Here is a 72,089-nt window from a genome sequence, read left to right as displayed (position 1 = left end):
AACTCATAGCAACAGTTATGGATTTTATATGTTTAACCTATAGTTTAGAAATATTAATTATAACATAAGGTTTGATTAATATTGCTGGTCCTAGAAATATTATGTATTATAACCTAAGGTTTAGATAGAATTATTAAGAATATGACATTTGTCATAATCATGTTTATTAAGAATTTAAGTATTTTTGATGAATAGTTTAAATAAAAGAAAGATCTAGAAGCTTCAGAACCTTCCAGCAGCTGTTAGGATCACTTTTTGACTCAGTTAAAGCTGTTTAATCAATTCAAAATATGTTGAAAAAGCGAAAATACGTGTTTGATATAGAGGTCGATATATCGCCTACAGGAGATACGGAAAATACGCCAACTTTGCACGAACGAACGAACGAGGCTCGGGATATAGGTCTAGGCGATATATCGCCCAGGGTAGGTGATATATCGTACCTGGGAGTGATTTTTTAATACTTGAGGATTTTAATTTTAAAAACAGCCTTAGCCACTTGGACCTGCCCTTGAATGATTTTGACCGAGTTCTGGGCATCTGCTGAATGAAAATTCAAATCTTTTTCATTTTACATTCATTTAATTATTCAAATTAATAGGGGTTAGTTTCACTCCTTGAACTCTATAAATAGGACCTAGTACTCAGCCATTTCCTTCATTCATTCAAGCATTGTTCAGAGCCTCCAAGCTGCTAAGATTACAATAAAGAGAAACATTTGGGTTTTGGGATAAAAGCTTTTCCAATCTAAGAATTTCTAAACACTTGGGAAGTGAGATATAGTGTTATTTCAAGGTGTAAATCAAAGTCATAGTTATCCAAAGTATTCCTATCCTTAAGTTTAGTTTTTCAAAGTTCTTTAGTTTTCTTTTATTTTCTTTCAGATCCTAACTCTTGTTTATGATTCTTGGTTAGGTGTTTAAGTTTCTTGAAACTTAAGGTTTTTGGTAAGTTTATTCTTTGATGGTTTAGTTCTCTTTTTCATCTCTTTTATTTAGAAGCTCACGATTTTTACTGTTGGTTTTAGGAGTGTTCCAAAATCCCGTTCTTGTCTCCGTATCCCGGTTTTTGGTAAGGAAAATAGGTTAGATTATATGTGTTTATATGTTTATGTTATGATATGTTTTATGCTATGATATGTATATGTAATAATATGTGTTTGTAGTCGCTTGGGCATATGAATTGCTTAGATAACAAGCCCCAAGAATTTATGCTGTAGTCGCTTGGGCATATGACTTGCTTAGATAGCAATAAGCCCCAAGAATTTTTATCATTTTCATGGTTTAGAGTTATGATTTACCCTACCTTGATTAGTAGACAGAGGACCTAGATGGGTTATCATATACTATAGTTGTGATTTAACCTACATCGATTAGTAGACAGAGGACCTAGATGGTTTTATCACATACCATGTTAATGAGTTAATAGCCATTGATATTGTAGCCCTATATGATATACGTTTTTATAGTCATATGTTTTATAGTATATGTTGACGGCAAAAACTCGTCAACAAAAAATGGATGGAAAACTCAAAGGCTTAATTAGAGACTTATGAACTCAAAGAAACTTGTAGAAATTTTAGGAGAAATTGCGAATGAACAAGAGAAGAAAACTTGTATATTGCTCATAGAATAGTCTCTTGTTACATCATCTTTCCGATCCCCTTCAATGATGAAGTGAGCCCCTATTTATAGGTGAGCTCTAATGGCTCTTAGTACATTGTGGTTCCAAAGAGACAAGGAGCTACATGTCCGGACTGCAGGTGGTAGTGGTGTTGGAGGAGTGGTGGCCGGGGTACTCCTGCCTTGGTACCATATCGTACCTCCACTACTTATTGGGTACAGATGATTAGTGCCCAAAAATACACATTTATTGGAGGAGTGGTGGTCGCCTCCAGTATATGTCAAGGGTCTGCAAAAGTACTCCTGCCTTGGTACCATATCGTACCTCCACTACTTGTCGGGTATGGACGTCATAGGCGTGCTTGGGGAGTCCTTACTATCTACCACCCTATCACTACCACTACTTGTCTGGTGTGGGCATTGTGTCCGTACTCTAACTCTTCTGGGTTTGTAAGTGCACTTTGTACCTCTTCTGACTTCATATCGAATCGCTGTGAGGCCTTCCCTAACCTTCATTTAACGCGTGTTAAAAAGGTCCTTGACTTTACATCCCGTGAGACCCACAGGGAGAGAGGTGCCCCATTGGTGGCGTTTATCTCAGGGAGAGAGATAAGGCCTCTTCAACGAGGCATGTTACGTATGTGATAAGACTTGATGCCCATGTGTGAGTCGATGGTCTCACCTCATGATACCAATGCCCCGCGGTCCCTATGCGCGAGACGCCCATGGCGCGGGACACCTCCCAGGCGCGAGGTGCCTTCCATGTGCGAAGCGCCTTCTTGATGCGAGGCATCGTGTGGTTGATTGGTGTGCGCCAAGGGTGCAGCTATATGGTTCACGGGATGCGCCTGACGAGGACCCCACGAGGTGCACCTGCTGGGTGTGCGAGGCGCTGGCACGAGGGGGCTGCGAGACCTTTGGCGTAGCACGGAGCTGGATGCGCGAGGTGAGGCAGGGTCACTTAGGGCCGCGAGACGCAGGCCTGGGCGAGGCGAGGCGTGCCATGCTGTGCGAGGCCCTTCTAGCGGCACAGACCCAGATGCGCGAGGCGTAGCCACGAGGGGGCCGCGAGACCTTTGGTGTGGCACGGAGCTAGATGTGCAAGACGAGGCACGGTCACTTGGAGGCCACGAGATGCAGGCTTGGGCGAGGTGAGGCGTGCCTTGCTGTGCGAGGTCCTTCTCGCGGCATGGACCCAGATGCGCGAGGCGCAGGCACAAGGGGGCCGCGAGACCTTTGGCGTGGCACGGAGCTGGATGCACGAGGTGAGGCAGGGTCACTTGGGGGCCGCAAGACGCAAGCTTGGGCGAGGCAAGGCATACCTCACTGTGCAAGGCCTTTCTCGCAGCACGAACCTAGATGCGCGAGGCGTAGGTGTGGGGGGGCCACGAGACCGTCAGCGAGGCAAAGGATGCCTCACTATGCGAGGCCCTATTAACTTCTCCTAGGGATCTTTGACGTGGATGATGTATGCCTCGTTGTGCAAGGCCTTAGCGTCTCAGCGGATGGAATGGGTGGCCAAGGCGAACCTTGCTATGCATGGTCCATGTGCCCCGGATGGATAAGTCATTCCTCTTTTCCATAGGACTTGGGAATCCATGTCGTTTCATAGAAGACCTTCATATATTGAGGTCTATTCCTGCGACTTGGCGTGGGGTGTTCGAAGGGACAATTTCCCATATTCACACTTGCCCTCAGTCTATAAGGAAGCCTTCAGGTGTTCTTGTATACTCTTCTATTATTGTTATTATATATATATATTTGTGTGTGTCATCTTGATTACTCGTAAGGATACTCTTCTATTATTGTTATTATATATATATTTGCGAGAAGCGTCCTTCTCGTCATTAGGCATAATACTATTTTTGCAAGCGTCTTCTTTGAGACCCTTTTTGCAAGCGTCTTTTTTGAGACCCTTTTCGTAAGCATCTTCGTTGAGACCCTTTTCATAAGCGTCTTCATTGAGACCCTTTTCATAAACATCTTCTTTTAGACCCTTTTCATAAGCGTATTCTTTGAGACCTTTTTCATTATCGTCTTCTTTGAGACCCCCTTCATAAGCGTCTTCTTTGAGACCCTTTTTGGGCTAGGCGACCTTGGCCGACCTAGGTTCGTTATGAGGACCTTTTTTTTGGTCTTTGACGTGATCTACCCTTGGGTTGGGACCCTCGTTAGGGAAATGGTATTTGTGAAACCTCACAAGCACCTATTTTCAAGGCCATTTTTCCCTCGGTAAGGCGATTTAGTCGATCTTGACTTAGGGATCTCTTTGGGCTCCCCTTTGGTCTTCTGCGATGAGGTCCTTTTATAGGGTACGTGTGTTCGTCGAGAGGTAACTTTTGAGGGACCTTTTGACTTTCTTAAATTCTATAAGGGTAGCTAGTCCTTATAGATTCAAATGTTGTCTTATAAGGTTCACCACTCATACTTATATGTATTATAAGTACTTACATATATATTTCACAAGGCCAGACACTCACTTCGAACTTTTCCAGGAACCTATTGAGGCTTGTGAGGCTAGGTACCTGTTTTGCACATGGCTAGGTGCCTGTTGAGGCCTGCGAGGTTGAACACCTCCCAAGCGGTTGATGGGGTCTATCTTGCCAAGCGCCTTGTTTTGTTTTGTTTTTTTATATGCTCGGACAATTTCAGATCTCTAGAGTCAGCTTGGTGACCTCTTTGGATCTTTATGGAGGCCAATTGTAATGACTTCTTTGGTTCCTAAGCGACTCATATAAAGGGAGTCTTATTGGAGGTTATCCTTGCTGAATCCCGCTTGTCTCTTCCTTGAAGCCTTCTTGTAAACCTCTTCCAATCTTCAACTTGATCAATGACTCCTCTATCACAACAATCTCTTCTATGCGGAATCTTTAGACGTATTGGTGGAAGGACGATCGGAGGAAGACTCGCTTTCCTCATCATGCAAGTTCCTATGGCCCTCTTCCACATGTATATAATTTTGGGCTCTTTTGAAGAACTCCTCTAAGCTCGTAATCTCCCTTTTGAGCATGTTATCCCATAACTTGCTTCCAGAATGAACCCCAGCTGTGATTTCCATCTTAAGCTCTGCTCTAGTTGCACCACCCATCTTAGTTGCTTCCATATTAAATCTATGGATATAGCTCTTCAGGCTTTCACTCTCGCCTTGTTTTATGTTAGCAAGGCTGGTAATTGGCATAACATAATCACGGACTGCATGGTGCCGCTGAAGAAATTCGCTAGAGAATTGATGCCATGACTTGATTGTTCCCGGCCTTAACCTCTTGAACCACTTGTATGCAACTCCTTTAAGTGTAACGACAAAGCAATGGTACTCTGCTCTACTGTTGACCCCCCTTAACCTCATCAAGTTATTGAAGGAGTCTAACTGATACTTTGGGTCCGTAGTACCATCGTACAGAGTCATGCGAGGCTCTTTGAAGCTGGCAGGGAATTGTTCAACCTAGATCTCCCTTGTTAAGGGTGACTCGTAGTCAAACTCTTCATTGATAACGTGCCCCCCAGACGCTGTGACGATCTCGCTCTTTCGAAGACTCCTCATCTCGGTCTCCAACTCTTGTCGCCTCCTATTCAAGGAGTTTCTCAGCTCAGTAGGGTTTCCCTTTCTCTTTTATTTGCCCCTCGAAAGGGCCATAGGAGGTGTCATCCTTATTTCTGATCTCACCCCATTGAGCTTTTCTCCTAGGCTAGGGGCGCCTCTTTTGAGGGGACTTCGGCTTCATTCTTATGACCATCGTCGTCCCTCCGCCTTTACTCCTGGGGGTACTTTACTAGCCTAGGTCCCTCATGGTACTTTGTTTGGGGAGTGTTACTGGTGGTTGGGTTCTCCCATCATCTATGAGGACAAGATTTTCCCCTCTTTCACGCTCTTTCTTTTTATGCTTTAGAAGGGTAGGCTCAACATTCCTTGCAAAAGGTTGTTTAAAACCTCCTGCATGTTCTCTAGCGTGGTTTCCAGCCTTCAATTATTTTCGTGCAACTCGTGAATTTTGTCCTCATAGAAGCAATTCCTTGAGCTAGAATTCACCGAGTGTACTCAGGGACTCTTGCCTGGCCTGCGTGTCGAGGGACCCGGGTCTTGGTGGCCTGAGCGTGGTGCCACCGGGGGTCAAGGATGTGGGTGCACTAGCAGCTCTAAATGACCTCCGTCATGTCGGACAACCATGAATGATGCTTCCTTCTCCTCCCTTGGGGGCGGACGTTCCTCTAGCATATCTCCACGCTCAGGCGGAGGAGGGTCTTTCCTGGAAGCCTTTTGTTGTTCTCCGCCCAGGTGAACCTCAACATCTTGTAGTTGCCGTAAGCGCTTTGAACGCCTTGGCATTTTTCTTTGCTAGAAGTGATGAAATAACATTGGCTTGATGCTTGTTCTTCCCACAGACAACGCCAAACTATTGACGATAGAAACTCGTTAACGAAAAATGGATGAAAAACTCAAAGGCTTAATTAGAGACTTATGAACTCAAAGGAACTTGTAGAAATTTAAGGAGAAATTGCGAATGAACAAGAGAAGAAAACTTGTATATTGCTCTTAGAATAGTCTCCAGTTACATCATTTTTCTAACCCCCTTCATTGATGAAGTGAGTCCCTATTTACAGGTGAGATCTAATGGATCTTGGTACATTGTGGTCCCAAAGAGACAAGGAGCTACATGTCCAAACTGCAGGTGGTAGTGGTGTTGGAGGAGTGGTGGTCGGGGTACTCCTGCCTTGGTACCATATCGTACCTCCACTACTTATTGGGTACAGATGATTAGTGCCCAAAAATACACATTTATTGATTTTAATAGTCAAAATAAATTAAGTTTTAATTAATATTTTCGTGGAATTAATATGATTTAATTTATAAATGAAAATATTTAATTTTAATTTATTTTGTTTTATTTTGTAGGATTTATTTGATATTTTTGGCACTTCAAAACGAAGAAAAAGAAAGAAAAAATAAAGAATCAAAATTGAAAAAAAAGACTTGAAATTGTGGCATTTTTTAAGAGAGTTGGCTCAGAAACAGGCCCAAAAGAACCCAGGCCCAGCCCTTCTCCTCCATCAGCCAACTGCCAGCTGTCCGAGCCCTACTGCGCCACTTGTTACCTACAGCCCTTGCCTCCTTCACACTGAAGCTTCCCCAATCCAAAGCATCATTTCTCTTCAGCTGTTGGCCTAAACCCAACATAATCCTCCTGAAGCCTCACGCCTCACCCAACTTCTCAGCAGGTCCATCTCCAGCTGAAGCCTCACGCCTCACCCAGCGGCCCAAACAACTCCAACGCAGGAACAGCCCAGCAACCTCACTCCAGCTCCTTCTCCTTCAGCCAGCTTGTTGACGTGGCACGCTCCCATTGGCTACCCCTGGGTCAAAGTCTCCTCTGCCACAGCCACCCTTCAGCCCATATTTTGTGGGTATTGGGCCTTGCAAAATTTCCATTTTGAGCTTTAAAGCTCATCTTTTTTGGTGCTTTAGAAAAATGACATTTTGACCATACACCAAAATAGCTAAGTTAATATTAATAATAAGATTGATTTTTCAAAATCATATTTTATTATGAATATTTAAGATTTATTTTGTAAACCTCAAATAGTTGTTTAATTTCTTTTTCGTCCTTTTCTCCTCTATTTTTAGGGACTCTTCTTTCACAATTTTTATGTAATTTTTAGGTGGCAAAACTCTACCAAATTTTAGTCTCATTTCTCATATTTTCTCTCTAGAATTTCATGAGAATGTCTAGCATAATAGGCTAACCTTCTTAGTAAGGTTAGGATGATCCTATATGCACTATAACTTTGTTTGGTATTTTTGATTCACCATGTGCTTAAAGTTTATATATTTGAGTGATTTATTTTTTTTCATCTCTACTTCTTCATCTTGTTATCTATATTTATGTTTACTAATAGTACATAGATTTTTTCAAGCACTTTCTATGTATTAACAAATTAGTGAAAATAATATAGATAATATATTTATCATTTTCTCCATCTCATTCATATATTTACTTTTGCTAAATCTATATAGAATTGGTCATGCTCTTTCTATGTATTTTATAAATAGTAAAAGTAATATTTGTGTTAGGTTTTATGTCCAATCTTTTATTGCATTATTGCCAAGGGTATAATGTCATTTTTAGATTTCTCATCAGATTTATCTCATCCTTCTATGGTAAAGAATAATAATCACTTGAATACATTTTTTGTAAAATATATGTGTGCATCAATGTTAAATCTTCCAAATGAATAGTTGGGATGTGAACTATCCATTTGTGTAATTTTTGTGAATCAAATATCCAAATAAATAAGTATGCATATTGGTGACTCTTGATCCTTCCTACTTGTTACTTATTGTTACATCACACTTTAATCTATCTTTATTTCTAATCTTTAAATCTTAAAAACAACAAAAATATCACTTGTTGTATTTTCCTCATATTATTTATCTCTAAACTTTATTTATTGATTAACTTTATTTCTTTGCCTCCTTGTGGAATCGACCGCCCGATCTATACTACAACCACCACTTAGTGGATGCACGTTTTGGGTGTTAAACAACGAACCTCATAGGGTGCTTGGGGAGTCCTTACTATGTACCACTCTATCACTGCCACTACTTTTCTAGTGTGGGCATTGTGTCCGTACTCTAACTCCTCTGGGTTTGTAAGTGCACTTTGTACCTCTTCTGACTTCATATCGAATCGTTGTAAGGCCTTCCCTAACCTTCCTTTAACGCGTGTTAAAAAGGTCCTTGACTTTACATTCCGTGAGACCCATAGGGAGAGAGGTGCCACATTGGTGGTGCTTATCTCAAGAAGAGAGAAAAGGCCTCTTCAATGAGGCCTGTTACGTATGCGATAAGACTTGATGCCCATGTGTGAGTCGATGGTCTCACCTTACGAGACCAATGCCCCATGGTTCCCATGCGCGAGACGCCCATGGTGCGGGACACCCCCAGGCGCGAGGCACCTTCCATGTGCGAAGCGCCTTCTTGATGCGAGGCATTGTGTGGTTGATTGGTGTGCGCTGAGGGTGCAACTATATGGTGCACGGGATGTGCCTAACGAGGACCCCGCGAGGTGCACCTGCTGGGTGTGCGAGGCGCTGGCGCGAGGGGGCCGCAAGACCTTCGGCGTGGCACGGAGCTGGATGTACGAGGCAAGGTAGGGTCACTTGGGGCTGCGAGACGCAGGCCTGGGTGAGGTGAGGCGTGCCTCGCTGTGCGAGGCCATTCTCGCAGCACGGACCCAGATGCGCAAGGCGCAGGCGCGAGGGGGTCGCAAGACCTTTTGCGTGGCATGGAGCTGGATGCGCGAGGCGAGGCAGGGTCACTTGGGGGCCGCGAGATGCAGGCCTAGGCGAGGCAAGGCATGCCTCGTTGTGTGAGGCCCTTCTCGCGGCATAGACCTAGATGTGCGAGGCAAAGGTGCGGGGGGGAGGGGGGGCGCGAGACCTTCAGCAAGGCAAGGGATGCCTCACTATGCGAGGCCCTATTAACTTCGACTGGGGGTCTTCGACGTGGGTGATGTGTGCTCCGTTATGCAAGGCCTTAGCGTCTCAGCGGATGGACTGGACGGCCAAGGCGGACCTCGCTATGCATGGTCCTTGTGCCCTGCATGAACAACTCATTCATCTTTTTCATGGGACTTGGGAATCCATTCTTAGGCCGTTGCATATGAGACCTTCATATATTGAGGTCTATTCCTGCAACTTGGTGTGGGGTGTTCGAAGGGACAATTTCTCGTATTCACAGTATATGTTTATGATATAGTCTTATGTTTATGATTCATGTTATATGTTGTTAGTAGATTTTCCTTGCTGGCATTAAGCTTATTCCTTTTTTTTAGAATGATGCAGGAAAATGAGCGTGGAAGGCAGGAAGGATTCGTGGCAGCTTGGCATGTGTGTTGAGGATGAATGGATTTGAATGGACTGCTGGAAGATCGATGATGACGTTGTTTAAAGTCTTTTAAATTATGTTCATGTATTTCCGCATTTAGTATTTAAACAATTAATTTAAAGTTTATGTTTTATGTTTTATAAACAATGGGATCCCATGTCACATTTTATATTTCATACCATATTTTATATTTGGTACAATATTTTGGGTTTTAAATAAAATTATGTTATTTCATACGTATGCATTTCAAATTAGTAGCTATGTCTTAGTAGTTCTTAATGGTCCGAGGTCTTAGTAATAGTCGGGGCCTTACAGTTGGTATCAGAGCAACAGTTCATATGCATGAAGACTCCTTGATACACATGCACAAACTCTGAATCTAACCGCCAATTTAAGTGTTTATGTTTATTATGCGTATGTTTATGTTATTAGCTAATGTTTTAGCCATTATGTTTTCAATTAAGAATGGATGGAGCCTTGACCTATCAGGATATCCAAGCCATTAAGGCATTGAAAAGGATTAGAGAGCCAATGAATACAGTAAGAGTGTTTGAAAGAATCACTCAGAGATTAATCTTATTCCACAAGGAGATAGTTCATCTTCAAACTACTAAGCAAATTATGATGAGAGATACAGACCAAAATGTCTTAGTAATTAGGCTTTTTAAAAAATTTCCTTCTATAAGTTCATCATTAGAAGAAATATGGGAGACTATCTGAGTGGCGCCGTGGCGCTGTCTTCCGTACAATTCACGAATTTTCCACTTATCGAAGGGCATTTTTGGAATTGGGGCGAAAAAAATTAAGAGGTCATCGTCTTTAATTAGAAAAATTGTGATTTTCAGAGGGGAGACCTTTTTAGAACTTAGAAAACAACAAATAGAGAATTGGAGATCAAGCTTTGGAGCAATTGTGACAACCCCAAATCTAGTTTCTTCTCTACTCTTTTTATTTTCCGATTTTATTATGTCTTTTATGGATTTGATTATAAACATTTTAATGGAGATTATGAGCTAAACTCCAATTTAGGGTTTTTAATGGAGATTGTTTGAAGCTTTCTATGGATTAATGCAATTTCAATATTTTTCTTCTATTGATGTGTGATTTATTCATATTTGTGCTTATTACATGTATTTGATTGGCCATCCTGTGCATGATTTATGATTTCAATACAAAATCTGAAGAGTGAGTGTTGAGAATGCTCTAATTGAATAAACATAGGTTTCGACATAAAACGAGAGTATTTGTGTGGCTTGTGTAGCTTTAGGATTATTGCTTAATACTGATTATGTGTGTGTTATGCCTCAGAAATGTAGGATAGTGCCATATAATTTAGAATCTATATGTCTTAATCAGAATATAGGTTAATTTTTTTATCTACTATCACATTAGGTAGAAGAAGAAGAATTGGCTTGCATTATTGAAATAGGAAGTGGAAGCAATTGAAATTAATTTCCCTATATTTCATTTCTTGATTGAATCTTGTTTATTATTTCGTTATTTATTTATTGCTTAGATTATTTAGTTTAAACAATCCATTTTTCAATAGCCAAATAGAAACAAAAATTTAATTAATTGGTACTTAGCTACGGTCCTTGTGGGAACGATCTCACTTACATGAGTTATTACTTGGATTTTTCACAACAAGTTTTTGGCGCCGTTGTCGGGGACTGTTTTTAACTTATATTAAAATAGTTGAATTTTATTCTAATTTGGTATTTTATTTTCATTTTTACTAATTCTGTCATTGTCTCAATTTTTCTCATCTCAGGTTACAGGTAGTTTATGCGACGCCAAGGCCCTGCTATTCGAGTGCCTGTTGATCCTGAAATAGAGATGACTTATAGACTGAATCGACGGAAGAAAAGGTTGGAAAGAAGGGTTGAGACTACCATGGCAGATCCAGCAATTAATAATAATGGGCTGAACGGGGGTGATGTTAAGGATCAAGCTAATAGTCAGAATCCACCAGCCAGAAGTTTGAGGGACTATGTGTTGTCTACTATGATAGGGGTTCAGTCTTGTATCAAACCACCCACTATCGATGCCAACAATTTTGAAATCAAGCCTGCCATACTCCAAATGGTTCAATCCACTGTTTAGTTTGGGGGATTGCCATCAGAAGACCCCAACATGCATCTTGCTAACTTCGTTGAGCTCTGCCAGACATTTAAAATGAATGGAGTTAGCAATGATGCCATCAGATTAAGGTTATTTCCATTTTCTTTGAAGGACTGAGCTAAGATTTGGTTGGTATCTTTGCCACCCAATTCGGTCACTACCTGGAATGACCTTGTTCAGAAATTTCTCTCAAAGTTTTTCCCTTTGGCAAAGGCAGCTAAGTTAAGAGGAGAGATCAACAATTTTTATCAGTTAGAGGGTGAGTCTCTTTATGATGCATGGGAGAGATTTAAAGACTTGTTGAGGAAGTGTCCCCACCATGGTATTGAGAAGTGGATGCTAGTCCACAATTTCTATAATGGTTTGTGCGGTACTACTTGCACTATTATTGATGCAGCAGCAGGAGGTGCTTTTATGAGCAAGAGTGCAAATGAGGCATATGAACTGTTGGAAGAAATGGCCATGAACAATTATCAGTGGCCTAATGAGAGGGGAAATCCAAAGAGAGTGCCTGGAATGCATGAGATTGATGCCATCTCTATGCTTAGTGCTCAGGTAGCTGCTATTACAAAACAGCTACAAAATGATACTGTGGCAGCCCCAGTGATGCAAGCTCAAGTGATGTGTGAATTATGTGGGGATCCCCATTCTTTTGAACAATGCCAATTTGGGGATGCAAACAATTTTCCATTAGAGCAAGCACAAGCTATTGGGAATTTTCCAAGACAGCCTAATAATCCGTACTCTAATTTCTATAATCAAGGATGGTGAAATCACCCAAACTTTTCTAAGAAGAATGACCAATAACCCGAATCATCAGTTCAACAACCACAACAGTCATTTCAGCAACCACCTCTGGGGTTTTATCAACAGAGATTCAGGCCTCAACAACAACCACCTCAGCTGCCTATGCAACGACAACAAAATCCTATGAGACAGCCTGATACTCAGTCTAGTGTCCTTAATCAATTCATGACTGAGACTCGGTCTTCTATCAAAAACTTGGAGACCCAGATGGGGCAATTGGCTACTCTTATGGCCAACCAAGCTCAAGGTAATTTCCTAGCACTACTGAAGTCAATCCAAAAGAACATTTCCAGGCTATTACTTTGAGAAATGGGAAGAAGTATGAAGGGCCAAGCACAGAGTAGTTAGTTAAAGACAAGGATCAGGATCAACAGGCACGGGGCACAGTGGAACAACAACAAGGTGATGACAAGGTTACTGAAGACCTCCCAATCAAAGAAGCTACACCACCAGTGAGCATTGACCATCACATCAAGATTTCTTACCCTCAGAGGCTCCATAAGAATAACCTGGATATGCAGTTTTCTAAATTCCTAGAGGTATTCAAGAAACTACACATCAACATTCCATTTGCAGAGGCCTTAGAGAAAATGCCTAGTTATGTAAAATTCATGAAAGACAGTTTGTCTAAGAAGAGAAAGATGGGAGAATACGAAACTGTGGCATTAACTGAAGAGTGTAGCGCCATTCTGCAAAGGAAACTCCCTCAGAAGCTGAGAGATCCTGGGAGTTTTACCATACCATGCACTATTGGGAATTTTGAGAGTATGAATGCTCTATGTGATTTGGGAGCAAGCATTAATCTGATGTCGCTTTCTGTTTTCAGAATATTGAAGTTGGGGAAGCAAGGCCTACCACAGTGACTTTACAATTGGCAGACAGATCATTAGCACATCCTCGAGGTATTATAGAAGACGTCTTGGTAAAAGTGGACAAGTTCATCTTCCCAGCAAACTTTATTGTACTTGATATGGAGGAGGATGTCAATGTCCCAATCATCCTTGGAAGAACATTTTTGGCAACAAGCCAAGCTTTGATTGATGTGCAGAAAGGTGAGTTAAGGCTGAGAATACAAAGTGAGGAAGTTGTTTTTAATGTACTCAAAGCTATGACTTATCCTGGGGCCAGTGATGGTTGTTTTGCAGTTGATGTGGTGTAGATTTTAGTAGAGACAAAGAAGATAGAAGAAGACCCTCTTGAGTTGAGTTTGGTAGAGGAGGAAGTGGCTGAGCAAGATGGAAATGAGGCCATAGAGTACGCAAAGTGGTTGAATTCTTATGGGCCTCTGAAGAGGATATACTTTGAAGAGCTTAGTTCAGTGCCTGAGAGACCATTACCTTCAGTGGATAAGCCACCATAGTTGGAGTTGAAGGTTTTACCTGATCACTTGCGGTATGAGTTTCTTGGTGGGAATAAAACACTTCCTGTTATTGTATCTGCTTTGCTATCTGAGATTGAAGTAGAGAAGTTATTGAGGGTGTTGCGTATGTATAAGAGGGCCATCGGGTGGACTTTGGCTGATATAAAGGGGATCAGCCCCTCGATAGTGATGCATAGAATTTTGATGGAAGATGGCAGTAAGCCAACTATTGATGCACAACGAAGGTTAAATCCGAAAATGAAGGAGGTAGTGAAGAAAGAAGTGGTGAAGTGACTAGACACAGGGGTGGCCTACCCAATATCTGATAATAAATGGATGAGCCTAGTTCAAGTGGTTCCAAAGAAAGGATGGATGACAGTAATCAGGAATGAAAACAATGAACTGATTCCAACTCGTACTATCACGGGCTGGAGGATATGTATTGACTACCAGAAACTCAACAAAGCCACAAGGAAAGATCATTTCCCGCTGCCATTTATTGATCAGATTTTGGATAGGTAGGTTGGCTGGCTATGAGTATTACTATTTTTTGGTTGGTTATTCTGGATACCATCAGATAGCCATTGCACTGAAGGACCAGGAGAAAACAACACTCACATGTCCCTATGGCACATTTTCTTTTAGAAGAATGTCATTTGGACTCTGCAATGCACCAGCTACATTTCAAAGGTGTTTGATGGTCATATTCTCTGACATGGTTGAGAAATGCATCGAGATTTTAATGGACGACTTCTCAGTTTTTGGTTCTTCCTTTGATCACTGCTTAAACAACTTGGAGATGGTTTTGAAAAAGTGTGAGGAGTCTAATCTAGTACTAAATTGGGAGAAGTGCCATTTTATGGTGAAAGAGGGCATAGTGTTGGGGCACAAAATCTCTAATGAGGGCATTGAAGTAGATAGAGCAAAGATTTCCACCATAGAAAATCTGCCACCACCGGCTTCAGTCAAAGGGGTTTGTAGTTTTTTGGGTCATGCGGGGTTCTACATAAGGTTTATTAAAGATTTTTAGAATATTTTGAAACCTCTGGTTGTTGATGAATGGAGTTCCATTTGAGTTTGGAGAGGATTGTTTACAAGCATTCAAGGTGCTCAAGGAGAAACTTACTTCAGCGCCTATAGTCATTGCACCTAATTGGGAGTTTCCTTTTGAGCCGATATGTGATGCGAGTGACTATGTAGTTGGAGTAGTTTTGGGGCAGCGAGTCGACAAGGTATTTTGCACTATCGACTATGCTAGTAAAACCCTGAATGATGCTCAGCTGAATTATGCCACGACAGAGAATGAGCTTTTGGCCATAGTTTTTTCTTGTGATAAATTCAAACCGTATCTAATTGGGAATAAGGTAATTGTATATACTGACTACTCTGCCATTAAATACCGTATGACCAAGAAGGATGCAAAGCCAAGGCTTATTAGATGGGTTCTCTTGCTACAAGAGTTTGACTTGGAAATTAGAAACAAGAAGGGCACGGAAAACCTTGTGGCGGATCATGTGTCTAGGCTAGAAGTAGAAGAAAGTCAAAACATGAAAGAAGTCCAGATAAATGATGATTTCTCAGATGAACAGTTATTTTCCTTGAAGGAAAGTTTGACGGTCCCATGGTTTGCAGACTATGTGAACTTCTTAGCTGCAAATCTAACTCCTCCAGAGATGTCAAGGCAACAACTAAAGAAACTTTTCTCCAAGGTGAAGCACTATTATTGGGAAGAACCAATCCTCTAAAAGCACTGTGCAGATCAGTTAATTCGAAGGTGTGTGCCTGAAGAGGAGATGCATTCCATTTTGACTCACTGCCATACTCTTCAATGTGGGGGTCACTTTGGGGGTGCTAGAACAGCTACAAAGGTTCTTCGGTGAAGGTTCTTTTGGCCAACTTTGTTCAAGGATGCCCATAATTTTGTTTAGGCATATGATAGATTCCAAAGGACTGGGAACATCTTAAGAAGAAACAAAATGCCTTTGACTGGAATTCTTGAAGTGGAACTGTTTGATGGTGGGGGATTGACTTCATGGGACCATTTCCATTGTTTTACAACAATCTATAAATATTGCTAGATGTGGACTATGTTTCAAAATGGGTGGAAGCAGCTGCAACACATGCAAATGAAGGTAAAACGGTCCTCAACTTTCTTCAAAAATATATTTTTACTCGGTTTGGAACTCCTCGAGCTATCATCAGCGATGAAGGGGGTCACTTTTCTAACAAGAAATTTGAGGCTTTACTGGAGAGGTATGGGTTGCGACACATAACTGCTTTGCCTTACCATCCTCAAAGTAATGGTCAAGCAGAGATTTCAAACCGAGAGGTGAAAAGTATTTTGGAGAAAACTGTGCAGCGATCAAGGAAAGATTGGTCTAAGAAACTCGATGATGCATTATGGGCATATAGGACAGCTTTCAAGACACATATTGGCATGTCGCCATATAGGTTGGTTTTGGGGAAGGCATGTCACCTTCCGGTGGAACTTGAGCATCGAGCTTTTTGGGCTATGAAGACACTGAATATGGACATAGCAGCAGCATGAGAAAAGAGATTGCTGCAATTAAATGAGATGGAAGAGTTCAAAAATGAGGCATATGAGAACACCAAAATTTACAAGGAATGGACAAAGGTTTGGCATGACAAAATCCTTGTCAGGAAAGAATTTCAACCGAGTCCAGCAGGTATTATTATTTAATTCAAGGTTGAAGTTGTTTCCAGGCAAGTTGAAATTGAGGTGGTCCAGCCTTACACTATTGTTAAGATGTTTCCATATGGCACAGTTAAAGTAACTAGTGAGAAGACCATTAATTTTAAGGTGAATGGGCAAAGATTGAAGCTCTACTTGGGTGGTCATTTTGATCAGGCCAAGTCTGTCATCCTCTTGACGCCACAATGAAGAGGAGTTCAGCGTCCGACTAAATGACGTTAACGACAGCGCCATTGGGCCATTAGGAGGCATCCCAAGTTGAATGTACACTTTGAATTTTGTTTTTGTCTTGGAACAATTATAATTTTTTTTTTCTTATTCGTTGAATTTTAGTAATTCTGTGTAAATATTGGAAAAAGAGAACCGTGAAAAACGTGAAAAAAAAATTGAAAATTGAAAATTTATGGCTTTCAATTACAGCCGCGGCTCAACCTGTTGGGCCGTGGCGATTAGGGGTATTAGCGCCGAGGTGAGGCCCCATGACAGATTGGGAAAAAATTCAAATTTTGGCTACGCGCTGTGGCCCCCTGGAGCTGATGAAAATCAAAAAAATATATATAAATATATTAGCACCGCGGCGCTGACGCGGGCCTCCACTTAAAACCTAAAAAAAAATTCCTATTCTTCCAAACCCTCAAAACACCCCCATCCGCCTTTCTTCCTCTTCTCCAACTTTCCTCCGCCCCATTCACCATAAAACCTCCATAGCCACTCATAAACTCCTCTCCTCTTCCATTATTCTTCATATATTTCATATACATCACCCCTAAACCATTTTATTTGCCATCATTATTCATCTTCTCCACTAATCAACATATTTTTCCTCATTTTTAACCAAAACCCGAAATTGCTTTCACCCTTCTCAAATTTCGTCAATTTCTTCAAGCTTTGAACAACAATGGTGGATTATCAATGGGTCTTTCACTAATGTAAGTATTTCCTATTCTCATTTTTGCAAAGTTAGTGAGATTCCTTGGGATTTTGAAGAAATTAAGTGTTAATTGGGAATTATTGTGGATTAAGTGGTGTATTTTGGATATTATTGATATTGTGAAAAATTGGATTGGTGAATTGTGGTTTGTGGTGAATTTTTCTGATTTTGGGAAGTGCTAAAAATAAGGGGAGGTGATGCCCAAAATTTTAGTGGTCCTAAAAGTGTGTATTTTGGGTGAATTTAGAGAATGGGTCCTAAGCGAGGTACTGTCAACGCTTCGGGTGCTTCATCATCTCGCCCTCCTCGTGTTTCCACAAGGGCAGATTATGATACCACTAGGTTTGTGAGCCAAGAGTCTCAAGAAAGGTTTGTGGTGTTGTTGGGAAAGCCTATACTTGAAGAAAGGGGTATGGAATTTGGTCCAGAACCTCTGGAAAACCAGCCACTGTATGAGCGCATTCGAGCTGAGATTGCACGAAGACATTGGGACCAGTTTGTTGACTGTAATGGCAAGGCTAATCACACTATGACTTATGAATTTCTTACTAATTGGCTAGAAAGAGAGAACAATGTTGTCACTGTGAGGGGCAAGAAAATACTAGTGACTCTTGCACCATTTAATCAGTTGTATGATGTGCCTGACTTTCCCATGGAAGAAGAAGAGCTTCGGGTTTTTGGGGACGAAAATCTAGATTATGTTGAGATTGTTGAGACCTTGGGTTTTTCTAGAGCCCGATTTCATTTGAAGGATAGTGAACCCTATTGTATGTATCGGTGTGAGCTTAACCAAGTGGCTCGAGCATGGTGTTATTTTGTGAGTGCTCGATTGATTCCCGACAATCATCTTTTTGATATCCCGACTGATCGTCTCAAGGTGACATATGCTATTTTAAAAGGGTATAATCTGAACATTGGGAGGTATATACGAGAGAGTATCAATCATATCATTCAGGGTACCACTACTGACGGGTTGGGACATGGGAACTTCATTACTGATTTATGTGTTACATATGGTGCGCCACAGTACTTGACTAATATGAAAGTGCCCCCGCAAAAGCCAGTCGGGTTGGCCATGGTGAATCGCCTCATCCCTCCGCATCCATATGGAGCCCCACAAGTTCCGAGAGGAAGAAACTGATGCCATCAGAGGTCCGATGAAGGTGAGGAAGAGCCCACAGCTTTAGGTGGTCCCATTGATCCTGCTATGCAGTACTCTCATGATCAGCTGAATTACCTAATTCAGCAAAACATGCATATGCAAACTTACATGGGGCAACAGAGTGCTTATGATGAGAACCATGTTCAGCAATTGAATACATTGGTATCTCGGTGGTCTTTGGATGAAGAGGATGAGAATTATTTTGCACTACCACTGCGTTTCACTCCATATGATCAACCATCGCCACCCGACCCCTTTTAAAGGGGTTGTCAGGTAAGTTTCCTTCTCTTGGGTTCTAATGTTCGCATTGGGGACAATGTGAAATAAAGTTTGGGGGAGGGGCTTACTTTCTGTTTTCGTTTAGTTTAGTTGTCTTTAGTTGTTGTGCGTGTCAAAAGTTAAGCCAATGATATGAATAATTGTTGTTTGTTGTCACTTGTAAAATGAAGATTGTGAATAATCGTGCGCTTGATTTGATTACTCGTTGGATTAATTTTGATGCCTTTTGTAAAGTTTAGTATATGTTGCAAATGTGAATAATTGGATTATGTTATACATGTTTTACTTGGGTTTGAGGTATGAATTGATGAATAGGATAGAACTTGCATTGCTTGCATTTTGAGACAAAATCATTGATGACATGTGTTTTGGAATATGATTTAGGCAATCTTTTGGAACGTTTGGGCCTTTCAAGCTTACATTTATCATTATTATCCCTAGTTTGCCTATTTGTGCCTTAACTTGTTTGATTGATTGTTTAACCACTTCATTAAGCCAAAAATGTACCCATTATTATTTTTCCTTGTCCTGTGAATTATGCCATAAGCTTAGAAATAAGTTTAGGGGAGCGAATTGTAATTGGGTAAAAAAAAAGTGTTTGTATGAGTGGATGAACAATGTAATTTCTCGATTGAGACAAGGGTAAAATGTAAAAGTACTTGCAACATCACTAAATTTTGATATTTTTCTTAAAAAAGTGATGAATAATTAAATAAAGTGATGTTGGAGCATTGATTATGAGTTCTCAATCGTTGGAAAGTGGGTGAATTAGGGGATGGTTATTGAATGCAATATGGGTTGTTTGATTAGTTTTTGATGTGCTTATGGTATAATGAAGCTTAAATGTCTTTTTATCTACCTTTACCTAAGCCAAAATGTTATGAACCTTTAAAGTCCTTTTGATTCCATAACGTGTGCTGTTGACATTAGTGGAGAAAGGTAAGTGTGCAAGTTTATTGAATATTGGTTAGTGGATTGTTGGAATGAGTGGGGCATTATGGTGTGATCTAATTTTTCATTTGTTATTTGCAAGGTATAATCTAATTTCCAATTGAGGCATTCAGGTTAATTGTTGGAGTGATTGAATTGAAATTCTGGTTGTTCAACAGTTGAAGTTTTGTGAGTGATGACGGAATGCTTTGAGTAAGATTGGAGGCTTAACTTGTCATGTCTGTTTGTTTTAGTTTAATATGTCATCTCTTTACTCGAGGATGAGTAAGAAGCAAGTTTGGGGGAGTTTGTTAGGATATTTTTAGCCTATTTTCTAAGTGTCTTGATTCATGTTTTATTGTTGTATTTGCAAGTTTTTGGGAGCAGATTTACGCTTGTTTTTCTTGATTTCAGGTTTAAGCACAAGAATGGTTCAAATGGAATGGAATGTGGAGAACAAGTGCTAAACCGGGCTTAAAAGTGTTCAATGCAGGATATCCAATTAGGGCCGCGGTGCTAGAATTTGTGTCGTGGTGCTGGTGTCCATTACAGCCGCAGCGAGGGTCAAATATCAAAATTATAGTCGAATTCCCAGAATCAATTAGCGCCGCAGTGCAACTTTTTGGGTCGCAGGGCTTGGGTGTATTTGAGCCGCGGCGAGCCCACTTTCCAGGAAGTTGAGAAATCCCAATTTTTGAGTGGCGCCGCGGCGCTGTCTTCTGTATGATTCATGAATTTTCCACTTATCGAAGGACATTTTTGGAATTGGGGCGAAAAAATTAAGAGGTCATCGTTTTTAATTAGAAAATTCGCAATTTTTAGAGGGGAGACCTTTTTAGAACTTAGAAAACAACAAAGAGAGAATTGGAGATCAAGCTTTGGAGCAATTGTGACAAGCCCGAATCTAGTTTCTTCTTTACTCTTTTTATTTTATGATTTTATTATGTCTTTTATGGATTTGATTATGAACATTTTAATAGCTAAACTCCAATTTAGGGTTTTTAATGGAGATTGTCTGAAGCTTTCTATGGATTAATGCAATTTCAATATTTTTCTTCTATTGATGTGTGATTTATTCATATTTGTGCTTATTACATGTATTTGATTGGCCATCCTATGCATGATTTATGATTTCAATATAAAATCTGAAAAGTGAGTGTTGAGAATGCTCTAATTGAATAAACATAGGTTTCGACATAAAACGATAGTATTTGTGTGGCTTGTGTAGCTTTAGGATTATTGCTTAATACTGATTATGTGTGTGTTATGCCTCAGATGTGTAGGATAGTGCCATATAATTTAGAATCTATATGTCTTAATCAGAATATAGGTTAATTTTTTATCTGCTATCACATTAGGTAGAAGAAGAAGAATTGGCTTGCATTATTGAAATAGGAAGTGGAAGCAATTGAAATTAATTTTCCTATATTTCATTTCTTGATTGAATCTTGATTATTGTTTCGTTATTTATTTATTGCTTAGATTATTTAGTTTAAACAATCCATTTTTTGATAGCCAAATAGAAACAAAAAATCAATTAATTGGTACTTAGCTACAGTCTTTGTGGGAACAATCTTACTTACATGAGTTATTACTTGTAAAGACGATACACATACTTGCGAGTTGAATTTTTCACAACAAAACAAGTGAAAACTTGGCTGATCCTTTCACTAAGAAACTAACGAGAGATTTAGTGGCTACATCCTCTTGAGGGATGAGACTTAAACTCCCTAAAGAGATTCACAATTGATGGTAACCTATCTTAACACTAGTTAATTAACTAGTGTTAGGTTCAATAGGTAACAACAAGTCAATCAAGTGAATATTAGTTGTACTCAAAACAGTCTCATATGAGATGTTGAGTACTTGTGAGTTACCAAATTGAGGGTTAAACCGAGATGTTTTTTTAATAGAATTCAGTCTTGTGAAGATAAGTATTTTTGGTAACAAAATATTGTAAGAGTTCTACCTATATGGACCTAGGAGTGGTGCTGCCTCTCATGAGAATTGAGAGTATTCTCAAGAACATCCAAGAATGGAAAATGGACATGGCCATTAACGGTGCAAAGCGAGACATATAGGTCTTAAGTGAAGATGGCAAAGGTGTGTGTGTTATCACTGATTTGTTATCATGGAAAGATGGTTCAATGCCTAGTGCAACCAGATTTTAAACAAATTTTGTGATAATTACACTATAGTAAAGTTCAAGTTGAAGAACACTTTACTTTATGCACCAATGAAATGATTTCTATAAGAGAGAGTTATTATTTAATCAAGTGGGGGATATGTTATATTTTAAAATATAATGTTGATTGATTAAATACGTGTTACAATAGATAACTATTTAATCTAATGGGGGAATGTTATATTATTTTATAATATAATGTTTTAGATTAAATAAATGTGACAAAGAGTGTCACATGTTGTAACATACAAATGAGAGTTATAACATTTGGATAATGCAAATGTGTAACATATTTGAGAGTTACAATTTCAGTAACAAATTTGTAACCCCCAAATATTGCCTATTATTATGTAGATTTGTTGTTATACAATTTTGATTTGAATTTCTCAAATCCATAAGAGATATGGCTGATAGATATATGATTTTAACTCTCATAATATGTATGGAAGTTACAAAATCAAGCGGGAATGAATTTGGAACGTTTTGGAAAAGTTTAGAAAATTGGTAGCTAAAAACAAGTGGTGGCCGCGGCCTGGGGGACAGAAGCTAGTGGCCGCGGCCAGGCTTATCCCAGGTCGCGACCAGAGAGGCTAACAATATTTTCCAAATTTCGGTTGTATCCAATTTTGAACGTTTCCAACAACCAAGTAACTCTCAAATCTCTATTTTAATTCCATAAAACATCAAATTAAACATTGGTAACAACCATGGAGGTTTGTGGAATTTGAAATTCAAATGGTGTCTCTAAACTTTATAAACAAGAGCCTATTGCTCACTTGTAAGACACAATTTTTCTATCCACTAAAACACGTAGCTAGAAAACACCTAGAGGCTTGATAATTCCACATAACTATTTCCAAGTTGTGAGAGTTCCCTTAGTGCTTGAGTTAGGAGGGAATAAGCTTTTGGACAAAGGTTTCAAATCTTGTTCAAGTTGGTGATCCTTAATGCTCTTCACTTTGGTGGTGTGTGTGAGAGTGTTCTTTTTTTTTGTTCTTGTTTTTCTTTTCTAGTATTGCTTTTTCATCTTACTATTCTTTTCTATCTACTTGCATTTCTTGTTTAGAGTTGTAATCTTTTATTTCTTTTGTTTCAAAAAAATTATTACTTTATTTGTAACTTTTTGTTTAAAGTTGTATTTTTTTATTCTCTTCTTCTACTTCTTCTCTTATTCTATTTGTAATTTTTAGTCATAGAGTTATAATTTTATTTAATTCATCTTTGTTTATTTGTACTATTTTGCTTAGAGTTGTAAAGGATTTTTACCCTTTCCAATTGATACAATTTACATATTTCTAACAATTTATTCAATAAAAGAAGGCAAATTTTTTAGTCCCTCACGGGACTTAGTCCAACAAGTGGGACCCAAATAATTTGCCAAGTGTCAAGCTTTGAAAAATTTTGGTGTTTTTATTTTTTAAACTTTATACTTGATTAACCGGCTATGTAAACCGGATCTAAGAACTTGTGCTGGTATGACTGTGAAAAGTAAGGACAATAAAGTAATTTGTAGTCCAAAAAGTGTATAGTCGAGGGCAATAAGGTAAAATATGTATTGTGTTTAAACTTATTTACGATATTGGGTAAGTAATTTTTTGATGCGACTAAGTAATTTTTAATGAAATGGTCAGTAATAACATTGCATCGGAAAGTAAAAAACCTTGAAGTAATTTTTATTTGTTTTTTTGCGTATAAGTAACATTTGTATGCTAGTAAGTAATATTTAATTGAGTGGTGAGTAATAATGTTATAACTCAAAGTAAAAAAGCCTAAGTAAATATGGTTTTATTATTATAATAATAATAATAATAAAAAACCAACAATGACTAGAATCCAATGAGCACACCTCATGAGCCTTAGTTGTCTCGTGATCATCATAGAGAGCTTTATTGGCTGCATTACTCATGTTGACAACATTGCACTCGTAATATATTTTCGACCAAATGAGAATCAGATAAATGGTACTCATGTTAACAACATAAGAAATTTACTTTGTTCAAACAAGTATGAGCTAAATCGAGTGGATGAGACTAACACTCTTTAGTAAGCACAATTCGATATCAGTACAAAGTTATATAATCTTAATAAGAACTTTGTTTTTATTTTTCAACCTCTCATCAACATAATACAAGAACCCAGTACAACCTTTGTCAATGTTGAATACAAGATGATATCTAAGTTACATATTCTCTCTTTAAAGCTATTAATATAATCTATTGACCAACTTGAGTCTAAAGATCGTTTTCAACCACTAAAACTGTCAAATACTCAAACTGCAGTTAAAACTGCTTTCTGTTGTGACAGTTCAACTGTGATTAAGTCCAGTTTGAGAAAGTTTGGGAGCAAAGAGTAAGTTAAGATATTTTAACCTTACATGATATTATGATGAGAATTTTAGTACAATAAGTTGATGTAGAGGAATGCAAACTGCATCTAATTTGCATAATTTGTACATCAAAATTGTTCATTAGTGGACACTTTGGGAAGAGCCAAAAGACAATTTCACAATGTACATAATTTCAAGTCTAGTTAGTTAAACAATATAAAACTCGATGAGAGTAATGATAAAAATGAAAGGAAAAAAATGATCAATAAAAAATGAAACTTAACATGACAGAGTATGTGATTATATATTTATGAAACTGCTAATTATTACAGGGGAAACACATCTATACATTGTATAGACACAATAAAAAATATGAGATTATGAATTAGAGAAGTACAAACCTCATCAACATTTGATCTATTGGAATGCGCTCATGATCAAATCTTAATCCTACCTTCTATATTGTTGTACACAAATAACAATATAAAAAGAACTTATCCTTTTTCTATTTGAAATTGATTAATCAACTAAGAGGCAAAGCTGCAGATAACTGATATGACATAAAACAAACAAATAATGCACTGTGAGTTTCACTAATATATATATATATATATTTTCTATTAAAGCAGCAGACCGAAATCAATCTGCAAACTTTTATCATCAATCTAAGATATATGCAATCAAATCTCTTGGAATTTTTTTTATTTCCTAACAACAAAATATAATTACTTGCACATGCTCTCTCGAAGTCACAACCACAAAAAGTTGAAAACATTGAAATAAATGGCCTGAAATTAGTTACAGCAAAACTCCCCATGATCTATACTTGCAATGCAAAAGAAATAAATAAATAAATAAAAGAAGGCCTAAAAGAGTGATTGAAGCACCTCAAGCCTACAATATCACTTATAAAGATTACAAAGCTCATAAATAATAGGAATATTAAATAAATGAACATTTCATTTAGCTAATATTTTAAAGAGAGAGGTTTAACCTTTTTTGGCACCATTGTTTCATCACCTCTATTCTCAGCATTCATGTGATTCCTCTTATGTTTCATCTTTATTGTATCAAATATATAAATTGGATTAACACCAAGAACCTAAAAAAAAGAAAGAATAATAATAGAAAGATATCCTAATTATGTGTGTGTTCATACATATATATACATAAAACTATTTGTCAATCAATATAAACAATTCATAAATTATCACATGAAGATGACATGCAACAAAATAATATTAGCATGAAGCAATACCTAAAACTTAAAAACCAACCTCATGAAAATAGCAACATAATAGCAGTAAGCTGGTGTTACTTTTATTAAGCTTAAATTTCCTATAGATTTGCTTCCATAAAAATGACACATAAGTTTGGTTGAGTAAATTTAAAATAATCAGATTCTTTAAACCTCTCCAAGTTCTCAGGTACTTCACCAAAGCTAAGAGGACAGAAACCAAAGTCATTGAATATCTATAATCAACAAAAATTTAGTTAGAGAACTGGGGTTTATTTAAACACATATAAATCAAAATTAAAACACTAAATTTTTTTGACAAAGATTTAATAAAACTAGAACTAGACAAACACACGTACCTCACAAATCTAGCGGAGACAACCATGGACGATAGCGACTCACAATCTGAAGAGGAACACAACGACAAGATGGGTTGAGAACTAGAGTTCAACAAATTTAAGCTAATTGCATAAGTTGGATATAACTAAATGACTAAATTTGAAACGATAAATACCTTACTAAAGCCTTCACTGAAGCAAACAAAAGAGAAAAAAAATCTTTATAAGCTTTCTCCATAATTCTGAACACATGTTTTTTTTTCGTTCTAAAAACTTCACTAACAACAATCTTTCGATCCTATTACCTAAATAAATAGTCTTCAAATTTTCACTCATCAATACCCAATACAAAAACAAGAGAGTGTCATCTAAAATTCAGCAATGAAAACTGTTGGGGTTTTATGCCCTAATTAAAACCCAAATTCTTTGTAATCTCATTTTATTATCAATAAAAGAATAGAAATCATTTTTTGACTTGGTCAATCACTTTGCTCACATGTTTTATTTTCATGATTATTTATTTAATATAAACTTCTATTAAATCCCGAGCATATAGCTAATCTTATTTATAGTGACGTAATCACAGTGGAATATAAATATGATTATATGTTCAAAAATAAGTTAGTCCTAAGATTAGTCAGTGCACCGGATTTACACTGACTTGCCAATCTACGATATGATCTACTTACACATTACAGTGTTATGTTCTTTCCAGAACATTAGCAAAGTAGATAAGATCGGATGTATTTGTTACATCGGACAGGACCGATATTGATAGTTGATAAGATAAGTAAACATACCGTTATTATCTATTCTAGTCATATCACATAATTGACCATAGGTCAATTCAATCTCAATTCTGAGTGGTTAGTATTCAAACTGATTGTATTATTTGAGTTCTTTGACTTGTTCGTTACCAGCTTACCCTACGGACTAGCCCATACTTACATCTTGGGAACTCGGTAGTATAATTGAGTGGGAGTGTTAATCATAGATATGAACATCTATAGCTTCTGATGAAGAATTGAAACGATGGTTTCCTTTTAGTTTGGTTCAAGGTGTTAAATGATAGAGATCTCATTTCAGTAATTAAATTAGTTTACTGAAATATCATTTACAAGGAACTAAGTGTTTTAAGGATAAAATACAATGAGGGGTAAAACGGTATTTTAGTCCTATCTCATTGTAGACCGTCTATAGAGGATTGAGTGACAATTATGGTTGTAACAATGGATAATTAATAGCGTATCTATATTTGTTATAGAGCGTTCTATGAATTCAAGAGTGCAATTCCAAGTCTATAGTGGAGTCACGAGGAATTAATAAGTTAGTAAATTTATTTGTTAGATTTATGATAACTTATTGGAGCTTGATTTCATAGGCCCATGGTCCCCATTGTACCTTGGATAAAATCATCTAGATAGTCTCAATTAATTGATTTAATCATCAATTAGAATTATCAAAGTTGACCAGGTCAATTTTGGATAGTTTCACAAAGTTGTGTAATTTTGAGAAGAAAAGAGAAATTATGGCAGATTTATTAATTAAGATAAATTGGTATCTAAATTAATAAATAAATTTAAATCAAGGTTCAAATTATAAATAATTAATTTGATAAAGGATTTAAATAATTATTTAATTAATTAAATCAATAGAAAATAATACAGGCCTTGATTTTAAGTCCAATGGGCTTATAATCAAATGGGAAATTTCACGGGCCTATAGCCCATGATAATTTCGACCTAGGGTTTCCAAATGACTGTTATTTTATTGATTTTTTAATTAAATTAAATGGCCTAATTGAGTCTATAAAAGAAGTGCTTATAGAGAAGTCAAAAAAAATGGTTTTTGATAAGTCAGATTTTCTGATAGTTTTATATTCTCTCTAAACACAAGTCATTTTCTAAGCCTCTTTGTATTTTCTCTTCTTCTCTCTATATCTATCTCATGTGTTGAGAATTGCCCACACTAGTCTAGGTGGTTCTAAGGATACATTGGAAGATCGTGAAGAAAATAGAAGATCGGTTCAGTTTCTTGATAATACTCTGCGACAGAAAGGATACAAGAGTTAGAGAAACTGAAGGAAGGACTCTTAATTCCGCTGCGTATACTGTAAGTATTATATTATTTGTTTCTCTTTGAATTCAATTTTAGAAACATGTTTTAGGCTATCTCGTATTAATTTGTTTAATATTAGATATACATGAAAATAAATAAAGATCCTGTATAAGCTTTTTCCAACAAAAACTACTTTTAGATATATTATCTTCTCCATTTGTGGATTTATTACACATTCATGGTGTATATGAAAAGGAGAATCACTATTGCCTACCCAAAACAATTTCACAACTTACTAGTATGCTAAAGAGCTCCAATCACTCTCCGATTCTCCGATTTAGAAGAAATGCTTGAAAAATATACTGAGAACCAATGACGATGAGTGAAACCCACCACACTCGAACCTCCAAACTTTGCGTACCTGACTTGTATCATCAATCAGTGACGACAATTGACCTATTCTTCAAGAAATTTAACAGAAACGATCACACACTCCCGCTAATCCTTTGATTATTTTTTTTGAGCAAGATTTCAGGATATTGTTTTTTAGAGTTTTTTTTTTTTTTACAGAAATAAAACAAAAAGAAATTATATGCAAAACGATAGCTAGTTGCTCAATGATATATGTGTATTTTAATACATCCTCAACCAAATACCACAATCCCATCATTTACTATGGATCTAATGACTGAAAAATAAACGAATGACTAAGTCCTTCAAATACAAGTGAGGAACTAAAGAATTGCCCATAAAAGAAATTATACTTTGTTTGTCAAGTATTTATAAAAAAAAATCTTTTGTCAAAAAAGGAAAAAAAAACCAATTTATTTATTTTCAATGGTGGTTGGGTCCGGTCATTAATTCTTATAAGAAAAAGGAGACAACACAGCTAATATTATGGTTGGTGGAGCAAGTAAAAAAAAAATTGGATTATAATTTCTCCAAAAACCCAAAATAAAATATCATATGCTAAAAATAAAATAGTTATAATATAATTCCAAATAATTAGGAAGAAATAGAAAGTAACTCTTCAAAATATAAAATTTGTCTTAGTAAATATTTAATTTTTTTTATCTTTAAGATTAATCACATAAGTGCTAAAATACTAGGTATTACATAATTCATAGGTACTATTATTTATTCAATAAAAAATTATATATACAGAAACTTTTTATTTATTTTGTATGGTAGTTGGTCCTTCCATTATTTCTTATAAGAAAAAGGTGACAAGATAGCTACCGATATTGGTTGGTGGAGGAAGTAAAAGCTTTTACCCTTTCGTAAATTATGATTTCATGAGATCCAAAAATAAAAACCAACTGTGCAGAATTATTATTACTTAGATGTTAATAACAAACGGATAAAATTACTAAAAAAAAAAAAGAAAATAGTAAATGGAAAAGGCCAAAACGGCCTTAACCTTATCTCAAAAGAGAAAAGAAAACGAAAATAGAAGTTATGGTGTCAATATCCACTTCAAGATATCAAGATATTTATCTTCCAATCCAAGAATAAAGCTTAGCATATACTACTAGGCCTCCTCTTTAGTCAAATCAAACACAAATTCCACTAACTTTTATCACAAAGAAAGGAAAAAAAAAAAGCCTAGAAGAGACTAGAAAGAAAGCCTAATCAAATAAAAGAAAAAAAAAATTAATTATTATTTTATTAGAAAAGGTAATGGTGTATAATGATTAAGTGAGAAAACTCGCTCAAATATAATATAGAAAATTGTGCCGATATTAAATGAAACACGTGCCACAACCGGCTAAGATCTCGGACACGTACTCAGTACTGACACACTTCAACATTTATAAACAACGTCGTGGACGGAAATCTATCCTAACAAACACAACACCGTCTTTTACTTTTACTATTCAACCCACACGCGCCCCTTTTTAACTTCTTCTACACGTGGCAATCTTTTGAAGCTCCGATATTATTATTTTTTAATCGGACAGCGCGTGGGCCCACGTGACCAGTGCCTCTGTTAAAAAAAAAGATCGGCTTTAACTGCGTTATAATATTTGACTTTAAAAAACCGTAGACTACGCCGAGTTTCGAAGCCCATAAACGCATCTCATTACTCCAACTTACCTTTTTTCTCAATCTCATCATCTCATGTCTCCCAATAATTTAATTTATATATAAAATTGATTATTGAAAAATCAATATTTTTTTCTCTAAACTTGTTGAGAGTACTATTCAAAAAAGAGTGAAGAAGAAGAAGAAAGGAAGCAGTTTTTTGTGGACTAAGAGGAATCTATATGTACAATAACATATTAAATACATAAGATTTCATATAGAAAGTAAGGAGAGAATTTCACAGAGAGAATGGGAACTTGCATTTCGAGACCAAAAGGGTGCGTCGGAAAGAGATTAGATTTGTCGAAAAAGAAAAAATTCCGCAGAAGAAGAACTGTTCAGAGACGTGTTTCGTCTTCCGATCGATCTTGCTCTAATCCTGCATTTCAAGGTTTTTTTTTTTAATCTTTTATATTTATAGATTATTTGATTGGTTTTGGTATTTGGGTTGGAGCTGAATTACACAAATAGAAAAAAATTGGGATTTTGTATTGATTTGGGAATTGAATGAATGAATGTGGGTTTTGAGTTTTTGTGTATGTTTATGATTTTTTTTTTTGTCCTTGTTCAATTAAGGAACAGCCAGAGCAAGTACAGATCTTTCATGGGTTGATTGTACTTCGGTTACTGAATCTGAATTGGATGAAGATTTCTATAGCGTTCGTGAAGGTATGTGGTTTTGAGGTACTTATAAAGAACGAGAATTATGCATAATCTGATCTTGATCATCAATATAATTAAAAAAAATCGATATATGTGCAGATTTTGTGTCTGTCAATGGCTCCGAAAATGGGTCCAGATTGAGTGTTTCATCTCCGAGAGGTTTTTTGAGTCGAAGGGAGCACAACGAAAATATTGATGAGGTTTCTACCGTTGAAAGTAGTGGAGAAGATGGGACGACACCACCATTCGATAATTGTGGTCTTCTTCCAAATAATTGTTTGCCTTGTCTTGCCAACACTGTAGACAACAAAAAGATCCCAGGTCCTTCAAGTTTAAAGAAAAAATTGCCCTCAAAACTTTCCTTTAAATGGAGAGAAGGGCAGCATTCTGATCAGGCATTAAGTGAGTATTCATAGCTCTTTTATCATCTTCATTCAAAATGGGAAATAATGATAAGTTAGTAATGGAGACATACGTAGAAGAAGGAGATTGGTTTCAATTCAGTGAATGCTATGAGTTATTTTGATAAAAAGATTTTGTTATCTGTGGCATGTTGACAACCAGAAAAGAATTTTAAAGTTATATGAATTAATGTTGACATTTTGTGTTTTCTTGGCTAGTTTCGCCGAAGGTTCTTCGACAAAGGCCATTAGCAGGTTCTACAGTTCCTCATTGCCCAATTGAGAAGAGAATGCCAGATTGTTGGTCGCCCATTGATCCAAGCACTTTCAAAGTCAGAGGGAAAAACTATTTAAGGTGAGAACATAATCTTGTTGTTATGAATTTCTAGTAAACATTTAACTTGTTGGAATTATGCAGTTTGATTGATTTTGTTGTTACATCAACTCCTGATTTTGGATGCAGGGATAAAAAGAAAGAATTCGCCCCAAATTGCGCTGCGTTTGATCCTTTCGCTGTTGATGTTTTCTTATGTCCGAGAAAGATCGATCACATTGCTAGGTTTGTGGGACTTCCTGCTCAGAATGCATCTGGCGATGTTCCTTCAATTCTTGTTGTAAATGTTCAGGTACGTGTTAGAAATACTTAAAAACTTTTAGTTATTATTGTAGTATGTTTGAACTGTTGACAAGTTTATTTATATTCAAAGTGTATTTTTTGACATTGCAGGTGCCATTATATCCTGTTTCTATATTCCAAGGCGAGAATGATGGAGAAGGAATGTGCTTTGTTATGTACTTTAAGCTTTCCGAAGGTTATTCAAAAGAGCTTCCATCTCAATTTCGAGAAAATATCACTGTAAGATAAAACATTGTTTCCTAATTATGTTAGTTATAATTATACATTTGAGCACATTAATTTTCTTTTTCTTTTTGTGTATGTTTTACAATATATTGACTACTTCATGTTTTTTCTTCCTTTTTTAGAAAATGATCAATGATGAAGTGGAAAGAGTAAGAGGTTTCCCTGTGGATACAATTGCACCCTTTAGGGAAAGATTGAAAATCTTGGGACGAGTGGCAAATATAGAGGATCTTCACTTAAGCACAGCTGAGAAGAAGCTAATGAATGCTTACAACGAAAAACCTGTTCTTTCTCGTCCTCAACACGAATTTTATTTGGTATAGTTTTCTCAAAAGTTCCAATTCGGAACTTTAGGCCTTGTTATCATTAAATAATTGCTAGCACGAATGATATAGTGTAATGTAATCTTACTCAAAACACTTGTTGATTCTCTTTCTATGGACAGGGAGAAAACTACTTGGAGATTGATCTGGATATGCATAGATTCAGCTACATTTCTAGGAAAGGTATCGAAGCATTCCAAGACCGACTGAAGCTATGTATATTGGATATTGGTCTTACAATTCAGGTAACTTAATTGTCAAGTAAGTCATTAAAGCATTTTCACGGCATCTTGTGTTCAATATCTGATATACTGGTTTGTGCTTTGAAGCAGGGAACTAAGCCTGAAGATTTGCCGGAGCACATATTGTGCTGCGTCCGACTGAATGAAATTGACTCTACGCACTATCATCAACTGGGATTTTAAATCAAGAAACTCTTAGTCCAGTAGGCGCTATTTTCTGAAGGGTTTTTTCAGCCAATTCTGAATTGATCAGCATATCAGCCTCACAATTTTTGCTGCCTTTTCTCCTTTACATATTTTTCATAAACAAAATAACAGAAGGCCTAGTTAACTTATTTTGTGCCTTGCTTGTGTTTTGGCAGCGATTTTTTTCCCTCCGCTTCAATTTTTGAGGTATTTTACATTCATTTGTACATAATATCCGAATGTATAGTTATTTCACCAAATGAAGTGAAATAAGAAACTATGAAAGTATTTGTCATCAAATTTAATAAGATGATTCATGTGATTCCTCCACGAGCCTAACAGTTTTCTTGGAAAGAGAAAATAGTTAAAAGCATTCAAAAGCTTTGATTTTCAGCACACATAATCGTCATTGTGAATTCATGTGTGCATATACACAAAATGTCGTGTAAAATTATGCAATCTTTGACAAATCTGGTGCCGTGTTGATTGACCGTTTCTTACGTTGGGCGTAAAATTCTCTTTTTCTTTACTTTTATTCAACTGATCACCTAAAGGGAAGGAAAGTAGATGATGATAGACTTGGTTCAGCCTCACTGGTTTTCTCTTTATCACAACTGACTATACTATTTCGAATGACATTTGACCCAGTATAAGCTCCTGCCATTAAAGTTTGTGGCAGAGAAGGAAACTGCCTTGAAAGTGGGCTGCAAGGCACTAGAAAAGACGGAAGGTTTGATATAATATTATTGTGTACACATTTTAATACATAGAAATTTAACTTAAAATAATCACATGATAAAGATATAGTATTGACTATTGACTTACATCATCTTTTTTTTTTAAGGATGACTCACCTTATCTTTAGCAATGCCAAGTTTATAAATTATAGTAATATTTTTCATTTAAAAAATGAGAAAAAAACATTTTAATGCGTTTTAGCTAAAAAAAAAATCTGAGTTGTAACTCTTCTACAATATTCTAAGGGTGTGTTTAGAAAGCCGCTTTGTAATTGAAATTTGGTGTAATTCGAATTAATTATCTAATATGATGTGTTTGTCTGATTATGTAATTACACAGTAACTATGTAATTTGAAGTAATTGAGATGTTTCAATTACACTCAAATTCTCATAGCTTTTGTGAGAAATTGATGTAATTACACTGTGTAATTATTAATTATTATTAATTTTAAATAATATTTATTACATAATATTATTTTTCTGTGTAATTATTAACTGTTTCGACAAACATGACAATATGAATTCATAAGTAATTACCAATTGACATCCAAACAAATATTGTATTTTAAAATATAGTGTATTACTCAAATACGTAATTACTACACTAGTAATTACACGACTTAGTATTTACACCTTGTTTCCAAACACCCCTAAATAATATTTATTACATAATATTATTTTTCTATGTAATTACTAACTATTTTGTCAAACATGATATTAGGAATTCATAAGCAATTACTATTTGACATCAAAACACGTATTATATTTTAAAATATAGTGTAATTATTCACATATGTAATTACGATCCTAATAATTACACGGCACAGTTGTTTCTAAACACGCTCTAAAATTAATTATGTTTTGATAAACTTTTATTATTTTCCTTAAAAAAATTAATATAATTTTTGGAAAAAAAAGTAAAACAATATTAATAAAAAAATATATACATTATATAAAGGTGTCAAACTTTTTTTTAAATAAGACATTTTATCATTTTATTATAATTTATTATATTATTTATTTTGAAACTAACTGTAAAATAATATCAATAATTTTTATTTTATGAAAAAGTGTCATTTATATAAATAAAATATTTGAACACTTTTTATATTACATTATTACCATTAACATTATTTAATAAATTTATTTTCCCATTTATTATATATATTTTTTAATTTTTGAAACTAAAAGCAAAACAATAATAATAAAAATTAATTTTATAGTTTTTTAATAAGACCTTTTTACACAAGGTATTATTTAATTTATATTTTTTTCTATTTACCTAAGTCAAGTACATTATTAATTTTTCCAGATTTTTTTCAAACAAATTGTCATTTATTGGAATTGCCCATACAAAAGATCTAATATAATATTTAACTAAACGTAGGGACCAAATAGTATTAAATTGATCATTAATTACGGAGGAAATTACATTTTATATGAGATTTTTAATAGTGTGAAAAAATATGTCTTTTTAAAAAAAAAAGTTAATCTATGGCTTTTTTTTTAAAGAATTTTCACTTTTATGTGTTTATTTTCCCATATTTTTGTATAAAAGTTAGTTTATGCCACAATTTTACTCTTAATCAAGTTTTATTAATTTGGAAGGGCATGTTTGTAATTTAATTATTATTTTTTAGCTTATTTATTTTTTTATATAACTGATTTTATATTAAATTTTTCTTTGGTTATTTTGCAATTTAAAAAAAATGAATTGTGTTTATTATTATTTTTTATTTATTGTAAACATTTTTTTCTTTTTTTAGATTGTACGTTTCTTTTTCAATTCCTGTATAAGGTAATCAGTTACTTGATTGATCTTTGACAGTTATGTAAAAAAAAATCTAGAGCTATGTTAAATAACATGTACCAGGAGGGGTAACCTGTAACGCCCTACTACATTAGAGTCGTTACCATGTGATTTACAAATGTGCCATTAGCTCGCTAATCGAGGTTTTTGGTTGAAAAGTGTGATTAAATCAAATAAAAACCCATTTGATGAACATTAGTTATAAAGATTTGGACCTTCATTTAACTTCGTAAAAGTTATACATTTGGGATCTCAAAATACTGTTTTGAAAATGTATTACAACTCAAAAATGTAAATACAATCGACCTAAGCGACAAAACCAACTATTACAACATATCCCGCAAAATAACCCCAGTCGTGGTAGCCAGGTAGGCCGAACATATAGACGTCGCTCCATGCTCTCCAACTCATGGTTGATCGACCTTTCCCTTTCCCTTACCTGCACCATAGAGCACCCGTGAGCCGAGGCCCAACAAGAAGACTCAACGCATAACATATCACAATTCAATCCAATAATATACAACTTAAACAACCAGCAGATTAAACATATAGCGACCTATGCCGACCCAGGTGCTTTACCAGGCACTAGGTTCGTGGTCTTCACTGAGCAGCACCCTTAGAGGGTCTCTCCCTAGCGGCCTACATTCAGTATGCTTAATGTTGATCCCGACCTTTGCCATCCCCGGGCTTCATCGTTCCTGACCTTTGTCGTTCATTCATAATCATGGACAACATAGCATAGCATTTACAAGTATTCAGACACATATTAACACACAAATAATAGGGCCATGCCCTGAAACACAAATAATAGGGTACAGGTACAAACAATTTTCTTACCTGTGTCCCAAGCTGATTGATTACTGCAATCTCAAGCATGATCCCTTAAACCCTAGCCTTGACGTAAAACCTAGTCACAATGCATTAATGAATAGGCATTCATCAATTCCTTAGCCAATATAGAACTTCAGATTAAAATACTAGCCTTCGGGACCTCGAACTCTACTAAACCGGGTAATATAATCCTTCTCGAGCCTTAAGATTTAGGTTCCCGAGCTTAAAACCCTATATTGGTCATTTTCCTTAATTTGAGTCGCGGTCCGCCCCCTAGGGCCGCGGCCCGTTGCAAGTCAGAGAGCTCTAGCTCTCTCATCTGGGGAACACAGGCCGCGGTGCGCCTCAGTCTACGCCGTGACGCCTGGGCAAAAATCTGAGGCTCCCAAGCCTCTGGGTTCATGCGGGTCGTGGCGCGAACCTCAAAACCCATAAATCCATGCCTTTCTACTGCGTTTTCCCTCAGCCAAACTTACCAATTCTTAGCCAAATCAACCCCTATACCCAGAATTTAGTTTACAATTCATATCCAAGCAGTATATCTAACATAAATACCCCTACACTTACCCCCACAAACTCATAAAAACTCAAAGATTACATCCTAAAGTTCAACCCCATAAAACCTCCAAACCACCACTGAAACTCAATAAAATTAGTAGAAATTCTTACCTCAGCTGTGTGATTCTAGTCTGAGTTACACCCAACCACTTCTAGCTTCAATCCCTTTGAATTCAAAGCCTTCTCCCTTGATTTTAGCAAAAATTCCTCCTTAGCCTTGAGAAAGAGAGAGAGAGGGAAACGTGAGGGAGAGAGAGAGAGAGAGAGAGAGATGAGCTGAGGGTGTGTCTTTTTGTTCTTTAGCTAGTTCTAGAGTTTCGTTTTGTCTTAAGTCTATCCTCAGTTGCCTATGTCCAAAAATGCCCCTAAGTATATCCTTAATCATTTAATGCCACCAAGGGCAAAATCGTCATTTGCCACATCTCGCTAATTCCTCGAGTGTTCCTATAGTTCCTCATTTAATTCCTGACATACCTAAATAATCGCTAAATCACTACCCGTTACCTGGTAAATCCTAAATACGCACTATATCCCCAAAATACCCCTAGGCTCACCCCGAGCAGGTATTCGACCCCGGTGTGACTATTTCGCTATTTTGCTCCCTAGCACCGTCTCAGATCACACATCACAAATATATCACCACAATCTTGTGGTATAAAGAAAAACACGCATATAATTCACATTTATGCCCTCAACGGGCCAAAATTACAATTATGCCCCTATTAACCAGAATTACAATTAAAGATTGTACGCCCTGATTTTCCCACGGGCTGATTAGCGAGCTAAGATACGACCTAATCATGATTACCATGTGGACATCCCCAAGACCGGAGCTGTCATCGTAAGATCCTACCTCCTTAGCTCGAGGTAACCTAAGGGTTCGCCAAGATTACTTAAGGACTGAGTCTGGACTCTGAAGGCCGCAGGTCGAGGGAAGCATCCAGCTCGTGGTACAAGCTAGAGTTGGAGGCTGTGCCCTTTTATGAAGTCATCCACGCAAGGTAAACGTGCATATATCAGACATCACGTGTCTGATATATCCCTGACTTCTCGGACACGCAGCAGGAACGTGCGTATTCAGACACCCACGACTAGGTTGGGCCGTGCGGCCCATTATCCCCTTACTTGTTGATTTGACCACACTTATGTGTCAGGTTTAGGAATTAATCATGAATGTCACAGAGTTGACATGATAGGTGAGAAGGTCACAGGATGACCTTCTTACCAACTCCTAGGTGTCTTCTCCTATAAATATAGAGACCCTGGGAGTTACAAAGGGTTGGATTCTATATTGTAAGAAATAGCCTGTAAAAGAATACCCAGTATACAACAATAATACTGACTGGTGGAGTAAAAGGATTTTAACCTTTGAACCACCTAAAAAACGTATTTTGAGTTACCATTTCATTTCCAAGATCATTTATCTATTTCGGTTCAACATAAGCACTAATCCCTTTCTCTTCTTTTCTTAATTACTTGTTGGCGAAGAACCGCGTCAACAAAGATAATAAAGTATTATTTTTAATCTCACAAATTAATATTATTTGTGAAATAATATTTAAAATATTATTTATGAAATAATATTAAATGGCAAATAAAAATATATTGATAATTTAGTGAAATTCCTCATATTTAATTTTGTGGTATAATTGTATACTGCATAAAATAATATGATAAGGGTCTAACAAATAGCATTTTATAGAAATAAAATACCACAAGGCCCATAGCCCAGTAGTTGGCGCCAACCACAGTCCAAATGGATTGTGGCCCACACATAGGCCCAAATGAGATTAGGGCTAGGTCTTCTTTTTTATTGTTATATTAATAGAACATAACATCATGAAAAGAAAACAACAAATACAATTTCACGATAGATTTTCCAAGAGAGAAAAATAGAGAACTTTGTTCTCTCTGAATTGTGAGAAGAACACTCTCTCATGTGTTGAGATTCAAAAGTGTGTTATTGAGTATCTTACCAAATAGCATAGACATCCACCTGTCTTCTTCTCTTTGTGCAAGTCATAGTATGGAAGATGGTGGGTTAGGAGGCTAAGACACTATTTGATCTACATGTGTTCTACATCTAGAAGGTATTTGTAATTTTATATTTTATTCAAATTCATGCCCATGAGAAAGATCTCATTCTAGTTATGGTTCCTAGAGTGATTCGTTCTTATGCTTTAATAATTGTTATTATTGCATTGAAATATTATCATATGCTTCCTGATATCGCCCAATAAACTCCTAAGCGGTCATAGTAGTAATCAGGCTTTGTCGTATCCACAGAGAGGCAAACACAACTAAAGATTAGATTAGTAAATAAAAGATAAAAATAAAGTAGAATTGAAAAAATGTATTTTGTGAAATTAAAATGATAGATTAGAGAAAGCGATCAGATAAAGAGCATGACAAGGTAGAGATGCAGTGATGTGAAACCTATTCTAATATTGATATTAATTCAAAACACAGTTGCAATTCTACACCATTAATTGCAACTGGAAGATGTATATGTTAAAAGCACAAATTGAATAATCTAGATTAATTTGAATCTAACTTCTAATTTCATAGCATATCATATTATATATCCAAGAGCAACAAAATACCACTGGCAGAATGCAGTAAAAGACATACAATATAACAAATATATTAAAATAAATTTACAATCTAAGTTACATAAGAAAAACATAACTGAACTTATGTAAAAGATGCTAAATAATTTTAGAAAAGAAATTAGAATATGAGAAACAAAATAATTAATAAGATATGGAAATGAAACAAAAGAATCAATATCACTATTGAGAATAAGAAGTACAAAAACTACACTCTAACCTCACCAATATTTCTAAAATAGTTCACTCATTTTTGTCACCTAAAACAAGTAAAACTAAGCTTGAAATAAGAAAAGCAATGAAATAACAAATGGTATTTTTCCACTCTAAAAAATCTGATGATTTTTTCCCTATATTTGGTCATCTATTTATAGTGAAAATATGACCCAAAATGTGTATTTACGTGCATTAGGAAGTGGAGAAAGTGGCTTCAAAAACTGATGGAAAAAGGGACAAGTGGGACACGTGTCATGCGTTAATTGGCTTTAGACAAATTGTTGCTGGTGGAGTGGGGGACAAGGAGGCCACGTGGCGCGTTCTGACTGGCTCGGCAAGAGGCGTGGCAGGCTGGCAGCGCGCGTCAGGCGCGGTTGGCTGTTCGTGGGACAACGTGGGCACGTGTCAGGAGGTGTGGGACCCGGGTGGCAGGCGCGGCAAGCGGCTGTCAGGCTCATCAGGTGGCTCGGCTGGCGGCTAGCGACTCGGCTGGAGGCTAGTGGCTTTCTACCACGTGGCAGCTTCTAAAAGCTTGGGCTGGGCTGTAATGCCCCAAATTTCCTAATAAGGTTTAGGACCTTGATTAGGAGGCCGAGAGGGCCATAATTGATTTATTATAGTATTTAATGATTATATGCATGTTCATGTGAATTATATTATTATATGACGGTAAACGCATGCATATGGGAGTATTTATAGTTACGAGGGCATTTTGGTAATTTGGCCACTGTGGGCGTAATTGTATATTTTGGGTGCATGATTGTGATTGATTAATATAGCCACACTATAAGGTGGATTGGTTCGAGCTATCGACATGAGACGATCATGAGATGTAAGTGTTCGGTCTAGTCATAACGAGTTTAAGTTAGGGGCTCGGGGTGAGTCTCGGGGTGAATTTAATGATTAGAGCATTACCGAGAATTAAAGGGTAATGGGATATGATTTATTGGTATTTGGGAATGTTGAGATTAGCGGGAATTGGAGAGCGTTAATTATAATTAACGAGATAAACGGGAAAGGACGGTTTTACCCTCGGAAGCTTTTAGAGGGGTTTATTTGGCTTAGGGGTATTTTGGTCTTTTGACCCTAAGGATATATATGACATAAAGGGCTGTAGATTGATACTAAAACAGAGCCTATCCTCTCTTTTTCCCTTCCATCCCGTACAAATTTCCTCCCTCACCTCTCTTTGAATTTTGAGAGCTCAAATGGAGGTGTTGAGCTAGGGGATTAAAGGTGGCAGCTAGGGAACCTATAAAAACCATCAAAGGGGATTCAAAACCGTGTTTGAGGTGAGTTCTAGTTATGAATTTAAGGTGTGCTCTGTTATTTTTTAGTTAAGTTTTGAGTTTCTTAAGTCTTTAAGCTTAGGATTGGACTTTGTGAATTGTTGAGTTTTTGGTTGGTTTGAGCTTCAGGTTTTGGTGGTTTTGGACCATTGAGAAGTTTGGTAATATTGATTTGATGATTTGGAGATGTTTAGATGGGTTTTTGGAAGGTTTTAGAAGTGGAAAAACGAAGAAAAATGGCTGGTGCGAAGTTGGGCCGCGGCCCTGTTCTTGGGCGCCGCGGCCCTAGCTTGAAGAAGGTGGTGGAGGCTCTGTCAGGGGGGCGCGCCGCGGCATGGTCCATGTAGGGCCGCGGCCCTTAAGGGAAAAAAAAATACTAAATGGTGGTTTTGTGATGGGAACTTAACTCTAAGGGCCTAGGATCGAACCTACTACCTAGTTGAGTGGGATTTGATATTCCGGAGGCTTGGGTTGGGTTTGGAAGTATTTAATTACTCATTTTGATGAGGTTTTATGTTTGGTTATGACTAGGTGACCGCTAATGGACTAGAAGTTGATCGTTCTCAAGGGTCGTTCTTTTAATCGTTCTAGCTCGACTTTGAGGTAAGAAAACTGCACCCTATGTATATGTGACATGCATGGCTATTAATGATGCATGTTGGTTGATTATTGAGTATGACATGCATGGCTATTATCGATGCATGTTGGTTGATTATTGAGTATGACATGCATGGTTATTATTGATGCATGTCGGTTGATTATTATGTGTGACATGCATGGCTATTCTTGTTGCATGTTGGTTGACTATTAAACGTGACATGCATGGCTATTATTGATGCATGTTGGACTGTTGGATATATTGCATATGATGCACGAGAAACCTGTGATTAGGACATGCTTTGTATACTGGGTGTGATATCGTTCAGAGCTTGAGCCTCTGTGTTAATGCATAGTCCTAATTGTACTAATATCTGTTAAGTAAGCATGCTGAATACCTTGTTTATGGTTATTGGACATGTGGTATATGTTTGGTGGCATGGCTTACCTGTGTATGGCGCTGACTTATTAGTCAGAATCGACAATGGTGTCAGATTCGTCTGTGAAGCTGTGACTTATTAGTTAAGTTCACCACGGGCTGAGCACTGGTCGTGTTTTACCGACCCAAGGGTCAGAGGTGGCAGTGCGTTGTAAACGCCGGGCCAAATAAAGATTAGATCTAATCGAGGTCGGCATTGAATGACTCATATGGGGTATTAGTGCTGGACCGACCGGAAGGTCAATGAGAACTATAAGCGCTTGCCTGGTCTACGACCAGATGACTATAGCCAAGGTATATGACCCCGGTGACTGGTTGTCACATGGCTAAGGGACGTTGTCCATAGTTTCGACTCTAGAGTCGTGAGGAAGGTTATGTTGGTGACTAATCACCTTGCACCTGTCCTAATCAAACTTAAGAAAGAATCACTTATCGATTAAGCCCTGGTGACCCTATCGTCACATGGCTAGAGGAAGCGATGCTCAATATTGTGACTTTTGGTTATTGTCACCTATCTGTATGGACCGTTGGTTCTGAAGGGTTACTTTGGTTATTGTTGATATTATATCATGTTATACCGTGTTTTCTTGCTGGGCTTCGGCTCACGGGTGCTACGTGGTGCAGGTAAAGGCAAGAGGAAGCTAGACCATCCTTGAGTTGGAGATCTTAGGTGATGACGTGTACATATGCGGCTGCTCGTCTGCCACGGCCGAGGTTTAAAGTGGAACTAGGGTTGTATCCTGTTTTGCCGCTTAGAACGGCCTGTTGTAAATATTTTCTGTAATAGACTTTGAAACTTTATTTTCGGGATCCCAGTGTATATATTAAACGCTCTAGTGAAACGTTACATCTTAACCAAAGTTTTTAATCCCTAAACCGCTAATCATACTTAGTTCACGATTTTGGCCAAATGACTCGGTTAGCGAGTTTAGCACTGTTTACAAGGCGCACCGTAACGGTCCCTGGAGTTTGGGGCGTTACATGGGCTCCTTTTTGGGCCTAAGTTAACTTCAAAAATACCACTTTTTCATGATTTCTTCAATTTTAATTATTCATTTCTTCTTTCTTTTTCTTTGTGTCAAAATACATTTTATTTCCTGAAAATTAAACACAAATTAAATTAAAATTAATATTTTTAAATATAAAATATATGACAATAAATCCATGAAAATATTAATTAATTTTAAACTTTAAGACTAATAAAATGATATTTTTGAGCACTAATCACTTCCGCTGTACTGTCAATCACATGATCAAAAACCAACAAATTTAAATTAGAGTTCTTGAAATTACAAATTAGGGGAATAGATTGGGATAATTGAAAAACTGAGATTCGTAATTTGAAATAGGGAAATCAATATTCTAGGTTTCCATTCTCTATTTTTTTTTCGTTTATCGTTCTGATTTTATTTTATATATATTGTTAGACACTCTTATTTTTTATTTCTCTAATTAAAATTAAAGACTTAAAAATTTAGTAATATGCAGAATTAATAAATCAATCGTTGTTTGTTCATCTTTTTTCAATTAAAACCATACTAAAATAACAACGTATGCTTGTAGTAATAAAATTTGTATCATAATGCAACTCAGGCCTAAACGAACATTTTTATCCATATTGAGTCGAACATACATAATTTTCTTAATTAATGTATCAACAAAAAGTAATCTTATAAACATGTGATGATAATAAAATTTAAGTTACTTCAAATTAAAAGTTTCAAACAAGATCACTCACCACAAGAAGCATTCAATTCTCATTCCCAATTCTTTTACTCTTGCTCTCTAATTCTCTCTTGCCCTCCCCATCTCTATACATATTTATTATTCTCTCCTTTTACTCTGATCATATCATCTTTGGTATTTTGAGTTAAATTATTTTGCATGATTGCTGTTTTGTTCTACACCGTTGAAGGTCCTTTATTATTATATTCAAAATTAAAGATTTTGTCGGTTTCTATGTAAATACTACTTATTACACTAAATCATTCTCTTAAAAAACAAAACATTGGTGCATTTGGAAAACCTCCTAGCAATTGAAATTGAGTGTAATTCAAGGTAAAAACTAAATTTGATATGTTTGTTTAATTAGGTAATTGTTAGGATTGGTTAAATATATAGTAGAAATTAATCATGCACAAAGAGGTGCAAGACCATTACTATTTCACTAAAGTTAACATGAACGGGTTGACTTTTGTTGTAGGCATTTAAAAATTATCTTTATGGGCCCAAATTTTTTCTTGGAGTATATAAGAGTACCCAAAAAGTTTGGAGGTATTTAGAGATGTTTTGGGTTAATGTATGGGGCAACAAGTCAGAGGCGGTGGCATTGCATCGCCTGTTGAGAGGTGATACATCGCTCGCCTAATAAACATACTGACAAGCGATGTATTGCCTGCATAAGGGCGATGGATCGCCTGCATGCAAGCAATGCATCGTATGAATCGTCTATATTGGACCGTACAATTACGTATTTTGGCTCCAAAACTCATTCCTAAATGCTCTAATCTCATTGATTAATACTAATGACGATTCCTACACTATTTAAGTGGTTCATATGAGATTTTGGTAAAATGATAACTCTCCACTCTCTCTCTCTCTAAAACCCTCTCTTTCTCTAACTAATCAAGATTACTAATTTTCTCCAAAATCTTTATCAAGAAAGCTTGACTTGTTTGAAGACCAAATCTTGTTGTTAATCCCAATCTCATTCCACCATTGTGGTAGCTTCAAGCAATCTCATAAAGGAGACTAGGAATATAGATATTTGGACAAAAATTCTAATTGTGTAATGCCTTTTTGCTATCTCCATTGTTTTTCACATAAAATCATAACTTCTATGAGTTTATGTAACTAGGATTTTCACTACAAAGATTGTATCTTCTATTCTAATTTGTGTTATCTTCCATTAAGTATATAGTTATATTGTGATGAACTCTCATAAATTGCAATATACATTTGTGTTATAAGCCATATTCTGAACAATAATAACACTAACTATGTAATTATAGTTAATTGAAGTGCCCCAATTATAATATCCAATTCTCATGACCCAATGAAAATTGAGTGTAATTACTAAATATTATTATTTTTTAATTATAATTATTACATAATATTATATTTTACTATATAATTATTACTTGTCTTGCCAAACATAACATTAGAATTTCATATGTAATTACCACTTGACATTCAAACGTACATTATATTTTAAAATAAAACATAGTAATTATACTGTGATGTCCAAACACAATTGGAATTGATTATAATTTAAGTTAATTACTAGTTAGCATGTTTTTTTAACTAGGTAGTTATACAGTAATTATGTAATTGAAGATAATTGAAGTGTCTTGATTACACTTTCTAATTCTCATAATCTTTCGTGAGAATTGAGTTTACCAAATACTATTAGTTTTAAATAGTAATTATTACATAATATTTGTTAGACTATGTAATTACTAACTCTTTTTCCAAACATGATAATAGGAATTTGTATGTAATTATCAATTGACATCTAAATATACCTTGTGTTTTAAAATAGAGTGTAATTACTAATTACAATTACACAGTGACTTCCAAATACCCCAACTATTATGTGGTTTGCGAGTTGATAATAAAAATTAGTGTACTTATAAACCAAAAAAAAAAGTGACAAAAATCTATTAATATGTGATATACATGTATTGAAAAAAGATGGTAAAAAGCTTTAATGGGACATTAAAATTGGTAGGGTTTTTACTACGTATGCTTCACTTTTCCACTTAACCTCAATTGGGCCAGCCCATGGGCCCAAAGAAAACAATTGGGCTGTTTCTTAATCGTTTATTGGATTAGAGACAAGGGGCCTCGTGGCGTGGCGTCTGGCTCATCCAGTAGAGGATGTGACTAACTACTGTAGTTCACTGAAGGTTTGAGCTCTCAACTCTCTCCAATGGCAGTTTCAATGGTTCCATCTCTCTACTCGCTCAGATTGAATGCTGCAACGAACCACGACTCATATTCGTCTAGTGTTCTTCTCTTCAATCTCCATGCCAGACCCAACAGTTGTCGACGGCAACCAACCATTATCGTCTTCTCTTCAAGTAATTTTCTCAATATGCGAGAACTAATTAATGGTTTTTTAACTTGCAATATTTTATTCTGAATTTAAACTTATTTATTGGGTCAATGGTAGAAACATCTGGTAAAGTGCCAGTAAGTGAGGAGGCCAAGAGAGAGTTATTTGAGAAATATGGTCTCAACCCGGACGAGTTCTTATCCGAACCTTCTCCTAAGGTTATTACTTCCATTTTTTATGTCCTAACTCAATTTAAATTTGAAAACTTTCAATTGGGTATTTTAATTTAGTCATTTCCTTGCATAGGTTTCTCCATAATTGAATTGAAATTTGTACTTTAATATAATCTTGGTAATTTTAAATGTGGCAATTTAGACTAGAAGGAGAAACGGCCAACAAAATACAGGAAAAGGTAAGGAACTCCCACCGGAGGATCCAAAGCCACCTCGAACCACTCATAAACTTCTTCAGGTTTGCATTATTTTCTGATGTTTATAGAGATATATGTATATGTGTGTGTTATTACTCGTTTGGTGGATGAAATTTTACAGCAGCCAATAAATTTGTCATTGTAGGTGCTTGGTGGAAAAGCTCGGAGAATGAAATTGCTCTCACCAAAGGGCATGGATGTAAGACCCATGATGGAGGTTGTGAAAGGTGCAGCCTTTGATATATTGCAGGTAATGTGATTGAGTGCCAATCTAAGTATGCTTAAATTTTAATTTTTGCTTGTTCATGATTTTATTTTGCTATCTCAATTTTTATGATGTTTTGTTAATGATCAAATATTTAGTACGCTTTTAGCTGGAATGAATAATTAGTGTGAAATTATTTTAGGCTGCTGGTGGGTGTCCTGCTGCTCTAAGGCCTGGCCGGTGGCTGGACTTGTACAGTGGAACTGGCTCTGTTGGGATTGAAGCTATTAGCCGTGGATGTTCTGAGGTACCATTATTAAAGTTTTTGGAGAACTTGGCACTGAGCTTGTGACATCTAAAATAATGTAACATTGTTTCAAAACTATAGCACCGGTCTCTTTATGTTTTATGATTTATCTATACTGCTACTAAAATCTTACTTCTTTCTATTGCTAAACTTCCAGGTGCATTTTGTCGAGATGGATCCGTGGGTTGTTACAAATGTCTTGCGTCCCAACTTGGAATGGACAGGGTTTCTGGATGCGTCAGTTATTCATACTGTTCGAGTTGAAAAATTCTTAGAACGCACAGAGAAATTTGTTGGTAAGTCCTTCTTTGATGTTAAAAATGGTATTGTTTAGTGATATTCTCACTTGAATGATTTGAACTCTTGTGCTGCCTACCTCAAGGAATGGAAACCAGTTAGAACATAATTTCAAGTTTCTTGGCCGAGTTAGCTACTTTGCGAAATTTGGAAGAGGAAGTCTGCTAACTTATGGGACTCAACTGTTTTCCTCTTTAGATTACTTTTCTGCCTACACTAATATGACTTCTTGTTTAGGTGAAAATGCACCATTTGACTACATTAGTATTACCCCACCATATACACAAGTTGACTACTGGGTACTGATGAACCAAGTTTCAAACTCTGCCTTGGTCGGAGAAGATACCTTCATTGTAAGCATTGTTCAACGATTTTTGCTAGGTCTGTTGATATTTTATTACAGTTGTTATTAGTTTCTGAAGTTTGAAACTTCATTGTGAATTGAAGGTAGTTGAGTATGCACTAAGAACAGACATGTTGGATTCATGCGGCAACCTCGTTAAGGTAATTTAAACGACTATGATTTCTTTTCTTCATTTTCTTCAGGAATTCAAGTTACACTAAATTATCTTAACAATGTAAGCGTAGATAACCGATAGACGATTCGGCCGAACCCACTTGGCTATTTATGGTCCCCAATGGGCCCAAAAGAAGAGGAAGCCTGAAAAGTGAATACCAACTTGGGAAGATAGCTGTGTAGCCTTTAATAGAATCTCTACTAATATTGGAATGTTGGAAACTATAATGTCACATTTACTGGGGTGGCATTGGAATGGAAGGGATTTAAATGAAAAGTGCAAATTCGGGATGAGTGTCATTATTTGGACTGCTCTATAAAAGGAATCTTAAAAATAGAAATTCGTTATCCATGTAATCAAACGATCCCATGTTCGGTAATCATATTCCAAATTATGACCGAGCATAGTTGCAGAGCCAAATTCCTTTTTTTTTCTTTCAATACCAATAACGATTCTGTTCTCCATGTTTTAGTTCCCAAAATTTCATTCAAGCAAGGTATATAATCTTTTGAGTGAATAGGAATTTTTATCATCTAGAGTCTAGAGCGTTCTAGCCAAAAGTTCATCAATTCTTGACCAATGATATTTGGTGGTAAAACAAATTTTGCAACAACAAATTACAGCCTAAAGAAAGCAGAAAAAAAAGAGTTCGCATGAAATAACGTTTTCTATGAAATGTATCATTGATAAAAAGAAAGCAATTAATCATCCGCGACACCTTAACTGTTTAAAAATACACTTGACAGTTAAAAAATGCGGGCGTAATACGAGTGGGGAATTTAGACAGCTACAACATGACATGGTTCAATGATACATATATTAATTATATACAATATCTGGGATTCTAAAGAACCAACATCGGGGAAATTATGAACTATAGAAAAGTAAGGTAGAATCCCTAGGCAGAACAAGCGTTGCAACTCTTCCGGCAAAAACCAGGTCCTTTCTCAGAACCCACCATATAAACAGGGTTCTTTTCACATTCACCTGTCTTGGCCCATAGAGGGCAGCTAGCGTTTTCATCCGTACAACCATCACTACCTAATCGCTTCATTGGCTTGTCAAAAGACCTAACATGAATCCACTTGGTGGCTGACCACTTCTCACCCTCAATGACAGGGCAACTTCCATGCAAGCTGCTTGGATCAGTGGTCGAATCTGGATGAAGGCTGAAGAACAGCAAGGCATCACCTTTGTATGGTTTCACTGCAAGAAAAATATAATTTTCTCCGATTCACCACCAAGAATATATGCTTGCAGCTATTGAACAAAGATGAGTATAAAATGAAAAGAATTCAAGTGAAAGTCCGCTAAAGGACTATAATATGTTTAAATATAGTATATACCAGAGACAATGAATCTAATATCCATACCAAAAGAAGGATTCAATGGGAATGTGTAAGACACTCGATCCAAATCTAATAGAGTCCCCCAAGAAAAGGGGCAACAAAAGTAGCAAATCTAACCCTAAGGAACTGACCACCGAAAGAAAAGAAAAAATGTGAAATACTTCCATAGAAATCAATGCTTACACAGCATACAACCTTCTCTCCCTTGATGCTTAGATTCTAAACTCTTAAAGGATAATAGAATTAGCAAGAAGATATAATAATTGATACTTATCAGAAACAACAAACATAAGATTAAAGTAATTGGGCATTGAAGGGAGTTATTTGTAAAGACCATAAAACTACCTGCATAGCCATTTTTAGCACATTCGGACAAACTATCATCTTTAGGTTGCGTCAATTTTCCCTGTTGGCACAACAAAAGAAGATGCATTCTAAATATACAAGAATAAATTAGAAAACATCAACAAGATTGCAGTGTTGCAAGAAATTCATCACCTCTGAATTGGGAAATATCGTTTCCCCACCCTTTGCAATATTAGACAAATACATCAACACAGTGGCAACCCGGTGGCCACCCAGTTCTTGATTCGCCTTGTCATGAAAATAATCAAAATGTGGTTCATACTTCTCACCATTCTCATAATGCAATATCTGCATCGACTCCCCATTTTCTGATAAACAAAACCCCATGTTTAATCAAGATCAGAACTAAACATCTTAAAAGATTGGGAAAAGAAATTACTTAACAAACAAATCTAATAACAACAATCAATTTATGGAGTCACCTTGTGGAAGGAAAGTCCATGCTGCAATCCTGGCCTCAATGTCAGCAACTATTTTATCCTGTAATACGGAAAAAAAAATAAGCTTATTCAATATCAAACATATACGGGTCATTTAGCGGCAATTTAAAATTAATTCTGTCGTTTTTCATACCTGAGACTTCTGAAGAAACATTCCAGAGCTCGTTCTTACTTCACTCATAATACTCTTACCCGATTCATTATCAGCCACCATAGATTTTTCCAGCTTATCCTTGGCCTAATTAATCGAAACCCAGGTCAATACCCAAAAAGATCTAAAAAGTTCTCAAGTCAAACAATCCCAAAACTATACGTACCAGATTAATTAGGTGATCACACTCCTCCTCAGATAGAAATCCCTTATAAAGAAAAGCTCTGATTTTTTTAGCACATAAATTATCAATTAAAAAAAGCAAATTTGTTCTGCTAAAAAATGTAGAAAGCAACAAATAGCATAAATGATAAAATGTTAATTAAGACAGAATTAGAAACCTGGGATTCCATGAGAGCTGAGTAACCCGAGTTGGATCAAACGAAACAGAAGAAGCCCCCGTTTTCATTCGAATCACCGATTCATCTCTATTAAAAAAAACAGATAATCAATTCTGTCAAATTTAAAAGAATTAAAAATAAAAAGAACGAAAGTAAATAGAAGAAGAGAGTAGAGTAGTGTACCCTTTCTTTTCTCCAAGCCATTTTGGTACACGAACAGCGGAAAGGGAGAGATCCGGAAAGAAGCATACAAGGCCGAGGAAAAGTGCAAGAAAATATCGTAAATCCATCAGAAAACTTCAACACAATACCGTCGAGTCGCTGCAATGAATTTGGTTGATGTTTTTTTTTTATATATATGGAAAATATTTATATATATTTACAGTTTTGTCTAATTAACAATGGAGGACAGGACAAGAGTGACTCTTTTATTTATTTATTTATATATTTTTTGAGAGGAGGAGAAGACCGAGCTTTGTTAGAAAAAATTGATGGATGGTTCTCTTTAATTTTTATTAATTTTTCAATAAACTCAATCTCAATGGGCGCCCACGGCCCTATGCTAGTTGTTTTGTTGGTTTATGGAGGTTCTCGAAGATTCTCCTTTTCGCTAAGACAGAGAAAACTATAGAAATTACCATGACTTTTTTTTTTTAATATTTACAATAAAATAAGAGTTTTTTTTTTTTTTTTAAATATTGAACTTTTATAATTTATTTTATTTTATGAGTTCTATGTTTACAGCTTCCATATCTTTATTATATATTATAAATATAAATTTAACTAAAAATAGGTAAATAAATTAACAATAATAAGTCATCAAAATAAAGTAATTATATTCAGTGAGCCAGGATTTAATTGTATTGGAGCATATGAAAATAATACATTAAATATAAAGTCAATTACAATTCTCATTAATGGCGGATGGAGAAGCAAATGACATCAAGGACATATTATGAATTTTACTATTAATTTTTTAAAAATGTTTAAATAAAAATGTAATAGTAAATTACATATATAAAAATAAATTATAAAAAAATTGAGTGGGTAAAAAGAAATTAACTGTTAATTATATAAAGATATAATAGTAAATTACATATAATATTAATAATTAAAATATTTAAGTGGGGACACTTGCCCCCACATGCACCCGTGTGGCTCCGCCACTTATTATATTTTCAAAATTATAATCGAAAAATATTTATGTGCTTAAATTTATTATTTTTTTCTTTTATTAATTATTTATTTTGTTATTTAATTTTGTTTATCTAAACATTTATATGTAATAGTGACATAAGACATAAATATACATATTTTTTATTTTAATTGATTTTGCCATTAATTAAATAATATATATTTATGTATAACTTTTTGTTGGCTATAGTTTTTTTTAAAAAATTTGATCAAATAGAAATTTAAAATTCATAATTTTAATTTTAATTTTTTGAATATTATTTCTAAAAGAAAATTAGAAAAAATATTTAATTTTAAAATTAGAATCACCATATATAATATATAAATCAAAATATAAAAAATATCAAAATTTAAATTATTATGAACATTAAATTTTAAAGTAATAAACAACATCAAATAATTTACTTTAAATCTAGAATGCACCATATCTTTATATGTAAAAAGTGCGTATCTAACAACTTCTTAGTTTAACGTTTTTTTTAAATAAAATAAAAATTATCATACCATTTTTTTAACTATAAACAATGTTTTGACTTAATTTTTTTTAATATGTTTATGTCATTCTTTTATAGCATATGACATTATTTATTTATTTAAAATTTAAATGATAATTAAAATAATATAATAAAAATAAATTAATATAGTTTCTAAATAAAATAAAGAAAACATGCATTGCACGTTATTTTTACGTAGTATATATTATACATGTGTGTTTAATGAAAATTGTTGTTTTATGTTGGATTAAACATTTTTAAAATTTTTTTTTTCTAATACTTATAGATTTAAAGTCATCTAAATAAAGTAAATAAATTGAAGAAAAAAAAAGTAATAAATGAGCTTTAATAATTTCTCATCACATATTTTAAAATTTCATATTAAAGATCAATTATGTTTTCAAAACTATAGCTAAAACATATTTATGTGCTTAAATTTATTCTTTTCATTCTTTTAATAATTATTTATTTTGTCATTTAATTTATTTTGTTTACCAAACATACATGTAATAGTGAAATAAGACATAAATATACATATTGTTGACACGGTTTTTCGTCAACTTAAAAGTTTAGAGCATAGATTCAAGAATAAAGATTTCGAAGAAATAAGCAACATTATGTTTATAGTGGTTCGGCCCCAAAAAGATGACCTACGTCCACTTAGTCACTTTTATTAATAGTTAAGCTTGAAGAACCATAGTTGCCGGTGAACTTGAATTGTTGGTTGTTCTACAGTTCTCATTCTTCTTGATTACACAAGGACTAGTTTGTACAAGAATAAAGTTTGTCTGTCTATCGACATTATGAATTACCTTTTTTATTTTATTCGGATCTCATCTACTATTATTTATAGTGAGGAGTTTAGGGTTACATTTGAGTTATGTGCCTAAGGTATTGGGCTTGGCCTGTAAACAATAATACAAAATTATGACCAAGTTGATTTGGTTGTATCTTGGGTAAATAACGACATTGTCTCCCGCTTCCAATCCTGTTAGTGTTTGGTAGCTTGTCATGAGCTATCAGGAATAAACTAACAAATGTGCACGACTAGGTGTCTCTATTAGCTGATTATAACATTCTCTGAGCGAACATGAGTTAAAGAAGGGGACTCGGCGACCGAACTCTTTATGCTAGCATTTGGTAGCTTTCTTTGTGAGAACAGAAATGTTATAGGTTCTGTTCATCTTTCCTTTAAAGGATATAATGATCACCTTAAGATTCTTATTTTTGCTATTCCATGACACATCATCATGTCTAAAAAATGGTGATAACATTTGCTCCCAAGTCAATTTTTGTGCTATGCACAATGCTAACTTATTTATGCGAACAACTCCCCCATTCTTTTTGGTTATAGATTGTTTGTATTTATGCCATAAAAGCATGTAAAGATATTTTATTGGTTTAAATAAAAATACATTTTTATGATATTTGAACGTTATAATTAATGTTTGAATAATTTATATGAATATCAAGAAAATTTCATATTTATTAATGAGGATATGATATTGTATTAATGCAAGAGAGTTAAGATCATATACAATGAATAAAATAGTCAATAACATATTAAAGTAAACAATCTTTAATGAATGATTACTAGTACAGTTTACTAAGCATACGGGATGCAAGTAATCTAAATTCAGATTACTGATGTAGATGACATCATGGTAAATGTGTTGTACATAATAGTGATTATATATGACAAGACCGATATGAATTAACTATCTTTATAAACTTATCGGTTGCCATAAATATTTAATTCTTATCATAATAGATGATTATTTTGTTAGAATTAATGCCCTAAAATTATGTAAATACATTTTATTGAATAAAATAAAATAATAATTTTATTATATTTAAATATTATAATTATTGTTTGAATTAATTATATGATAATATCAAGAAAATTCCTTATTCATTAATGAGAATATGATCTTGTATTAGTACGAGAGAATTAAGATCATATATAATGAATAAAATAGTCAGTAACATATTAAAGTACGAAATCTTTAATGAATGGTTACTAGTGCGGTTTACTAAGCATACGTAATACAAGTGATCTAGATTCGGATTACTGATGTGGATAGACATCTTAGTAATTGTGTTGTATATAATAGAGATTATATATGTCAGGACCGATAAGAATTAATTATCTTTTTAAACTTGTTGTTTGACATAAATATTTGATTCTTATCATAACAAATGATCATTTGTAGATCAGTCTAAATCCTAAGAATTAATGAACTCCTGTTTGTGTTTATTGGATCTTTTGATTCACTCGTTAAAGTTTTTTAGTATAATGAGGCTAATGACTTTTGTTTTGGAGATTCAATATTATGAGTGGCTGGGAATATGAATTACAATAATGGAATCCATACTTTTCTAATAGTTCGAATATTGGTTCCCTTAAGGATTAATTCTGGAACTGAATAATTATTGAGCTCAAATCTATAATTTGATTATAGATTAATTATTCGTTAGTGAATTAATGATACTTAAGGATCAAGAGGTAATTAGAAGGGTAAAGCGATTATCTTGACCAACTCTAATTAACGAACCAATAAATGGAGGACATAACTACATTTATTGATTATATCAATGGACTACAAGAGAAAACTCTGAAAATATAATTCTCTAAATACTTAGAGTGCAATTTCATATTTATAGTGGAGCAATCATGGAATTAATAAATATGATTATTGGATTAAAAAGTTTAATTAATAATCTGGTTTATTGGAGCTTCGTATTATAGGTCTATGGTCCCTAGATCACCTCTGTCCTACATGTGTCAAGGGTACGGATGTGAAAAGAAAGATTTGTAGAGAGAATGACTTAATTGCAAAGGAATTAATTTTCCAGGGCAAGGAAATAATTATATGATAATTATAGGCAATTGATTAATGATGAATTAATTAATTATTTAACTGTATAATTTTTATTTTGAAAAACTACAAGTTAAAATAAATATTAATCTTGTTTAGATTAATGTATAAAGAGAGATTAATAATTATCTCATTTAGAATAAGATATTTATTTAAAATTGATATTTTAAGATCAATTTAATTTTGAATTAATTGATATTTATTTTGGAATAAATATATTGTCTTAAATATTAATTTAATAAACAAATGAGAAAATTAGGGGTAACCCTAATGATATGGTCGGCACACTCACTGTACAGTGAGTGTAGCGCCACACACAAGGATTTCTTATCACTGAGATTTGAATTTTGAATTTCAAATAATTTGTTTTATTTAATCATTTATATTTAATTATTATTTTTTAAATATGATTTAAATTAAATAATTAAATAAAGTTGTAACTGGTCAGTTTTATTTTAATAAAATAAAGATTAATTAAATTAGTTAATTATCTTTATAAACATGAAAAGAAGCGATACTTTCAATTTTATTGTTTTCATAGACTATCAGACTCCCTCTTTGAAAAAAGAAGTGATAGTTTTCCTAAACCTGAAAACTATTCAATTCCCTTCTCTCTATCAAACCTCTTTATAGAGTCATTAATCAATCTTCTGAATCCTACGTGCACACACACGTCCTTGTGTGTTTGAGGATTGGTCTGAAAGATCAATGTTTGAGCTTTCAAAACTTGGATAGGAAGATTGTTGATTTTATACAAAAAGATTCAAGAACACTTGATAGACGACGAGAGGTAATATCCAATATAATTGTATGTGATTTAATATATATATATGTGTGTGTGTGTGTGTGTGTGTGTGTGTGTGTGTGTGTGTGTGTGTGTGCGCGTGTGTGTGTGTATGATCTTGGCTGGTATTAATAACTATTCAAAAGGGCCCATTCCCCGCTGCCCTATCTTTGATTTGCTCTTTTAATACCAATGCATTTGTAGATAAGTATAAATCCCGAGTAGTCATGAACTCCTGTTTATGTTTATTGGATTTTTTTATTCATTCGTTAAGGTCTCTTAATATAATGAGACTAGTAACTTTTGTTTTGGAGATTCAATATCATGAATGGCTTGGAACATGATTTACAATAATGGAATCCATGCTTTCATAATTAATCGAATATCAATTCCCTTAAGAGCTAATTCTAGAATTGAATAATTTTTGAGCTCTAATCTATAATTTGATTATAGATTAATTATTCGCTAGTAAATTAATGGTACTTAAGGAACAATAGGAAATTAGAAGGGTAAAACAGTAATTCTGACCAGCTCTAATTAACGAACCAATAAATGGAGGACATACGTACATTTATTGATTATATCAATGGACTACAAGAGAAAACTCTGTAAATATAATTCTATAAATACTTATAGTTCAATTCCATATTTATAGTAGAGTAATCATGGAATTAATAAATAAGATTATTAGATTAAAGAGTTTGATTAATAATCTGGTTTATTGGAGCTTCGTATTATAGGTCCATGGTGTTGGGAAAACTTATACACGATCTTTATTTATTTTCATGTATATCTAATATTAAAAAAATTAATACGAGATAGCCTAAAACATGTTTCTAAAATTGAATTCAAAGAGAAACAATGAATACAATACTTATAGTATACGCAACGGAATTAAAGAGTCATTCCTTCAGTTTCTCTAACTCTTGTATCCTCTCTGTCGCAGAGTATTATCAAGAAACTGAATCGATCTTCTATTTTCTTTACAGTCTTCCAATGTATCATCAGAATCACCTAAACTAGTGTGGGCAATTCTCGACACATGAGATAGATATAGAGAGAAGAAGAGAAAATAACAAAGAGGCTTAGAAAATGACTTGTGTTTAGAGAGAATCTAAAGCTATCAGAAAATCTGACTTGTGACTTATGTTTTGACTTTTCTCTAAGCACTCATTTTATAGACTCAATTAGGCCATTTAATTTAATTCAAAAAATCAATAAAATAATAGCCATTTTAAAGCCCTAGGTCGAAATTATCATGGGCTTTAGGCCCTTGAAATTTCCCATTTGATTATAAGCCCATTAGACTTAAAATCAATGCTTGTATTATTTTCTATTGATTTAATTAATTAAATAATTATTTAAATTCTTTAGCAAATTAATTATTTATAATTTGAACCTTGATTTAAACTTATTTATTAATTTAGATACCAATTTATCTTAATTAATAAATCAGCCATAATTTCTCTTTTCTTCTCAAAATTACATAGCTCTGTGAAACTATCCAAAATTGACCTGGTCAACTTTGATAATTCTAATTGATAATTAAATCAATTAATTGAGACTATCTAGATGATTTTATCCAAGGTACAATGGGGACCATGGCCCTATGAAATCAAGCTCCAATAAGTTATCATATTAATTATCCTTTGTTACAACCATAATTGTCACTCAATTATCTATAGATGGTCTACAATGAGATAGGACTAAAATACTGTTTTACCCCTCATTGTATTTTATCCTTAAAACACTTAGTTCCTTGTAAATGATATTTCAGTAAACTAATTTAATTACTGAAATGAGATCTCTATCATTTAACACCTTGAACCAAACTAAAAGGAAATCATCATTTCACTTCTTCATCAGAAGCTATAGATGTTCATATCTATGATTAACACTCCCACTCAATTATACTACCGAGTTCCCAAGATGTAAGTATGGGCTAGTCCGTAGGGTAAGCTGGTAACGAACAAGTCAAAGAACTCAAATAATACAATCAGTTAGAATACTAACAACTCAGAATTGAGATTGAATTGACCTATGGTCAACTATATGAAATGACTAAAATAGATAATAACAGTATGTTTACTTATCTTATCAACTGTCAATATCGGTCCAGTCCGACGTAACAAATACATCTGATCTTATCTACTTTGCTAATGTTCTAGAAAGAACATAACACTGTAATGTATCAGTAGATCATATCGTAGATTGGCAAGTCAGTGTAAACCCTGTGCACTGACTAATCTTAGGACTAACTTATTTTGAACATAGAATCATATTTATATTCCTCTGTGATTACGTCACTATAAATAAGATTAGCTATATGCTCGAGATTTAATAGAAGTTTATATTAAACAAATAATCATGAAAATAAAACATGTGAGCAAAGTGATTGACAAAGTCAAAAAATAATTTATATTATTTTATTGATAATAAAATGATATTACAAAGAATTTGGGTTTTAATTAGGGCATAAAACCTCAACACATGGTCCACAAGTCACCTCTATCCTACACTGTCAAGGGTAAGGATGTCACAAGAAAAATTTATAGAGAGAATGACTAAATTGCAAAGGAATTAATTTTATAGGGTAAGGAAATAATTATGTGATAATTATGGGCAATTGATTATTTGTGAATTAATTAATTATTTAACTATATAATTTTTATTTTGAATTTTTTTTATGTTAAAATAAATATTAATCATGTTTGGATTAATATTCAGGAGAATTTCATTATTATCTTATGATAATATATTTATTTATTTAAAACTTATATCTTTAAATTTAGAAATGAAGCAAATGAAGCCCATTTTATAATTTTATTTCTATTTTTCAAAGGGCTGTAAATTTAGAAATACCGAATAGTACTTAATTCATCATTCAGTGTTTATTTATTGCATTTATTTAAATAAATATTAATTAATGTTTGATTGATAACATGATCATGCATTAGTCTATTACATGTCATTCATGAAACCCCCACACAGTTTTGATTAAACATGCATCTTTTAGAAACATGATTATCTAGGAATGTCCCAAGTGTTTATATGAATTGTTTTGGTGAAATCAATTGCATGTAAACTTCTAAGTCTTAAATTAGTTAAAACTTGGTAAATCACACCATAATAAAGACAATAGTTTTTATAGGTCTTTAAGATAACCAACTATATGTAAAAAATGTTTTAGTAAAGTTAGATGAATGTAATGTGTAATTATTTAGATCACATTAATTGTAGAAATAGACTCTTTTATAATTATATGTATTTTGTAATTAATTACATTCATAGGGTTATTAATAAACTAGTAATTAATTTAGAATTAATTAATTAGTTTATGTAATATTCGCTTCTACTAGTAAGGGCATTATGGTAATCTGGCTTGAGTCAGGGTATTATGGTAAATTGTATGTTCTTATATGTTTGATTATATGAACTATAATATGCAGGAATTATGGTGTATGTTATTTTATGTATTCCGTCAGGCAATCCACGCATATGTTTCTTCCAATATTAGGGACCAAAGTGTGATAGAAGTTGAGTTATGAGGGTCAAAGTAGAATTATGAGTTCTATGGTAGAAAGTGTAATTTTGAGAAGTTGAAACTATTAGTTTTGATGGAAATTACAACAAGGGGCTTAAGTAATTATTAAGGAAAAGTTAGAGGTTGGGGATAGTATGGTAAATTAATTTTGTGAGATGAATTACCAATAAAATTAATAATGGGATGTTAACTCAGAGTTTCATACAATAGTCAGACGCTTTGAAGTTACAGTATGCGATAGAGTATTAGGCTAAGAAGATCCTTCTTGATCTGAATTTTGAGGCATGGGGATTCAAAGGAGAGCGAGGATTTTAGTTGGTGGACTAAGGATCATACAAGGGAAGCAATACTTTAAAGATTTAATCTGAGAACTTGAAAGGTACCTCTTTGAACTGTGATTGTTCAAGTTATGGTAAATCTAGAATTTTGATAATGTTAGATGAATTTAAATGAATTTGGGTTGATGAATGTGTATTAAAGGTTTATGATTGACTATATCTGGGTTCCAAGGGTTAGAAACATGTTAGGATAGCTGATTTGATGATTTGGGGTCGAAGTTTTGCGATTGGGGTCGATTCCTAGGTTTAAAAAATCGCATATGCGATTTCCAGAAAAAGAGCCTAGCGCAACCGTGCTCAGCCCTGGCGCGACCATGCTACATGGATGGTTAGCTCTAGCGCTCTGTGATCGCGACTGTGCCAGTTGCCCAGAAACACAAAATTTGGAGATTTTAATGCACCCTTTAGATATAAGTTTGTACCTTTTTGGAGCTTTATGCAGTAGAGTTTTAAGACTTTCTTAAGGATATTGAGGGGATGACTTAGTCTTAAAAACAATATGAGTGTTTCTTAATATGGTTGGTTTGGTTTCAGGTTTTAAACATTGTTGTTATGTGTAATGTTTAAGCTCGCTAAGAATACTTGAAGAGACACGTTAGGGTGTGTGGATCGTTGCTGCTTTTGAGGTAAGAAGAGTGGACACCTGCACACAGGGTGTACGCTTGACGTACTTTTATGTTAGAATTTGTCATATATGATATGTTTATATTAATGAATGAATATGGTAGAGTATGATTATTTATAATACCTTACATGTAATGGTGGTTTATGTGTTTTGTATGTATATGTGATAATTGTGTGACATGCTTACGTTATAATGTGCTCACTACACTTGTCCAACTTAACTTGGGCTATGATATTTAATTTTATGTTATGTTATTGTTATTGATTTAATTCCTGGTTAAGGTTATGGGGTTGTGCTCTACACAACTCTTCTTCCTGGGCTTTGGCTCATGGGTACTCTGCACTGCAGGTTAAGGCAAAGATGTGGTTACAATGCAATATGTTGGAGAGCTTTAGTGGAGGGCGTACATGTCAAGGATGTAACGACCATAAGGGATCGAGCCTACCAAGGAAATTTATTAAGTATTTTGGAATGATGTTTTATTTTTATTGATTGGATTAAAATTTTGTTTTATTTTACTTTATTTACGATAACTGTGAAACTCCAGAGTTTCATTATTTTAAACGTTTGGTTTGTTATATACAATGGATTTTGTATAAAAAAGGTGTTGTTATTTCAAAACCAATTATTGTAATAGTCAGTTAATGCTTCAAGAATTTGGGGCATTACAGTTGGCATCAAAGTAATGGTTTTGTTTCCTGTAGATTATCTTGGCATGTACTCTCGCCGCTGAAGACAAGCTCATCTTATTGTACTGCAAGCTTTATTTGAATTTGTTATGGTTATGTGATTGGTTGCCTTATGTGTTTTAGTACCTTATCTGCATGTATAGAGTAGGTAGTATGGCCTGTGTGCTTAGAGTCCCTAAGGTTTTCTTGAACAAGACTCAAGGAAGGAAGCTAGTGAGAAGGATAAGGAAGGTAAGTAGGATAAGGATGCAGCATTTTGCAGAATGGAGCATCCAAAAGTTAGTGGACCATTGTGTGACGGCCAATCAGTGCATTCAAGACGTGGTCTGGGAAGGAGGACTATTATGCCATAAGAAGAAGTATGAAGTATTTAGAGATACAATTTCCTCAAGAAGGTTGCAGGAAGAACTTCAAGTGGCATGGAAGCACGTACAAGATAGGGTTTCAGAAGGTGCTAAGTACTAATGCACACTTATGGATTTCGCAAGACAATAAGGGTTCGCAATGGCTAACGAATCATTTGATCAAGTAATTTCTGTAGAGTTGTTAGATATGCTCAAAAGTTATTTTCTTGTGCATAAAATAGGTTGTAGATGTTTCATTATATGCGAATTGGTTTTAGTTGATTGATCTCTTTACTTTGGTTTATGAGCTTTGTGAATGATGGATGTATAGAGATATTTTGGATTTATGAATAAATGGCGATTAGTTGTTTGATGGATTAAAAGTATGTTTTGGTTCCTGATTTGGAAAAGTTGCACTAAGATACGTTGTTGGTTTCAGGAACAAATTGAAATCATGCCTCCTAGGAGATCAGTATGAAGGAACGCTGGGGTTAATTGCAACCTCGACCATCCACATGTTGTGAGACCTAATACGCGAGCTAACCACAATGGCAACCCTCCACCAGCTGAAGGGGGAAATAGGCGCGAAGAAGATCCCTACACTGCCTACCAATGGTTGGAAGTGCAGTTTATGGCCATGCAAAAAGACATGAGAAAACAGGCTGAAGAATTAAGGGAACTAAGACAGCTGAGGCAGCAACAAGCTCAGCAAGTACCATTAATCAGAGACATTCAACAACCCATAGCACCGATAGTTGCTATTCCTAAAGCTAGCAATCATTTGGATCCATTGTATGAAAGGTCTAGGAAGCAACATCCTTCAGTGTTCGAAGGGAGCGCTGATCCATGGAAGTCTGAGCAATGGATGAGTATGATGGGTTCAATTCTGGACTTCATGCAAGTTGGGGGAAACGACAGGGTAGCCTGTGCAAATCACATGCTGAGAGATGACACAAGGAGTGGGAAGTGATCTCCCAGGCAAGAGATGTTACTACAATGACCTGGGAAGAGTTTCAACAAGCATTTGATGAAAAGTACTACAATGTTGCGATACGGGCGTCAAAGAGCGATGAGTTTGCTACATTGACCCAGGGGAATATGACTGTGACAGAGTACGTATTAAAGCCTATGATACGACAGACTTGTCAAGTTTGCAGCAAACCTAGTGCCAACTAACGCAACCAGAGTAGATCAGTTTGTTCAAGGCTTAAAGCCTATGATAGCCAGCGACGTAGAGATTTTGTTAGTAGGGGCAACACTATATATGCTCAGGTTCTGGAAAGGGCCATCACTGTTGAGAGAATGGAAGACAGAATTTGGAAAGAAGGCGGTGCAAAGAGAAAGGCAAGAAAGAATGCCTCCCAGAATAATAACTCCAATGACCAGAAGAGGAGAGGAAATGATCACGTGGGACATTCAATCCAGGATAAAAGGGCCAAAGATAATAAAGGAAACAATTGCACTAGGAACAAGGAATGGGTACGGTACCTAGAGTGCGAGAAGTGTAAGAAGTGTCACGAAGGTGAATGCAGGGCAAACACGTGTTACCGGTGTGGTATAGAAGGACACATTAAGAGGAACTTCCCACAGAAGAGTCAGGAAGAGGTCAAAGAGTAGCATAAGAAGGACGATAATTTGGTTCTAGCATGTGTGTTTGCTCTCACCAAGCCTCAGGAAGAAGCAAGCACTTTCGTGGTCTCAAGTCAGATTTTTTATCGCTGGAATTGATTGTCTTATTTTAATTGATTATGGCACCACTCATTGATTTGTTGTTAAAAGAATAGTATATAGATTTAATAGACTTATAAGATGCATGCTAAGGGGTTTAAGACCATGTTACCAACCGCAAAGGTGGTAATATCTAGGAATTGGATTAGAGCCTTGCCTTTGAGGGTAGATGGTAGGGAGCTATTTGTAGAATTGATTGGTTGCCGAACTGCAACGCTACCATTTGATTGTAAGAAAAAAATGGTGGTGTTTAAGCTTGACGGAGACGAGCCTTTTTCATTCGCAGGGACAGCAACAGGACTACGAATTCCAATCATTTCAGTGTTGGAAGCTGGGAATATGTGACAACATGGATGCATGGGATTTTTGGCTAGTTTGGTCAACACAGTAGAAACTGGAATGTAGAGATCAGAAGACACAAGGATAGTATGTGATTAATTGGACGTATTTCTAGAAGATTCACCAGGATTTCCACCATAACGAGAAATTGAGTTCACTATTGAGCTAGCACTAGAAACAACGCCATTCTCGAAAGCACCTTATAGAATGGTGCCAGCAGAACTGAAGGAGTTAAAATTGCAGCTGCAAGAACTACTTGACCTAGGTTTTATTAGGCCAAGTTACTCACCATGGGGAGCACTAGTGTTATTCGTAAAGAAGAAGGACAGAACAATTTCGATGTGCATTGCTTATAGGGAACTTAACAAGGTCACCATCAAGAATAAGTACCCTTTTCCAAGGATAGATGATCTTTTTGATCAACTCCAAGGAAAGACGGTGTTCTCAAAGATAGACTTGAGATTGGGGTACCACCAGTTAAGGGTGAAGGAGGGGGATATTCCAAAGACAATATTCCGTACTAGGTATGGCCATTATGAATTTCTGGTGATGTCTTTTGGACTTACTAATGCCCCTCCGACATTTATGGATCTCATGAACAGAGCCTTCAAGGACTACTTGGATAAGTACATGATAATACTTATAGTTGATATTCTAATCTATTCGCGAACAGAAGAAGACCACGAAGAACATCTACGGTTGACGCTTCAAAGGTTGAGGGAACACCAGTTGTACGCAAAATTCAAGAAGTGTCAATTTTGGCTTACGCAAGTGGCATTCTTAGGACACATCATTAGCAAGGATGGTATAAAGGTCGACCTAGTAAAGATTGAAGCTATAAAAGACTAGCCACAACCAAAGAATGCTTCGGAGGTCAGAAGCTTCCTTGGGTTGGCAGGATATTATCAGAAGTTCATAAAGGGATTTTCAAAGATTTCCACGCCATTGACAGAATTGACCAGAAAGGGCATTAAGTTTGTATGGACTAAGGAATGTGAGCAGAGCTTTCAGAAAAATTGAAGAATAGACTTATTATGACACCTGTATTAAGTCTACCTACTAATAACGAGAAGTTCGTAGAGTACTGTGATGCGTCAAACGAAGGAATGGGTTGTGTTTTGATGCAAGCAGATAAGGTGATCGCATATGCATCTAGACTGCTGAAGGAGAATGAGCAACGTTACCCGACACATGACTTAGAACTGGTAGCTCTAGTGTTTGCACTGAAGATATGACAACACTATCTTTATGGGCAGAAATGTGAGATTTATATGGACCATAAGAGCATGAAATATTTCTTTGCTCAAAATGAGTTAAATATGAGGCAACGTCGGTGGTTGGAATTAGTCAAAGACTACGATTGTGAAATAGTGTATCATCCGGGGAAGGCATGTGGTAGCCGACACCCTAAGTTGCAGAAGCCAAGGACAAGTAGTGGCCATAAGAAATTTATTCGCCAAATTGATGGAAGAAATATAACGTGCAGGTATAGAGTTGATCGTGGGGGGGATTAGCAAACTTGACTCTACATTCGACTTAGTTAGAAAAAAATTAAAGGACAGAATAAGGATCCACATATACAAAGGTATAAACAAGGAGTCCAAGACGGGAATGGCAAAGATTTTACTCTCAGTAATTTTGGAACAGTGAGATATAAGGAATGAATATGTGTGCCAGCTGATTTAGAGGTTAAGAAGGAGAATCTTGATGAGGCGCATACTACTCCCTATTCTTTACATCCAGGGACTATGAAAATGTATCAAGAATTGAAGGTGTTATATTGGTGGCCTGGAATGAAGAACGACGTAGTGGAGTATGTTACAAGGTGCCTCACGTGCCAATAAGGCAAAGATCATTTGATTTGTTACAACCGTTAAACATTCCCAAATGGAAATGGGAAGAGATTACTATGGACTTTGTGGTGGGATTACCTAAGACCACAAAGCAACATGATTCAGTCTGGGTGATCATTGACAGATTCACGAAGTCAGCACACTTTATACCTGTCAGAATAGTGTACTCAGCAGAACAATATGTGGAGCTTTATGTGCAGGAAATTGTGAGACCCAAAATTTGCGTGTAAATTCTGGAAAGGATTACAGAAAGCGAAGGGTACTAAGTTGAAATTCAGTACAACATTCCACTCCAGACAGATGGGCAGACGGAACGAAAAATTCAGATTTTGGAAGACATGCTTAGAGCATGTGTATTGGACTTTGGTGGATCATTAAGCAAGTACCTTCCATTGATAGAATTCCCGTATAATAATAGTTATCAGTCGACTATTGGGGTAGCACCTTACGAGATGCTCTATGGAAGGAAATGTAGATAACTGATTCATTGAGATAAGATGGGTAAAAGTATGTATTTAGATCCAGAGGCGGTACAAGAAGTGAATGAAACTATTTCCAAGATAAGAGCTCGCATGATTGCCTCACAAGATCAACAAAAGAGCTATGGTGATCCTAAACATAGGCACGTTGAGTTCCAAGTGCGAAATCATGTATTCCTCCATGTTTCGCCTATGAAAGAGATTAAGAGATTTGGTAAGAAAGGAAAGTTAAGTCCTCAATTTGTTGGACCATTCGAGATTTTAGAGAGAATTGGGGAAGTGACTTATAGGTTAGCCATGCCTCCAGCGTTAGCAGGAGTGCATAATGCCTTTCATGTGTCTATGTTACGAAAGTATGTCTTGGGTGCATCCCACATTCTTAGTTATGAGGTGTTGGATATGCAGCCAAACCTATCATATGAAGAAAAGCCAATAAAGATTGTTGATAAGAAGGAAAAAGTATTACGGAATAAGACGACTGGGTTAGTCAAGGTTCTTTGGAAAAATGGCTCTACAGAAGATGCAATGTGGGAGTTGGAATCAGATATGATGGAGCAATACCCAGAGTTTTTAGGTAAATTTTGATCGAAATTTCTTTTTAGGTGGGGATAGTTGTAATATCTGCTTCTACTAGTAAGGGTATTATGGTAATTTGGCTTGGGTCAGGGTATTATGGTAAATTGTATGTTCTTATGTGTTTAATTATATGAACTAAATTATGCATGAATTATGGTGTATGCTATTTTATGTATTCCGTCAAGCAATCCACACATATAATTCTTCAAGTATTAGGGGACAGAGTGTGATAGAAGTTAAGTTATGAGGGTCAAAGTAGAATTATGAGTATTATTTTAGAAAGTGTAATTATAAGAAGTTGAAACTATTAGTTTTGATGGAAATTACAACAAGGGGCTTAAGTAATTATTAAGGAAAAGTTAGAGGTTGGGGATAGTATGGTAAATTAGTTTTATGAGATTAATTACCAATAAAATTAATAATGGGAATTTAGCTTAGAGTTTCATACGATAGTCAGGCGCTTTGGAGTTACAGTACACGATAGAGTATCAAGCTAAGAAGTTCCTTCTTGATCTGAATTTTGAGGCTTAGAGATTCAAAGGAGAGCGGGGATTTTATGTTGGTGGACTAAGGATCAAACAAAGGAAGCAATACTTTGAAGATTTAATCTAAGAACTTGAAAGGTAACTCTTTCAACTGTGATTATTCAAGTTATAGTAGATCTAGATTTTAATGTTAGATGAATTTAAATGTATTTGGGTTGATGAATGTGTATTAAAGGTTTATGATTGACTATATCTGAGTTCCAAGGGTTAGAAACATATCAGGATAGCTAATTTGATGATTTGGGGTCGAAGTTTTGTGATTGGGGTCGATTCCTAGGTTTAAAAATCATATCTGCGATTTCCAAAAAAAAGAGCCTAGCGCGATCGCTCCCAACCGTAGTGCTAGCACTCAAAAATTTGGATATAAGTTTGTACCTTTTTGGAGCTTTATGCACTAGAGTTTTAAGAATTTCTTAAGGATATGGAGGGGATGACTTAGCCTTGAAAAGAATATGAGTGTATCTTAATATGGTTGGTTTGAGGTATTAAACTATCATGTTATGTGTCATGTTTAGGCTCACTAAGGATACTTTAAGAAATGCGTTAAGGTGTGTGGATCGCTGTTGCTTTTGATGTAAGAAGAGTGGACACCTGCACACAAGGTGTACTCTTGACGTACTTTTATGGTAGAATTTGTCATATATGATATGTTTATGTTGATGAATGAATATGCTAGAGTAGGATTATGTTTAATAGCTTACATGTAATGGTGGTTTATATGTTTTGTATGTATATGTTATAACTGCATGGCATGCTTACGTTTCAAAATGCACGTGTACATTATGAAACTACATGCTTATGATATGTTGAAATTGCATGCTTACGTTATAATATGCTCACTGCACTTGTCCAACTCAACTTTGGCTATGATATTTCATTTTATGTTATGTTTGTCTTTATTGTTATTGATTTATTTCCTGGTTAAGCTTATGGGGTTGTGTCCTACACAACTCTTCTTGCTGGGCTTTGGCTCATGAGTACTCTGTGCTGCAGGTAAAGGCAAAGATGTGGTTACAATGCAATAAGTTGGAGAGCTTTAGCGGAAGGCGTACATATCAAGGATGTAACGAACATAAGGGATCAGGCCTATTAAGGAAATTTATTAAGTATTTTGGAATGATGTTTTAGTTTTATTAACTGGATTAAAATTTTGTTTTATTTTACTTTATTTACGATATCTACGAAACTCCAGAGTTTCATTCTTTTAAACGTTTTGTTTGTTATTCACAATGGATTTTCTATAAAAAGTGTGTTGTTATTTCAAAACCAATTATTGCAATAATTAATTAACGCTTCTTGGGGTGTTATAGTTTAATAAACACATTTATTCTAAAATATTAAGTGGGAGAAGGTAAACATCTCAATGTGACCCATGGTCTCCATTATTAGTACAACACCGTGAAATATGAATATGGCCTCGGGGCGGCTTTGTTTCCATCCCCTTAAGGAAGGTTTCTAGACATATTAATACCAAAGTTCGCTTCTTAAGAAGATAGGATGGAGTGATGTATTTTTGTCTTGACCAACCCTGAGGCGACACTCTCTGAGTTAAGTCATGAATTCCGAAATAATGGGTTACACTTACAAAGAAACAATTAAGTTTTTTGTAGTGGGTGATTGTATCTTGAGAAAACCTGCGGTTCTTTATTTTTAAAAGAGAAAATATGAGTTATTTTAAGTTTTAAACAATAAAGATAAGATTGTCTTATAAGCTATTTGGATTTAACTTGACTGTAGAGTCCAAGAACTTTACTTAGCTAGTTAGATAGTAGTAGCAATAGTAATAACTAGTAATAGTTGCAATATTTTTACGACTGTGGATTTTGGTTCAGACCGGGATTTAGTTGGACACTCGTAGCAACACTTGTAGATTTTATAAGGTTAACCTATAGTTTAAGAATATTAATTATAACCTAAGGTTTAATTAATATAACTAATTATGAAGGTGATATTTATTATAATATAAGGTTTAGATAAACCCAATAAGGAAATGACACTTGTCATGTGTATGATTAATGAATAATTAAGTATTTTGAGGAATAAATTTAATAAGAGTAAAATTTGAATATCCTAGGGTCTGCCAGCAGCTTTGAAATTGTTAGAGGACTTAGTCAAGGTTGTTTACTCAATTCAAATTAGGGTGAAAAAGTACAATTACGTGTATAATATTTCAGTGTATGCCGATATATCGCAGCACTAGGGGGTGATATATCGCCATACGGGTATACGAAAAACACGTAACTTCGCACGTCCACCTCGACGAGCCTTGGGCATATTAGCCCAGGCGATATATCGTCTACTAGGGGCGATATATCGGCTGTGGTACCAGATTTTTAAACGTTTTTGAAACCGAGCTCATTTTATTCCTTAACCTCTTGATAAGTCCAGAATCTTTTTGACTGAGTCTTCAGCCTCTGCTGAACGATTATTCAAAGATTTTTCAATTAAAAAGCCATTATTTTATTCAATCTAAATAAAGATCTTTTCATTCTTGAACTCTATAAATAGGACCTAGTACCCAGCCATTTATTCATTCATCAAGCTAAGTTCAGAGTCTACAAGCTGCTAGGTTATTTTAGAGTGGTTAAACACTTGGGTTGGGGATATAAGCTTTACCCTTATAAGCTTAATAAACACTCGAGAAGTAAGGTTCATAGTATATTTTGGTTTGAGGTGTAGTTCAGTTATAGAAGCATTCAAGGTATTCCTTATTTTAGTTCCTTTCTGTGTTATTCTTATAGTTTTTCTACTCAAAATCCTAACTTGTATTCTCTATTCTTGGTTAGGAATCTAAGATCTTGAACGTAAGGTTGTTGTTGGTAAGTATCCTTTTTGATGGTGTAGTTCATTCTTTTCATCCCTTTTTCGTGAGTATACTCACCTCTCTATTATGGTTTTTAGGAGTGTTCCAAAGTCCCGATTCTGTTCTCATATCCCGGTATATTGGTAAGGAAAATAGGATAGAATTTTGTATGCTTATGTTATATGTTATGTTATCTTATGTTGTGTTATGATATGTTAACATTATGTATAGTATGATATTAGACCTTGGGCATACGACTTGTCTAGCTAGCAAGCCCCAATAATTTATGGGCATATGGCTTGCTTGACTAGCAAGCACCACCAATCTATTGGGCATATGACTTGTTTAGTTTACAAGCCCCAAGTAGTATAATGGCCATTGTAGTTGTATATGACATATGTTTATGATATGCTTATAGTATATATTATTATATGTTTTTAGCATATGTTATGATATAATTTTATGTATATGATTTATGTTGTTAGTTTTTCCTTTCTGGGCATTAGGCTCATTCCTTTATGTTTATATGTGCAGGAAATTAGCTATGGCGGCGGGAAAGGGTCTTGGCAGCTTGGGGATGTGTATTGAGGCAGGATAGAATCGATGGACTGAGCGTTCGATTAGAGGATGAAGTCTTTAAGTCTTTAAATTATGATTTCTATGTATAATTTTCCGCACTTGATTTTGTAACCCATTTATTTAAGTTATGTTTTGCTTTATTTTCAAAACAATGGGATCCCATATCCTAAGTAAAATCTTTATGTATTCAAACCTTTTCTTTATATAATAAAGTTATGATGTTTTCATATGTACGTTTTCTTATGATTAGTATAGTAGTTATTAATGGTCCAAGGTCTAGAGTAGTTGGGTCGTTACATTGACCAACCCTAAGGCGACACTTTATTTATTAGGTAGTTTTATCATGGAATAGTAAATGCTAAGTTTATGTGTTTTGATTGATGCATTCATGCATCATATTTACTTTCCAAATTATTGATATTTGTCAAATAGTAATATTCTTGTACTTTTTTTCTTTCAGTTAAAATTTCTCAAAATGATTGCAATGTTGTGATTGAACTTAGTGATGAAAATATAGTATTTTGGAGACATGATGTTGAAATATTATTACTAAGAGAGAGTTTGATGGAAGCTGTTAAAATACCACTCATGCAAGAACCATCATTAGAGGCTTCAGTGAATGATCAATTTGAGTATGCCAAGTGGTTAAGGATAAACCACATGGCAATGTGTTATTTACTCCAAACAGTGATAATGAAACCAAAAATACTATTGAATGCCTTAGATCTGCATACGATATATGGGAGGCCATCCATGCAACTTATGAACACATATATGATAAGTGGTTTTATGAGAATGAAATCCTATCTGCCAAGCGTGAAACAATCGCTAAAATTATGAAGAATAAGAAAGGTAAATATGATTTATTCATTCTTATAACTAAGTGGAAAATGATCTATCATTTTGGATACTATACTCAGGGTCCACTAACAATATTTATTCTTCTGTGTAGATAGTTGAATCTTATGATTTAAGGAAGGTTGCTGATGAAGTTCTTGAAGAGGGAGATGGAGAGAGCGTCTAGTTCAAGAAAGCGTTGAAGACAATCCGTTTATGTTTTAGTATTTTAAAATAAAACTATTTTTTGTTTGGAAAAAATGTTTTTAGTTGATTTATTTTAGTATTTTAATTTGTTTTTATTGCATGTATTGGCTTTAGAATATTTAATTTATAATGTGATTATTCTTAATTTTTCTTTAGACATGCAATTAAACGTTCGTACTGTAAACGCTTTCATTAAATGAACATTCACTAAATAACTCAGAATTATTTAAAGTAGTTAAACCGAAAGGTAACAAAGACAAAATGTTTCAAATGAGGATGACACATATCTTTGACATCTTAGACTAGGTCATATTGGTCTAGACAGAATAAACCGGTTAACAAAAGATGAGCCAATGAGAGAACTAAGTGTTGGAACTCTTTCGGTTTGTGAATCTTCTCTAGAAGGACAAATGACCAAACATACTTTCTCAGTGAAAGGCAATAGAGCTAAAGAACCATTAGAGCTTGTACACAGCGATGTCTGTGGTCCAATCAATGTAAAAGCTAGAGGTGGTTATGAGTACGTCATCACTTTCATTGATGACTACTCAAGATAAGGTCATACTTACCAAATGCTTAGGAAATCTGAAACCTTTGGTAAGTTTCCAGACTTCAAAGCTGAGGCTGAGAAGCAGTTAGGTAAGACAATGAAAAAACTTCGATCAGATTGATGTGGTGATTATTTGGATTTAGAATTCAAAGATTTAATGCTGGAGCATGATATTCTATCCTAACTCACAACACCTAGAATGGCAGAGCAAAATGGTGTTTCAGAAAAAAGAAACATGACCTTGTTGGACATGGTCAGGTTTATCTTAAGCTACTTTTCACTTCTTCAGTCATTCTGAGGATATACACTTCAAACGACGACTTACATTTTGAATGTAGTCCCATCTAAGACCATAAGCAAAATGCCATTGTAACTGTGAAATAGTAACAAACCTTGTTTGTGCCATTTCCACATTTGGGGTTGTCCTGCTCATGTTCTTAG

At 35.2% G+C, this 72,089-nt stretch overlaps 4 protein-coding genes and 1 non-coding gene across 7 annotated transcripts; 3 read left to right on the top strand and 2 right to left on the bottom strand.

Annotated features, from left to right (window-relative positions):
• Positions 1 to 11,844: 11,844 nt before the first annotated feature.
• On the bottom strand, positions 11,845 to 11,951 carry LOC133820774 (small nucleolar RNA R71). Its single transcript, XR_009887173.1, has one exon. It is a non-coding gene; the product is annotated as a small nucleolar RNA R71 (small nucleolar RNA).
• Positions 11,952 to 14,847: 2,896 nt separating this feature from the next.
• On the top strand, positions 14,848 to 16,340 carry LOC133814431 (uncharacterized). The gene is made up of 3 exons (XM_062247391.1): positions 14,848 to 15,501; positions 15,721 to 15,808; positions 15,871 to 16,340. The coding sequence occupies exons 1-3, from the start codon at positions 14,848 to 14,850 to the stop codon at positions 16,338 to 16,340; spliced, it is 1,212 nt and encodes a 403-aa protein (XP_062103375.1).
• Positions 16,341 to 30,026: 13,686 nt separating this feature from the next.
• LOC133818067 (uncharacterized) lies at positions 30,027 to 33,043 on the top strand. 3 transcript variants are annotated; one of them, XM_062250752.1, is made up of 9 exons: positions 30,027 to 30,427; positions 30,613 to 30,705; positions 30,799 to 31,101; positions 31,320 to 31,455; positions 31,564 to 31,726; positions 31,828 to 31,956; positions 32,085 to 32,279; positions 32,408 to 32,530; positions 32,615 to 33,043. In XM_062250752.1, exons 1-9 carry the CDS (start codon positions 30,286 to 30,288, stop codon positions 32,708 to 32,710), a joined length of 1,380 nt encoding a protein of 459 aa, XP_062106736.1. In that variant the 5' UTR covers positions 30,027 to 30,285; the 3' UTR covers positions 32,711 to 33,043. The 3 variants fall into 3 exon arrangements, with proteins under 3 accessions (XP_062106736.1, XP_062106738.1, XP_062106737.1); XM_062250754.1 differs by having other exon boundaries at positions 30,028 to 30,427; positions 30,619 to 30,705; XM_062250753.1 differs by having other exon boundaries at positions 30,029 to 30,427; positions 32,618 to 33,043.
• A 12,617-nt stretch (positions 33,044 to 45,660) lies between these two features.
• Positions 45,661 to 48,078, top strand: LOC133818066 (uncharacterized). The gene is made up of 9 exons (XM_062250751.1): positions 45,661 to 45,882; positions 45,975 to 46,075; positions 46,233 to 46,328; positions 46,433 to 46,537; positions 46,695 to 46,799; positions 46,957 to 47,095; positions 47,334 to 47,449; positions 47,544 to 47,600; positions 47,685 to 48,078. Exons 1-9 carry the CDS (start codon positions 45,732 to 45,734, stop codon positions 47,766 to 47,768), a joined length of 954 nt encoding a protein of 317 aa, XP_062106735.1. The 5' UTR covers positions 45,661 to 45,731; the 3' UTR covers positions 47,769 to 48,078.
• A 190-nt stretch (positions 48,079 to 48,268) lies between these two features.
• LOC133818065 (probable prolyl 4-hydroxylase 7) lies at positions 48,269 to 50,755 on the bottom strand. The gene is made up of 8 exons (XM_062250750.1): positions 50,445 to 50,755; positions 50,262 to 50,348; positions 50,087 to 50,144; positions 49,903 to 50,007; positions 49,752 to 49,809; positions 49,462 to 49,637; positions 49,309 to 49,369; positions 48,269 to 48,820 (listed from the first exon to the last, which is right to left on the bottom strand). The coding sequence occupies exons 1-8, from the start codon at positions 50,549 to 50,551 to the stop codon at positions 48,513 to 48,515; spliced, it is 960 nt and encodes a 319-aa protein (XP_062106734.1). The 5' UTR covers positions 50,552 to 50,755; the 3' UTR covers positions 48,269 to 48,512.
• Between the last annotated feature and the right edge of the window lie 21,334 nt (positions 50,756 to 72,089).

The sequence above is a fragment of the Humulus lupulus genome, chromosome 2 (genome assembly GCF_963169125.1).
Source record: "Humulus lupulus chromosome 2, drHumLupu1.1, whole genome shotgun sequence".
NCBI lineage: Eukaryota > Viridiplantae > Streptophyta > Magnoliopsida > Rosales > Cannabaceae > Humulus > Humulus lupulus.
Note: the sequence above shows the minus strand (reverse complement) of the source record. Positions and strands in the feature narration are given on the sequence as shown.

Coding starts and splice junctions, on each gene's coding strand:
- LOC133814431 (XM_062247391.1), top strand. CDS start 14,848: ATGAATGGAGTTCCATTTGAGTTTGGAGAGGATTGTTTACAAGCATTC. Junction 15,502..15,720: donor TAAAGAAACTTTTCTCCAAG/GTGAAGCACTAT, acceptor AATTTTGTTTAG/GCATATGATAGATTCCAAAG. Junction 15,809..15,870: donor TGAAGTGGAACTGTTTGATG/GTGGGGGATTGA, acceptor AAATATTGCTAG/ATGTGGACTATGTTTCAAAA.
- LOC133818067 (XM_062250752.1), top strand. CDS start 30,286: ATGGGAACTTGCATTTCGAGACCAAAAGGGTGCGTCGGAAAGAGATTA. Junction 30,428..30,612: donor CTCTAATCCTGCATTTCAAG/GTTTTTTTTTTT, acceptor TGTTCAATTAAG/GAACAGCCAGAGCAAGTACA. Junction 32,531..32,614: donor ATATTGGTCTTACAATTCAG/GTAACTTAATTG, acceptor TGTGCTTTGAAG/CAGGGAACTAAGCCTGAAGA.
- LOC133818066 (XM_062250751.1), top strand. CDS start 45,732: ATGGCAGTTTCAATGGTTCCATCTCTCTACTCGCTCAGATTGAATGCT. Junction 47,096..47,333: donor ACGCACAGAGAAATTTGTTG/GTAAGTCCTTCT, acceptor CTTCTTGTTTAG/GTGAAAATGCACCATTTGAC. Junction 47,601..47,684: donor CATGCGGCAACCTCGTTAAG/GTAATTTAAACG, acceptor ATGTAAGCGTAG/ATAACCGATAGACGATTCGG.
- LOC133818065 (XM_062250750.1), bottom strand. CDS start 50,551: ATGGATTTACGATATTTTCTTGCACTTTTCCTCGGCCTTGTATGCTTC. Junction 49,810..49,902: donor TGTTTCTTCAGAAGTCTCAG/GTATGAAAAACG, acceptor TCCGTATTACAG/GATAAAATAGTTGCTGACAT. Junction 49,638..49,751: donor ATGGACTTTCCTTCCACAAG/GTGACTCCATAA, acceptor TTTGTTTATCAG/AAAATGGGGAGTCGATGCAG.